The following is a 72089-nucleotide window of genomic DNA, read 5'->3' as shown; positions in this document are numbered from 1 at the left end:
CTGAATTTGAACCCAGATCTTCCTGACTCCAGATCAGATATTTTATCCACTGAATTACTTGGCAACTTTTCTATCTATTCAGACAGACAAAAAAAAAAAAAAAAAAAAAAAAGAAAGAAAAGAAAAGAAAGCTGAAAGCTGGAGGAACAGAGGAACAAAAGAATAAATAGAATGATGGACAGAGACATAGCTAAGATAAAGAGTTTTTGAAATGCATGCAATTTGCCAGGTGTTAGAAGAATCCATAGAAAAATCTACCTGTGTCTCAATATAACTGAGCACCACTATTGAAAAATCAACTCAAAAGACTCCCTGCTTACACTGGGATTCAGAAGAGACATTTTCTCCTTAGTTTATCAATATAACTTACTAGGAAGAAGAACCAGAGAAGATATTTTAAGTGGAGGAAACCAGTTTCCACTGGAATAGTTTAGTTTCTAATAGCACATTCTATTTTATATAAATAAGAATTTTTAATGCTTTAAAGGGAAAAGATCTCAGCCACTTTAAGCAAGAAAAATCTGAAATGTCTTGGGAGCTGCTGGCACTGAACAATCTTTCACTGTAAATGAAATAGTGATAATGAAGTGGGGAGAAATTGAACCAAGAGTACATACAAGTTGTCTTTTTTTTCTGTGATACTGGCAATTAACTAGCTAAAGGCAAGTTTCATATATGCATACATATGTAAATTGTTTATCAAATCTCAAAGAACCATCAGAGACTTGAAGATTTCTGACTCTTATAAAGGAGTGAAGGTGAATTGCTGGTTAGGTCTGACAAGTGAAAATAAGTTGAGACTGCTATCAACTTGAAATCTGTTGAGAGAAAATGCAGTGCTAAACTTGAAGCTAGATCTTTGTATTTTTAAAATATTTCTCTAGATCATATTTTGAATTAAATTTGTTCTGTTTGTGTTACTAAGAAGACAATAATTAAATATTTTGTGCTATTCCAATCAAAGATAATACTTTTCTATATAGAGTTTAATGGTCAAAGGTAGCTTGGTAAAAATAAGATCTGTGCTTTTTTTTCTAACCTGCATAAACAAAGTATGAGAATTCTCACTGATATCACATTAAAGGCTAGGTAACATCTCTTAGATGGAGTATGAAGAGTCTGTAAATGATTGATTGTGTTATGGCTAGTATATATCTAAGTTTAATCCCTTGACTTTTCTTTTAAAAATGAACAGACACGGGTTTGGAAAACAAACAAAAGACCAGAGTAAAGAAACATAGATGGAAGGGAGTTGCTGTGTATTGTCAGAGAAAACAGACAGATTACTAGGGGAAGATGACAATCTAGTTATCCATTTAGCTTCTGTCACACACATGCACAGAATTTCTTGGCCCTAGAAAAAGCAGTAAAAGTAATGTTAAGAAGAGTAATGAAAGAGATCCTTCTCAAGAATCCTAGAGAAGGAACTATATGGCTCTGGGGAAGGAGAAAACTACAGTCTGGGTATAAATAGAATGATTGAGAAACCTTAAACTATGACATCTCCTGAAGAGAAGGTGAGGATTTTCTAGACAGTGCTAAGTTTACTATCCAATTTTCTGGGGAAAACATTCTGGGACCAAGGAGCAGAGACAGAAACAATAAATAGAAGTGAAAACTCAGACTTACCCTCTACTACTGAAGTGAGTTACATAGATTATATATGTCTCAGGGAAGGGGATTTATTCTCTATCAAATTGAAAAGTTTTCCCTTTGGAGGAAACCTTCAAATCCAGAGAACTAAATAGATTAGTAGATAGGGTAGTATTTGTTTACTAGTGAGGTAAAAAGAATTATCTCAAGTATTTATGAACTCAGAGACACAAAGGCTCAGATTTGAGTCTGGTACCAAAGTACCAGTCTGCTTGACATAACTGGGGATTCCTGGTAGAGATAAGAAGTCAGAGGAGTTTGTGACTTTAATAGGGATTCAAAACTAAAAATCACACATAAAGGGAATTTGCTTTAAACACAATATAGTGCAGGTGGTGTTTAATCTGCAGCATATTCTTCCACCCTAGTTTCAAGTACTGGGCACATTCCCAGGCTCAAGTAATACATGTAAGTAAAGAAGCCACGGCTTTTAGGCTGTGAATACTACCACAACAGAAGAAAAATTTTAAATGGTCTGGTAAATGTTTTATGGCACTTCTCCAAAAGAATGTCCTGAATATACTTTATATCTTTATTATATTGTTTTCCAGACCAATGGAAAAGCAGACTTTACTTTCATCATTGCATACTAGGAAAAACTGGAGCATAACAATGAGGGAAATATGGCTCAAAACATAATCTAGAGTTCTTAATCACTACCTCACTATTGTGTTTATTATGCCTTCTTGTGTTTTGATCTTTAAAACTTTTTTTTTTAAAAAGACCAATTTGTTGGATTATGAAAAGACTCCTTCAAAAATGAAGAATAGATATTCTAATGAGGTCTGACTCAAACATGTGGAAGGAATTGTTAAACAAGAGCCTACCAAACACAAACAGCATACATAAACCAGTGGTCAGCAGGACATTTTTATGAGGGGCAAAGGGAAGAAGGATCAGGATCTTGTTGACAAAACAAAGAGGTGAGGCAGAGATAAATTTAAAAGGTATGAGCATAAAGAGTTTAGTGGCTGCTTCCTGTATAGCAAATCCTTATGTCCAGCCTGTCAGATTTACTATTAGCAGCTGGCTCTTTTCTATGCAATATATAAGTAATCATAGCATCCTACAACTTGTTGACGTATGGTCTCCTGAAGACTCTCTCACAAGTTTATTGCCATCTGCTAACTTTTGCTGACCTTCCCTGCTATTAGAGGAAATGGAATTTGGTTATTGTTAAACTATAGAAGAAAGAGAACTAGATTTGGAATTAGAGGATCCAAGTTCAAACCTCAGTTTTGATGTATCACTTCTGTGTCCTTGAAGAAGCCATTTAACTGCAATGGACCTCAGTTTTCTCAGATGTAAATTGTGGGACAGACTTAAAGATCTCTCCCATCTCTACTTCAAGATCTCTCCCATCTCTTCATCTTTATATGGGCTGTCCACAGGCATAGAATACTCTCCTTCCCCATTTCTTTGAATCCCTGGTTTCCTTCAAAACTCAGCTCAGGGGACATACTTTATATGAAGCCTTTCCTGTTACTCACTCTACCCCCATTCCCTTACCAGTGACCTCCTGCCTCACACTATGTTGTATTCATTTTACATATATTCAATGTTTATATATTACATATTATCACTCCCACCCAAATATAAGTATTTTCAGGGTAGGGACACTTTTATTTTTGACTGATTTAGTCTAGTCCCTGGTACAAAAGAGGCATTTAATAAACACTTGAATTTTTACAATTCTAAATTCGTTATTCTATGATCTCCTAGATAATATCTCAGCCAGAAGATGCTAGACTTTTCCTGCATTCGACATCCTTGTATTGCCTCTAACAGGCCTTTCCTAGACTGATTTCTCCTGGCAGAAGTTAAGGGAGAGATTTCACATACACCATAATATTCCAGGATTGGGAAGTAGTCTGGGCCATACAGAACAGACCAGCCTTGCAAATAGATAGATGGCATAGGATGAAAAAGTAAGAAAAACTCTGAAGAGCTATAATCCAATCCACCAGATATTTATGGATATACAATGTTTTCTACCTATAAAAAAAGTCTAAAATGCAAAGCTTCACCTGTAAGTTGAAAGTCTCCCTCTTTCTATCAATTTCTATTTTCTTTTTACAGAGATAAAATTCCATAACAAAGTAAAACTCAGGTACATGATTTCAGTTTGTGTTTCAATTTACCAAAGAGAACTATAATAATGTTAAAACCAGAGCACCCTTGAAGAAAGTATCTTCTTGAAAACAATCATATTCCTTTTAATTTTGACTCTTCAACTGTGGCTTTGGTATATTTCATTCAAAAGAAATGAGTTAGATAGAAGAAGTGTAATACCATGGCATATAAAGAAGGCCTATTTATAATCCAGAAGTGCAAAGTGGGGAAGCAAGAGAGTGTGTAGGTAAAGGTCAAAGAAGGGAGAAACAAAAATGATTTTGTCATTGAAGTCTACTATAGACTATCTGGACAGAAAAAGAAAGTAGATATGAAAGTTGAGAAACAGATCACAAGCCTGGAACAGAGGTATGATGTGGAAGATATCAATTACCCAGACATTCTGCCAAGGTTCTTTTTTTGCTAAAAGGAGAGCAAATAATGATTTCTTCTTTGACTTTGTGATAATTTCATCCTTCAAAAGCTAGAGGAAAAAACAAGGGAAAAATACTGTTCTGGATTTTATTTTCTTTAACAAGGAGGCACTGTTTGTGTCAATAAAAATGGTGAGAAACTTGTAAAAACATGACCACAATTTTCATCCTAGAGTTTATGATAAAGAAGCAGAGGAAATTTGGACATATGATATGTACAGTTGATTTGGGGAAAGTAGATTTCAAAAAATTCTGAGGAAAGATAAAGATAAATAAGATCTCATTGATTAAGTACTTCAGGAAAAGTCAGCCCAGTAGACATAGATGATTCTCAAGAGCAAATTCTGAAAATACATAGAAAAACAATTCTTGTGATAGGAAAAAAGGCATTTGTCTAACAAAACTCATAGTTAGATGAACAACCGAGCATTGAAGCATTGTGCTAAAACTACATAATGATATTCAAAACAGCTAAAATCTTTCATCTTAATAAAAATAAATAAATCAACCTCACAGATATAAAGTTGGAGAGACATAGATGAGCAGTAGGTGTTTTGGAAAAGATTAGTTCTGGTTTTTATAAGTTCAATATAAATGAGCAGTGATATATGGTTACCATATCATGTTGGAATATATTAAGAGGTGCATGGCCTCTAGGAATCTGAAGGTGATAGTCTCACTGTACTCTGTGATCTTTGTCAGAGCTCATCTGGAACATTCTGTTCATTCAATTCAGAGAATTACAGTTCGAGAAAGACATTGATAAGCTGGAAAGTGTTCAGAAAAGCATAATCAAGATGATGAACCTTGAATCCATATTATATGAGGCTCAGATAAAGGAAATGGAAATGTTTAACCTAGAGAAGGAAACACTTGAGAAAATATGATCATTGTCTTCAAATATTTGAATCTACCCTATTTCTGTAACCAAGAAAGATAGCTAAAAATTGCAAAGAGATGAAAACCTCCTTAACAATTAGAACTGACTAAATTGGGTATATTATTACAGGATTCTTTTTGTGTATGGGTTGGACTAGAAGGCTTCAGAGATCCCTTTCAGTTCTAAAAATTAATAAATAACTTCACCTGATTTAATCCAGTCAAAGATGAGCAATGAGATGAACCAGGATTGGATCTGAGACTTAATTGAATTTGGGTTTGTCCTTTGGACTCAGATATGACCAAAATAACAATTCAGTGTCAGAGTTAAGATACAATACTTTTTTGGTAAACATACATTTGATAGCCAGTTCCTCAGAGTTGTGCATTTTTGATATTTTCTTCCAATCAGTCAATAATCATTTATTAAGTACCTACTATATGCCAGGTATTGTGCTAAGCACTAAGCAAACAAATTGAGACAAAAGATAGTCCCTGACCTCAAAAAGCTCACAATCTAACAGAGAAGACAGCAAGCAAATATGTACAAAGCCACCTCTTTCTTAAGACTAGACAATCAATAAAACAATAAATCAAGCCCTGATTTTTGCCACTTTCAGAGGTGTAAATGCTCATACTGAAAATTGAACATTTGGCTCTCACCCAAGGCACAGCACTGACCCAGACCTTCTGGTCTGCTATCCTGTTCAATTGTCCCCAGTAGAATCATTTGGATATTCTAGAACAGGCCAAATATCATTAACATTGACTTTAATCAAAACTATACTTGATATGGCTCGGATTTACACATACTTTAGTGCCAGGCAAGCACTGACCAATAGGGTTATATTGCTAGAACAATAAGGGAGAGTTGAGATGATTCACTTCATCCCCTTTCATTTTACAAATGAAGAAACTGTAACCCCAAATATTAAGTGTCTTGCTGAGTTTCCACAATTATTTTGAGCCAGAGCTGAGAGTACTATTACTTAAATGACCTGACTCTTAGTTCAGTGTTCTTTACATTTTTCCTTACTGTTTCTCTTCTTTCATCAGTTTTTACTGAAGCCTTGGGTGAGAAAGAGTGTTTTGTCATACTAGGCAGTGAGAGTTAGGAGATTAAATTCTTATGACAGCTCTCTGTCATTTTGGGCACATCACTTCTTTCTGGGCCTCTGTTTCCCCTTGACCCTTCAGTGAGTGGTAGATTCAGTTTCTTTATCCATAAGTATAATGATAACAAATGTAATAACTATCTCAGTGTTATTATGAAGAAAATGCTTTTCAAACCCTGGAGTGCTACACAAGTTTCATATATATATATATATATATATATATAAGCTAAACATAAGAGTTTATAGCAACCTCTGCACTGATTGAAAGATATTGTCAAATCTGTACTTAAGGAAAGTCACTTTCTTGGTAGAATGGAAGTTGATTTGAAGTGGAGAGAGATTAAAGCAGGGAAATCAATCAGAAGACTGCAGTAATAATCCAGGTAAGAAGTGAACAGGGCTTGAACTAAGGCTATAGGTGTGTGAATGAAGAGAAGGAAACATATAAGAGAAATACTGTGGAGGATGAAAAGGCAAAATTTGGCAACTAGTTAAATATGTGAGATAAGAGTTGTTCAGTCATATCTGACTGCTGAAATCCACATTAGGGGTTTTCCTGGCAAAGATACTCAAATGGTTTGCCTTTTTTTTCTCCAGCACATTTTATAGATTAGGAAACTGAGGCAAACACGGTTCAATGACTTGCCCAGTTATACATCTAGTAAGTGTCTGAAGCCAGATTTGAACCCAAAAAGATGTCTTCCTAAATGCCCCAAATAATATAAGGAGTGGCAGATAGGTGGGGCAATGCATAGAGTACCAGCCGTGAAGTCAGAAGGACCTTAGTTCAAAATTGGTTCCCAAATTGATTCCAAACCTTATCTTGGCAAGAGGGAATTTATGTGGAAAAAAGAAGCTTAAAGAAAGGGAGAGAATTTTTTTTTTTTTGGTATCCTGAGTCCTTAGCATATAATAGGTATTAAATAAATGTAATTACATAGAGCCATTGATGATTCTCTTTTTTTTGCCACTGATGATTCTTAAGGCTTTCATTCAAAAGATGGCTAGATGGACTCAGCCAATGTGGAAATTTATTTCACTTGACTAATGTCTATTTGTTATAAAGATTATGTTTTTCTTCCTTCTTCCTGCAGTGGAAAAGAGGCATAATGTATGAGGAATATGTGTGTATTTTTAAATATGAAATATAAATACATACACATATGCTTTTTTTCCCACAGTAAACTCAATTAACATTCCTTAAGAGATCTTGTTTTTACAGTATACATAAAATAGCTTTATGAAAAGGGATTGATGAGCTCACCTCTCAGGCTAATGAGATTACATGGCATGAAGCCTTTGTTTGGGAATATCTAAGGAGTAACACCCATGGAGTGTGGGCATGCTCACTACACTGAGATCCATGGGAAAAACAGAACTAGTACTGTTGTCATGTGCAAAAAAGAAAGGGTTGAAATGGACAATTTTAGTCTTTGCCAAATATAAAATTTTACAAACCTGTTTCTAAAAGAGGAATTTTCCAGCATAGAGATCATAGGGCTTAGAAATTTTTAAAAAGTACCTTGGGGGTCATCTAGATGGTCCAGTGGGTAGAGGCCGAGTCAAGACTAGATTAGGGTTTAGTTTGAGAACCAGTTTGGGTTCATAACTTCAGTTTTATTCTGAACTCTTTATAGTCTTTGGGGCAATTAGGTAGCTCGGTGAATACAGAGCTGGACCTGGAATCAGAAAAACCTGAATTCAAATGTGGTTTGATAGTGACTTGCCCAGGATCATGCAGCATGTCAATGTCTGCTTGCCTCAATTGTAAAATATAAAATGTAAAATTATTTTGTGATTCTCATAACTTTTCTGGGATATATCTCCCAGAAGGGTGATGAGGATCAAATAAGATAATATTTGTAAAGTACTTAGCATAATGCTTGTCACAGAATAAGCACTTAAATGCTTGTTTCCTTCTCCCTTATTTTGTAGATGAGAAAAATAAGGATCAGAGAGCTTAAATGGCTTACCTGACATTTTTTAAAGAAGCAGAAATAAGAATGACACCCAAATATCCAATTCTAAATCCTGGCTCTGCACCATGCTACACCCAGGTCTCTCCAGTATATCAACTAACTACAACAGACAATGAGCTGGCCCTTTACCAGCTAAGCACAACAAATACTTTGGCTTTGTTACTGAAAATCTTCTAGGGGATCTCTCATGAGGCTAAAGTTCAGCGATTTGCAAAAAGAAGCATGAATTATAACTCACTGGGGAAATACAGAGAGTAATGTCAGAAGAAAGAAGTCTGAAGTCTGTATTGTAGGGATGAAACAAATTGGCCACAGGCAATTTAATTTGCTCCTGCACATGTCAAAGATTGGTGTGTGGCCTGAAGGTAAAGGATGATAATTACAGGAAAAGAGTATCTATGTTATTTGCCTCAGGTTGGACAAGCAGGGGGATCTAATGGGAACATCTACTAAAAATCTAGAAAGGTAAATTTATGTGAGCACTTAGAAGGAGCTATATGATGAAGTTTGTGAATATTCTTATAGGGAAAGAAGAAACAAATGTCCCTTAAGAAACTGATGTCTTCAAAGAGCATCAAGGGAATAAAATAAGAAAAAGAGGTCATGAGACTGGATTGATTCTTTGGGAGAGTTCTTAGAGGAATAAAAAAAAAAAAAGGGAGGGTAAAAGGAGAAATATATTAGTATAGAGAGGAAAAAGGAGGGGATGGAACTTGCTTATTTCTCATAATTGAAATGTGTGGGGACAAACATAAGAATAGGTAGGAATAGGCATAAAATGAACTTTACTTATATTTGAAATGGACAAAGATAAGTCAAAAATACACAGAGACACAGACACAGACACAGCAGAGAGATTAGTATAGAATTATAGCAAATTCAACAGGGAACCAAACAAGGGTTTTGGATAATTAATTATAAGTAAAACAAGCTTCCTGCTTCTGAATGAAATAAAAGTGAGAGAGGGAGGTAGAAATAGAATCCAGAGGAATTCCTTGTATCAAGTTGAGGAATGTCTGAGAAATTGCAGGATATAAATGTAAGGGAACATCATTGTAGAGTAAAAAAATGATGAAAGAGATTATTTCAGGTGTATAAACAGATGCAGAATGAACAGAACTAAGAAAACTAATTTATACAGGGACAACTGCATTGTAAAGAAAGATAACTTTGAAAGGCTCAAAAAATCCAATCAGAGCAATAACCAATAATGTCTCTAGAGAATCTACAGTAACGCATGTCACCCACAAAAAAAGATGATGTACAAGAGTAGCAGTTATACATTTTTCAACATGGCCACTGGATTGATTCATTTTGTTTAACTATCCTTGTTACAAGAGTTCTCTTCCCCCCCCACCCCCTTTCTTATATATATATATATATATATATATATATATATATCAAACAATAATTGCTTGCTTCCAAGAACACTATGTTCTCACATCTTCATATCTTTGCTTAAGCTGCCCCAAGTGTATGAAAAACTCTCTTTGAGAGTCATAACTATGTTTTATCCACAGTTTACATTTTTCCTGGGATCCAACCTAATGTTTCATGCTCAGTAAGTGCTAAGGAAACATTAACTATATTCAAGCAGAGATTGAACTTGTGGACATTGCATTAGGGCTAAATGACCCCAAAGCCCCTCCCTACAGTTCAGAAATTCTAGTTTTATTGATCTCATGGGCAGATAAGCACCATTTTGTGTACATTCTGTAGTTGTTTGTTTGTTTGTTTGTTTGAATCTGTGATTTTATCAGTGTGGAAAAATCCATCCAGTCATAAAGATCAGCAACAAATCTATAACTTACAGTCTAAAAGAGTTTCTTGATATTTCTTATTCATACATAACTTAATGTCTACTGTTCTCTAAATCAACAACCCCATCAGCAAATTTCAAGTTTGATTAAAGACCATTCATTCAGTCTCCAGATCTCTACTTCCTTTCTTCATTCTTATAGTCATTGGTTTTGTATCCTAGCCTCATTTTGAAATGATGTGTTTCTGATACAATGCAAAGAGCCTTGATTCTGCAGTCTAAGGACTGAGTTCAAATCCTACCTTTGATGCTTCCTATCTGTGTGATCTTGGACAAATCATTTTCTTACTTCAGTTTCCTCATTTGTAAAATAAGGAGTTGGCTAGATAACTTCTGAGATCCCTTGCAACTCTAGTTTTATGATCTTTAGCTATTTGCCCACTCAGCATTTTCTGAGCATTAAATTCTCGTCACTCTCCTCCATATATAAGGGGTGATAGGAAAGATTTGTGTTCAGTTCAATACACTATAATTAATGATAGCTAGCAAGTAAATATTTCACTTCTGAAATATAATTTGTTCTCCCCTTCATGAAGAGAAAGCTCATAGCCTAAGTTTATCAAGTAAACCCCATCATTACCTTATTTGTTGCATGCCGAGTTGGTCTCTATTATCCTCATGGACCTAGTCACCCCACTTAGTTCCAAAAGAGGGAATCAACAATAACAAAAATCTGTTTACTTACCCCATGATACCTCGAGATCTTTAGTTCCATGGAGGCTACTTGGGGATTTCTGCCACTATCAGGGAATGGAATTTTATTTTTTACAAGGACTAGTGATAGAGTTTGTATCTTCTCAAAAGACCTATTATCCCTGCCTCTGCATACCCTACAGAAAGGAAAAAAATGGAGAGGGTAAAGTCCTAGACTCTTCCAATGGGGAGGCCACAGCAGGATTCTACAAAAATCTAAAACAGCTGCCCAGAATCTGCTGTCTAGGAGCTCATTGGCATGACTATTTCTGGCTAAAGAAATGGATTTTATAGAAAATTGTACAAGTTAAAAAAAAAAAAAAGTCATATCTGACAACTATGCTAATTAACAGCTTTATAAAAAGATTACTGGCAGGATCTTGTGCTTCACAAAATATTTTTAGTTTTTCTGTGGCCTTCACTCAGTGACCATGGACTTAAAGGTGTACATATGGAATTGTCTTAACTTTTTTAGGAACTGCTTGATAATCATGGTAAAAAAGAGGGAAATATTCAGGAGTGAAAGTTTCCCATCTCTTCTATGAGTCAAATAGTTTAATAGTAACATTGAATTCCTGGAACAGATAAATTCCATTACAAGAATGCAAAAGACTATGTGACAAAAATGAGGGAACATGCCTCCAAAATAGCATCAGATATCACATAGCCCATTTTCTTCCTTTCACATATGGGGACAAAACTAAATTAAAGCTGATGAATATCAGAATCCCAAGGAATTCTGGATTCTTTTTTCAACAAATGAGTAATATTGTGTAAAGGAAATCCGTTCAATTTGGTCCTCTCCCCATTCCTTTAAAAAAGGGCCATTTCGAACAAAGGATTCATGTCAATGAAACCCAAAATCAACATAGATTTAGAGCTGAAATGATTTTAGAGGTCATCTCATCCAAATTTCTGAGATCTTCATATTTTTAGAGCTAGAATTTACTTTAGGGATCATCTCATCCAACTTTTCCATTTTACAAATGGGAAAACAGTTTCAAAGAAGTCAAGTGGCTTATCCTAGCTCACATGGATAGTAAGCATCAGCCAGCATTTAAACCAAGGTTTGTTTATTCTAAATTTACTTCAAAACCATCTATGTCTTTATCTACCTCTGTTGGAAGAGGAAAATGGTGCAAAATGACAAGAATCATCTTTTTAATTGACAGTGTCATTTTGAATTGAAAGTTAGTGTCCATTTTCAGTGAGGACAAGCATCTTCTTCTAACAACTTGCTTATTAGGACAACAGTGGTATTGAAGAGATTTTTCCTCCCTTCTACCTCTTTTCCTTTGCCCATATAACATTTTGCTTTGTATTATGCTTATTTTTGTTTAAGCATTAGAAGTGCTAACAGCTTAGTCTGGTACACTTCATAAAAGAACCAAACATCAGCCTGCTTCTATTTCACCTTGGCAGGGGCAGCTAGGTGGCGTAGTGGATAGAGCACCAGCATTGAATTCAAGAGGACCCAAGTTCAAATCTGGTCTCAGACACTTAACACTTCCTAGCTGTGTGACCCTGGGCAAGTCACTTAACCTCAGTGAAAAAAAAAAAAAGTTGTATTATTTCACCTTGATGGTTTCATGTTCCACCCATTATCAGGGACCTGTCAGGCTGATAGCCTCTCAGAGAAGATTGTCCCCCCCAATCCCTATCTCTTTGTAGGTAGCAGTTATTCCTTTTCTTAGCCTAGGAGGTATTGTTAGTGCCAGTTTATGTAATTAGAATCTCAATTCTAATCCACCTTTTCCTTAATTCAACACCATCTCCCTCTCCTCCTCCCAACAATTGCAGAGCTCTAGGAAAGTCTGTAAAAATACAAATTCAATAGAACTTAGAAATGCAATAAATTATGACTAATTTAATAACTTAGAAATTATAAATACAATTATAACTCAACAAATGGGATAAATTTAGATGTATGTAGCAGAAAACTAGTCAATCAGGATCTACTCCTCAGAGAACACACAGTATACTTTGCTGTCCCACAATCACCTGCTTCTAGAACTGTGTGTGATGGTGAGAGCCTACTGTTAGGGGCCAGAACTCTGAACTTGAAATAAGGATTCTTACAAGGTGCTAACTCAGTGGAATTAATAAAGACAATGGCTCTCTAGTATAGTATGGTAATTAATAAGTACTTTAAGTTCAGTATGATTGATTTAATCTTACAACAAATAATGGTTTCCTAGTGATATAATGATTGGTTTATACTCAGTGTGGAGCATATAAGCCACAGAGGAGAAGCTTTCAGGGGGCAGAAAAGACAGGCGGGAGCTCAAGCTCTCAGAACCAAGGATAGACATTCATTCCATCTTCAGCCAGGTGGCAGGCTCTCCTCTGCCATTTCTCCACTGAGACCTAGCTCTATCTGAAAGGCTCTTCAGAAAGCTGCCCAGCCCCAGGAAAAAGATAATAAAGGATTTGGACTTTAACCCCTGGCTACTCTTGTTGTGATTACTCAGACTGAAAAGAAGGCTGCTCCCAGAGACCCTAAGAAAACTGAACCAGAGAACATTACATCCTCCCTCTGTGAATTCAGAGCAGTCACAGGTATTCTGTGACCATTTCTTTCCCACTTAGAATATGGTAATGAAAAGTCTTTTGATTAGCTGCTAAGTTAGAATGAGCGTACATTATAAAAAGATCCTCTGTATCTGGCAGCATTCCAGTGATACTGAAGAAATCAGCAAGCTTCAAGATGTACTTAACAGTAAGCCTTCCCCTACCTAGTCATCATGTGGTCTCAAACACATGGCATTTTATTTCCTTCTTTTTCTGCTGTGTTCATGCTTCCCTGAACCTAGGTAAATGAGTATCCTACACAGAACAGTAAGTTTTCAGAAGTTTTAAGAGCGAGCAGAAGTCCACTAATGGGGGGAGTCTGTGGCTAAATCTGCCATAACTATAGCTGCTGAGCCCAGTGTGCTGGTACATGTTTAAGGAAAGACCTACAGATGAGACATCATGTTCTGCAAACAAGAGAAAAACTTGTCCATAGGCTATGCTGCACAACCAGAAGCAAACTTTGTTTGAAGAATACTTTGTAGTTACCATTAAAAGTTTGATCTCTCCACAAATGAAGATGGAAGAGGATAGTAGTTGTCCATAGGCTATGCTGCACACACAGAAATGAACTTTGTTCGAAGAATACTTTGTAGTTACCATTAAAAGTTTGAACCTACTCTCTCCAAAGATGAAGGTAGTAGAGGATACTATGTTCCAGGTTGTTGTCCAAAGGCTATACTGCACACACAGAAATGAACTTTGTTTGAAGAATACTTTGAAACTACCATTAAAGGTTTGAACCTACTCTCCTGAAAGAGGAAGGTGGTAGAGGATAATGTGACCCAGGTTGGTTGTTTTTTCTAGGGGTAGAGGATAGGAGAGGCGATTTTTTGTAGCAATTACTTTAATTGTGAGTACAGCCTCCCCAGGACTAAGTTCTAGAGAGGATAATATGTCCTGGTTCAAGGGAATGTTTCTGTATTTTGGTTCTTGCTATAGCTTCTAAGTATCTTTTCATAAAGGATAACTGCTGCTAACTGGTTATCAGTGATTTTTGAGGAGCTGTCAACAAGCAAATTGACAATGGGACACTAATCTTTGGAAAGATGATATTGAAGAGATAAATTGAGGAGAATATAATAAGTGCGGGCCAATGAAGAAACCATCAAAGAAAGACATTTCCCTTCCCAATCCCTCCCCCGCAAAACAAAGAATCTTGAGAGATGGAATAGCTTAGTTTCAGAGACCCAACTTTCAAATCTCAGTACAAATTGGGAATATAAACCCTAGATTCTATAAGTGCTCCATATATGTGTGTGTATGTAGGCATACAGGCATTTACAACTATTATTGCTCTCCTTGGTAATTAAGAAATATATAATTCATATGCCTTGAACCAGCCACTCCAACCAGAAACAAATATTCCTAAATGTTGTTTCACTCATGGCTTCTGGGGGAGAGAAGTCCAATCAATTGAGGTAATTCTTTACTTATGCAAGTAAAGTATTTGGTAGGGGCTCCTTTTCATGGGCAGCCACTAGCAATGTGCTTCAGACTTTGTTTTTAGGAGCTTAATAAATATTTATTGAATGAATGAATAATGTAAAGTTAGTCTAGATATATCTGTAGGGTTTTTTTTTAACCCTATATCTATAAAAGGAGCTCATATTTTATAGCTAGATAGTATGATCTTGCTCCATTTGCTTAACTCATTTATTTTCAATATGGATTTAACTAAGACATGAGAACTAAATGGTTTCCGCCTCCCAGTTCCACTGAGCCTGGCTTACATCTGCACTTTTAGAATAACACACGCACTGACTCCAGTTGGTAAAATAATTGTGTTTGAGTAGACTAAAAACTGACACAGCTGCCTTCAATGAAAGCCGCTGCTATCCTGGAGAACTGTGCCTAGTATTTCAGGGAAGTCTTTACAGATTGTTCAAGCCATCTCCTAGAAAAGTTTCAAGGAGGATTTTTACTACCTCCCAGCACGTGCTATTAATCAATTTCATCTCTTCCTCTACGAGGAGATACCCAAAGGGCAAGTCTTCTATTTTTATGAGGCTTTCGGGGACAAAGATTAAGGATGGGCTCAACCTTGGAGATCAGCATTAACCCCACCCAATATAAACAGGCAGTTATGTAAACCTTAAGGAAGAGTAACATACCAAGTTTCAAATTACTTGAGTACTCAGAATAGAAAAATGGGCCAAAAATATAATCAGAAGCCATGTGAGAATGAATTGAATCTATGTACTGATTCCTGTTGTTATTCAGTTATGTCTGGCTCCTTATGAACCCATGAGGTTCCATGGCATTTTCTTGGTAGAGATATGAGAGTGACTTGCCATTTCCTTTTCCAATGGTAAACAGATCTTAAGTAACTTGTTGAGGGTCACACAACTAGTAAGTGTCTGCTGCCAGATTTAAATTCAGGTGTTCCTGACTCTAAGTCCAGTGCTCTATCTACTGAGCCATTATTGCTTTGTTGATTCCTAGTCTCCTAAGGCATTAAAATAAAGATTTGGCAAACTAGTATGTCATTACCAGTATGAAATGAACTACTAGCTCATAGCTATGACATAATAAGTTTGAGAGACATAGTTTCTAGATAATTAATCATTTGATTAATAATGCTAATATATTATTAATAAAAAGATGGTTATTTGGCCACCTCTCTTAGACCAAAGACTTGTCATGGACCCCAATCAATGCTTATATGCCTTTGGAAAAGCTGGTTTTCCTGAGGGTAGAAATCAACTCTGATTGGGTAACAATTAATGAGAGAATTAATATTATGAGAATAGGAACTATTCTAATAAGGGTTCAGCTTTATGACTCTGATCACTCAGTTTTGGTCAAAGAGAATTATCTATATCTATGTCACCCATCTGACAAAAGTAAGAATCCACATTTCCCCAGATTTATCTGAATAAAACACAATGGACCAAAATCCATTAATTCACCTAACTTTGTCTTTGGAATAAATTTGAGTTCTTCTACTCTCTATCTCTTCAAAGTCAGTCTAAATAACTTATAGGGGCTGATTTCTGAATAAGGAAGTTGAAAAGTGGAAAAAAAAACCTTGCTCTTAATTCAATAGTTATTAAATACATGAGAGAAATAATAATTTCTCTCAATAACCTTGAATTAATACTTATAAAGATGTAGGAGGTGAACAAGACTGGTCCAAATAGATTTCACTCATACACACACACACACACACACACACACACACACGTTTGTATATACATAGACATATATCTTTGTGTATATATATGTATACATGCATGCATGTGTGTATATACATACTGGTACGGTATATATGTGTAGGAATATACATATATGTGTACATGTGTGTGAACAGAAATATATGCCTAAATGTATACATACAGAAAGAGATGACAGAGACAAAGGCATATGTGTTTTGAGGAGGGGAAGGAGGGGGAGAGAGAGAAGAGAAAAAGAGGAAGATAGGTAAATAGGTACATAGAGAGAGAAAATAGAAAAAAAGAATTAGGTAGATGATAAAGAAAGAAGGAAATGGAGAGATAAGTAGAGAAAGATCAGAAGACAGAAAATAGAGATAAGCAGATATAGATAGATAATAGAAAGGTAAATAGGTAAAGAAGAATAATGATAATAGAAAGAAATAGAGATAGGAAAAGAGATAAGGAAGAGACATGAGAAGATTGACATAGGAGAGAAAATGGGGGAGAAGGGGAAAGAGAGACTTATTTATGAGAAGCAATGTAAGAAGCTCATTATTAGTAAAACCTCATCATCCTTAAAAATCCCATCAGCCTTGGTGCTCTACTTCATGACCACTTTCTGTCCCTCTGTTTGGAGTGTGGTGCCAAGAACTCCTTTTAAAGAAGAAGCTCAGCTCAGAATATCTCCTCATTTCTGACGTGTACCAGTTGGGTGACTGGGAAAATCACTTAGACTCAACAGTCCATATAATTTTGAAAGACCAAGATTGCAAAGTAGATGCTGGCTTACTTTGGTAAAGGGAATTTCCTCAAGAGCTCTCAATATTGATGAAAATATAGGTCTCAACCCCCCAAAACCTAATAACCCTATATATGAAAAGCAGGGGATTTATACTAAAGCTGTATAGTAAGTACTGGCAAAACATTGACACTTCCCTCTTTAAATTAATAGGATAATGTTGAAGTAGTAAGCACATAATGTACATTTCTTTATATGTTCAAAGTCAGTGAATTTCTAACAAAGAACTTTGACTTCTTTCTGCCATATCTTCCAAATACAACCTTTTCCTTCTAAATATTTGAGGGAAGTCCTTGTGCACACCATAAACCATAAAGTACTGGAGTCATGCCTTATATTTCTATGTCCATCACCCTGCCCAACTCAGTAAGCACTCAACAGGTATATAAACTGATTGATTGAGCCAGTGGGACTCCAACTTCAAATGATAATTTCTCTACCCTTTGGTGGAATTCCTTCTAAAAACTGAATTGGCTCAAGCTTTCTATTTGCTCCTAGCTTAGAAGCAGGGAGTGCTTTTGAGGCAGAAATAGAAGTTTCCTTTTGCAGTGAAGAAATAGCCTCTCTATTGTGTCCCATATAATTAACCATTTAGAAATGGAAAAAAAAAAAAAAGAAGCCCCTCTTCTCATTTATGCTAAATTTGCCTCTTTCCACAGTTATGCTTTATTGTTTGGACCAGCTCACTTAGTTCATTAGCTCAGAAGCTATAGTGCTGGATTCAGCCATGCTATGACTCATTTAAATACACAACACACACACACACACACACACACACACACACACACACACACACACACACACAGTGTTCTCTGGGCATTGATGATCTCTTAACTAAGTGTACTATAAACATTATGTAAATAAACATAATGAAAAGGGAAACTTGAAGAAATTATGCACATCCAGGAAAACATAATGGAATTATGGGAAAAGAAGCCCCAAATACATGTTTTGCTGGTGGTGCAATCATTTTCACAAAGAAATGACTATTTGGTCATGACAGTTTCTATTCCTTCTCACATTCTACCACTTCTAGGTCTTTTAATGTAAAAATTTCTTTATAACTTATTTTTGCCAAATTGTTCCATGTTGATAGGTTTCATAATGACTCTAGGCAAAAGAAACCAGAGAACTAACAATGAATTTTAGAAAAGGTTACTTTCTCACATAACCCGAATGTAAAGTGGTTGCTCAAGCCTAGGATCCAACTTGGTCCCTTGTGGAATTTAGAACCAAATTCAGGTCAATCAGTGATAAATACTATCAAAGTAGGTAATACAATAATAGGCTTTGATGTAAAGTTCAAATTGGAATAAATCAAAGAATTTTAAAAGAAACCTTTGTAGCAAATTTTGGCATTAGATTCGGACTCAGAGGACCTTAAATTTACTACCTGTGTTCTGTTTGAAATATAGTAAGAAGACCATAGAGTGCATAAAATGAAATAATGTGTAACAAAGTGGGAAAGATAAGTTGGGGCCATGTTATAAAAGGTTTTCATTGTCAAATAATGTTTGTATTTGCTGATAGAAATAAGAAACAGCTGCTGTGGCTGATTGGGTAGAAGAATGACAGTAAGTCTAACTATGTCCTAAGGTATACCACTTTGGCAGTTGTATAGAGAACAAATTAGAACAGGGAAAGATTTGAGTCAAGTAGAAGTTATTGCAGTTACTGAGAGGATAAGAAAGCCTGAGCTTTGTGACTATGTGAGTTAAAAGAAGGGGATAGAAGTGAAAAATGTTATGGAGGAAGAAATTATAAGATCTAACAAATGATTGGTTTTGAAAGGTGAAAAAGAGAGAAGAGTCAAATTTGACCATAAAGTCACCTGAACAACCTGAACCCCTTGAAGAAAGTACCTTTAACAGAAGTTGAGAGACTCACAAGAGGGATGGATTTGGGGGAAAGTGAACAAGCTCTGGTTTTAGACATGTGAGTTGAAGATTCTTATATGATATCCAATTTGAAATGCCTAATAGGCAACTAGTGATGGAGGCAGAAGCTTAAGAGAGACTATGGGCTAGATATAAAGATCTGGCAGTAATCTACTTAAATATGATATTTAAACCTATAGATGCTGAAATCACAAAGTGAGAGCATAGACTGAAGAAAAGAAGAGGTGTATTAATTCAGGCAGGTCTCAGCCATAATATTTTGTTTTATTGAAGCAATTGGGGTTAAGTGACTTGCCTAGGATCACGCATTTAGGAACTATTAAGTGCCTGAGGCTGAATTTGAACTCAGGTCCTCCTGACTTCAGGGAAGGTGCTCTATCCACTGTACCATCTAACTAACCTCTCTTAGCCTTGTTTTGCTTCACTTCTTACTCCTTAAACATCCTTTAAATAACTTCCAACTTTCTTCCATACTCCAATTCTGGAATCATGATCAAATCAATTCTGCCAAAATTCCTAGAAAGGATGTGTGAATGTTTTTCCCTACAGCAGCACACATCATTTCCAAAGCTTTCTGGACCAAAATGTACCTCCATGTTTACTATTCCCCTATGTGTGTTTACTATTCTGTTAGGATTACTAAGTGAGAACTCAGGTTGTCTGGACAGTGACAAGGTGAGAATTCAGGTTTTCTGGACAATTACAAGGTGAGAACTCAGGTTGACTTGATAGAGGGGGCAAGCTCATTGGCTGGGGTGGTTCTTCCCAGAAGCCCTTGCATTATCCCACGCCCATTCTCTGGGAGGATAAAAGAGACAGCACTGGGCCCAGAGTGCAGATCGGCCTGGAGAAGAATAAGAGCTGGAGGAGATTCAGAGCCAGGATTCAAGAGAAAGACTCTGCATTGCATCAGGCTTGACGGGGCTCTCTGCAGGAAGGGAAGTCACTTCTAAGGACAAGAGTTAACAGCAACTACCTGGAGACAACGGTTCACTACAGGAAGAAGAATCTGTCTGAGAGATTTGAGTAGACACAGCAGATCTCTTCCCAGAGAGCGATCCAGCAGCTTCTAGAGACGACAGCTCGCTACATTTGGTGCCCAACGTGGGGCACGAACCCACGACCCTGAGATTAAGAGTCTCATGCTCTACCGACTGAGCTAGCCGGTAAAACATCCAGGCAAGATTTATATCTTGCATGTCCACTCACATAGTGGACTTCCAGGTCCCATTTTTGATGGAAATTCAAAGGCAGATAGCCTTCTAACCATGTTAGCCAGTAGTCCTTTATTTCAGGAAGCACAAGAATCTCATTCTAAATATCATCAGGCTGCTCCAGCTTTACGTTTACAATTTGGAATCACAAGAGAGGAAGCTAGGAGCATAGTAAAAAGCTGTACAGCTTGTCTTCCTTTCCACGCTCCTACACTCCCTCCAGGGAAGAATCCTCGTGGTTTGAGACCCAATGAAATCTGGCAAATGGATGTGACCCATTATAAATCTTTTGGTCGTCTATCTTTTATTCATGTCGTGGTAGACACCTTTTCAGGATTCACATTTGCAATGCCAGCAGCAAAAGAGACAGCCCAAGTGGTCACTGAATTCCTTATACAAGCTTTTGCAATTATGGGTGTGCCACAAGCAATAAAAACAGACAATGGACCTGCATATACGTCCAAACATTTTACACACTTTTGTGCACAGTATAAGATTTTACATACCACGGGCATACCCTTTAATCCTCAAGGGCAGGCAATAGTAGAGAGAAGAAACAGAGATATTAAGACACTCCTCCAAAAACAAAAGAAAGGGGGAGCCACAGGTAGCCCTAGGGAACTTCTAAATTTAGTTCTCTATACCATTAATTTTCTAATTTTTGACAAAGATGCACTGGCTCCGGCAGACAGGTTTTATAACCCACCAGAAGGGCAGTGTCCAGTGCGAGCATCTCCACTGTCCTTAGATAATCGCCAGGTGATGTGGAGAGATCCAGAAAGTGGTGAATGGAAGGGACCAGATAGGTTAACTGCCTGGGGGAGAGGATTTGCTTGTATTTCTTCAGCAGGAGAAGGAATCAGATGGGTGCCAACAAGTCATATTCGCCTTGTCCATCAGAGAGAGACAGAAAAAGAGAAAGACCTCAAAATAAAGGAGAAGATCTAAGAAACATCTGACACTGAAAGAGCATGGATAATAAGAAGACTGTTAAAGAACTTTAAAACCAGCAGGAATCATTGGACTTCCTCACACAAGATGAGACTAATGGACAATGGACTTATGGACATTTATAAATTTTCAATTTATGATTATGTTATATACTTCTAGCATGTGTTACGTTACTATGTTACTATATGCTTATGTAATTTATGTAATTATCTGTAATACTTCCCATATTGATGGATTTATGTTTCAAGGTCATTTATGTAATTATCTGTAATACTTCCCATATTGATGGATTTATGTTTCAAGGTCATGACTGTCCTATGTTCTAAATCAAAAGAAAGGGGGAGATGTTAGGATTACTAAGTGAGAACTCAGGTTGTCTGGACAGTGACAAGGTGAGAATTCAGGTTTTCTGGACAATTACAAGGTGAGAACTCAGGTTGACTTGATAGAGGGGGCAAGCTCATTGGCTGGGGTGGTTCTTCCCAGAAGCCCTTGCATTATCCCACGCCCATTCTCTGGGAGGATAAAAGAGACAGCACTGGGCCCAGAGTGCAGATCGGCCTGGAGAAGAATAAGAGCTGGAGGAGATTCAGAGCCAGGATTCAAGAGAAAGACTCTGCATTGCATCAGGCTTGACGGGGCTCTCTGCAGGAAGGGAAGTCACTTCTAAGGACAAGAGTTAACAGCAACTACCTGGAGACAACGGTTCACTACAGGAAGAAGAATCTGTCTGAGAGATTTGAGTAGACACAGCAGATCTCTTCCCAGAGAGCGATCCAGCAGCTTCTAGAGACGACAGCTCGCTACACTATTCCTATAATAAGGTAAGTTCCTTTGAAAGCACAAGATCCTTTCTTGGGTAGTATTTGTATTCCCAGCTTTGGCACAGAGCAAGTATTTAACAATATCTTTTCATTCATTCATTCATGTGTGGCATTCAAAGATAGCCCTGATAATTATGACCATCTCCATATGTATCATCCACAAGGCTATGCTTGGGCTCTACAGTCTCCTGATCTATCATAATTCTAGTTGTTTGTACTCCCCACATGCACCATTTAAAATAAGAGTCTATCATGGTTTTAAGAGCAGAATCTGGGGGGACAAATGGGGATATTTTAGAATAATCTACCCAAAAAGCCAAGAGATAGAACAAGAGAGGGAGAAAAAGTAATGGTAGCTTCACCTAGAGCATGCTGAGTTTGGTGTGCAAAGAAGGAAATATGTTGCATGAATAAGACTGGAACAATGCAGAGATGGAAGTGGGGGACATGCATAGAGAAATAAAGCATTTGCAGACTTGTTTGGGCATTAATGAATTTCCCCATATTGTCTAGATTCTCATAGCAACTGTAGATCATAACCAGAGGCTTTAGCATGTGCATCCCTTTATGGGATGAGAGTTAAATGGAGATAATTATACAACATACTTTCTAGTAAGAGGACCAAGAGTTTAAACTTTCTGTTGTGTCCCTGTCCTGCTGTGCTGAAAGAACACTAGAAATTTAATAGGGAGTTGGTTTTTAATAGCCCTTGAGATGTTAGATAGTCATCTGGGTACTGAGTAGCACTTGCTGCTTGATTTCATTTCTTATTATTACTATACTTCTCTGTTTGATTATATAATTTTAAACTTAAATACCTTCTGGCTTGGTCTTGTAAAAAAGGGTTCATCAGATGGAGCCTTTTGAAATACAGGTGTAAATAGATGCTTAGAATGAGCATGGTTTTCAAGGGATCATAGTGAGAGACCCAGGAGATATTATGATCAATACTGGAGTAAAGTGATCATATTTTTCAGTGAATTCAGCTTTATTCCCTGTGGCATCTTTAAAAATCCAAATTAATCCTCTAGTTTACAAAGGATCAATAAACTCTCATGTTCTCTCCTGGCAATAACCCTTCTTTATTCCATTTAATCTATATCTATAGAAGTGTTTGTTGAATTGATATTTATTAAACATTCTTCAATAAAAAGAGGTATTAATTATGAAGCTGATGACTTTAGAGCAGAATTTTTCAAATTAATTTATTCAAGGAAAAAGTTACAATTTATAATATATTGAAGGAAACAAAAATGCTGGTTCAGCAATTATGCTAGGAATAAAGTCAGGGAAGTCAGTTGGGTTTGGAACTGATTTGATTGGATACAAAGATTACAACTTTCTAGAGTTAGATCTCCAGGAGAATGGATAAGCTTTCAATAGGATTGTCCTGTACAATATTTTATCAATTACTTTCATGATAGCATAAGTGGTATACTAATCAAATTTGTGGATAAAATGTATCCAAGATAATATATTGAAGAATAATGCCAAAATCCAAAAATTTTTGACAGATTATAACAACTTGCTAAAACTAGCAAAAAAAAAAAAAAAGTCATAATTGTAAATGGTAGATACAACAGTACAAAGAAAAACAATTTTGAAAGTTTTTATAGCTGATCAATGCAATAACAAACTAGTTACAGATGATTAAAGACAAAGCATGCTACTCATTTCTGATAGAGAGGTAAAGAACTAAAAATACAGAATAAAACATACATTTTGGGGCATGGACATGGTCAGTGAAGGAATTTGCTTTGCTTAACGCTTTCACATGTACACACACATTGTGTATGTGTGTACCTGTGTGTTTGTGTTAAGCCTTTTATTTGTCTATGTTTAAATGGGGAGAAAGTTGGAAGGAGAGAGAATAAATGCTTGTTCATTAATTTTCTTAAAAATTACATTCCAATTTTTTTTAATTCAAGTGTGGGTAGGGAGGGTTGGTTGATCAGGGCATTTCTGATCACTTGACTCCTCCCTCTATCCAGCTCTAAAACAATGATCCTAAGTAATTGAATAAAGTAAGGGGCAAATAACAAAGACAATGAGGTCTTAATGTCTTGATATGTTAAACAGATCACAAAGATATATCTATATTTTATTACTCCTTACAAAGTATGAAAATTTTTTCTCTGGTGAAATTGGAAAGCAGCTTACCATTAACTGGCTGAAGATTGGACATGACCCCAATAGCCATATTTCCTATTTTTAGAGATAGTTGGGGCAGATATAATTTTCAAAGAGTGTGGCTCCTAGAATTTTATAAGATAAATTGCCTATGTATCATTCAACTGATTGATAAAGTATGCATTAAGTGCTTAATATATTTCAGGTACTATGCTATAGAGGAAGAAACAAGCTCTTGAGAGGAACAGTGGTAGCTCTGAATGGGGATAACTCCTGTCAGTAGAGAAGCCATGTATGGATTCAAGAGAAAATTAACTTGTAGCCAAAAGAAGCATGCCAAGGGAGCCTTAGTGAAATGAATTGACCAACAAATATGCTATGGTCAGTAGGGAACAGCATGAGGACACCAGAAGAGGAAAGAATACCAGAGGCATAAGTTGTCTTAGCCATGTGTTTCCCATGTATATGCCTGGTCAGCAATGAACTCTTTAAGTGTGTTCCTATTCTTTTTCACTGATTCTGTATAGCAGTTAGGTATACAATGTTGTCTTCATAGCAGGAAAATATGAATTCAATCCTGCCTCATTATCTCTAGGCAACTCACTCTATTTATATCAGTCTCAATTTCCTCATTTAAAATGAGAATAATAGCATCTATTTGACAAGGTTGTTGTGAGGTTCAAATGAAATAACATATATAAAGTGCCTTGCAAACCTTAAAGGTCTATGGAAATATAAACTATTACTATTTCTGGGAGAGTACATCCCAGAGTTATAGGGAAAATATTTTATAACTACTGTTCTTACTATGCTATCTTAGTAAATACTTTTGGCTTAAGTTAGTTGTGTCTAATAGCTGACTTTTTAATATAAATGCATTGGTGGGGGTTTATGAGCTATAAAAAATGCTCACAAGATATCCTTGAATATAAAGAGCTATTCCCCGGAAGTCTGAACACAAGGTAGAGGGAGAGAGAGATTGGCCAGAAGGGGTACTACTTCTTGGAATAATTGAGAAAAAATATAACATACAAACTGAAACAATTAAATCTAACTTATTAAAACAATTTTCTTACAATAAAAAATGGAAAGTGATCATAGAAATAATACTAACACCAATTATAATAATATTATATAAAAGTGTATATAAATCAACTGCCACATCAAAGAAACCAAAAGAGCCTTAAAAGCACTTTAGCCAGCAACCATTTTACTTACTTGCCAAATATAGAGAGATGGAAGCCAAAGGCAACACTGATTTTGTACATAAAATCATTTGTAAAGTTTTTTAGAGAAAGATAATGGAAGATTATATAAGCAGTGTTACCACATGAAACAGAAAGAGATGATGAAGGTTAAAAATAATTTAAAGAGACTTTGATAATTGATCCAACCAAACAAAATCATAACTAGTCTATTTAAGGATGAAAATGGAAGAGCAGTGCATAGAGAGAAATGTGAAAGTTTTGAACAAAGGAGATGAACAAATTTTCAATTAGCTCCTCCCACTCATCCTCTCATCTAAGCTTCCTAAGACCTTGAGAGGACTCCATTCTATTACCAAACCCCTAATAATGTTGAGTACCTACCCACATGAAGTCCTCATTGACTAACATTGGGCCATACTATCCCAATTGCAGTGAGTCTGAATCTCAAACTATCATTACCTTGCCCCCTCATTTCATTGGTTGCTCTCTTCTTTCATCCCACTCAAACTGACCACACTTAAGCTTTCCACTCCAGATCTACCTATCCCATCCACTTCATGATATTCTCCAACTTCATTCAATATCATTAAAGTAAGAGTAAAGGCAATAGATGGTGGGAGTAATCCAAAGCTGACATTTTGCAAGATAAGATTGATTATAAAGTAAGGAGTAGAGGAAAGAATGGTGTAAAGTTGACCTAGTTCACCAAGGAGTCAAGATGGGGAAGAAAGGAGAATGGAATCCCTGATTCATAGACAACAAATATACTTTTATTTTAATTATTTTCCTTTCCCACTCTTACTGAGTCCTGGCTCCCCACAATTAAGCAACTTCCCTATCCACTCAATGTGACTCTAGCTGAACTTTCCAGCACACACTGATTGAAGTGAGAGAAATAGAATTCTTCTAACTCCTCCAATTACTCTTTCTATTATAATCACTCGGTAACATCTCTTCCTCCAAGGTTTACTCAATTCCTATCTACCATCTAGTCAAAATCCCTGTGGCTGTTGTCTACTGAACATTCCTTTTTTCTCCCCTTAATGAGTTCAGTGCTTGGCTTTATCTTTCTCCACCTCTCAATCCCTCTCCTCAAACCAGGTTACTTCAAAATACATATACTGCTATTCTGACAAACACTCTAATCTCTTAGTTTCTCACTTATCTCACATGACCTACTCTTTGTACTTTAGCTATACATAGATAGGCATACCACTGATCTTTAACTCCTTTATTTGATCATGATCTATTGTCATTTCAACTCTACCATTGCCTTGCAACTCCAAACCTGTTCTTCCACCTCAATGTAACATCTAATTCCTCCATTCCTTGCTTCTTTTGCAGGTCATCACCCTCTGTACCAGCAATATACTCTCCTTCCTTCCCCATCTTGACTCCTTGATGAACCAGATGAACTCTATACTATACTCTTTAGTCCTTTGCCCCTTATCCTATCGTCAATTTTGCCTTACAAAATCCCAGCCTTAGATATCCCCCACCATCCACTCCTTTTACTCTTATTTACATGCTGCTAAATGGAGCTAGAGAAAATCATGGAAATAAGCTGACTGGAAATTAAAGCCATTCACTAAAACCTCCTTCTATTTTCTTCCTCCCCACACCATTATTCAGATGTCTATTTCCATAATCTCCTCATCCCCTGCCTCAGGAAAGAAGTAGCCCTTCTCCCTCCCAAGACAAATATCTATAAACATTCCATCCTATCTTCTCCAGCAGGTTGCTCCTAATGTCATTCCTGCTCTCTCACTTATTTTTAATTTCTCTCTGTCCACTGGCTGCTTCCCTGCCTTCGTTTAATCTGTCTCTTTACTAGGTATTTATTGTTCTATATCTTTCCCTTTTGTGACTTACCTCTTTGAAAAAGCTATCTCTATTTTCTTTCCTTTTATTCTTTTCTTAATTCTGTTGATTTTGACTTCCAACCTTATCATTGCTCTCACCAAATTAGTTCAATCTGTAAATGTTAATAGCCTTTTCTTGTTCATCTTTCTTTACCTTTCTACAATTTTTCATGCTTCAATCACCCTCTTCTCCTTGACATTTCCTCTTTAAATTTTTGAGACACATTTCTCTCCTGATTCTCCTGTTATTTTTCTGAATGTTCCCACTCTGTCTCCTTTGATAGATTTTCATCATGTCCATTAATGGTGTGATTCCCCTGAGTTCTTTGTTGGACCTTATTCTCTTCACCATCTATACTATTTAGCTGGGTGATCTTTTTTAGCCCCCGTAGATTGATTCTCAGAGTTATTTTGTCCAGTTTATCTTCTGATCTCTAATTTTTCATTTCCAACTTCCTGTTGGATATTTGTAGATATCTTAAGCTCAGCTTATCCAAAATAGTACTTGTTACCTTCCCCAAAATTTTTTTTTCTTTTTCCCTTACAAATTTTTTTACATTCAAGGGCACCATCATTCTTCCAGTACCCTAAGCCTGCAATTTAAATGTTATCTTCAGCTCTTTTGTTTCTCTCATCACATATTCAATCTGTTCCTAAGTCCTATTTGATTTTACCTCTATAATATTTCTCTTATGTCCTTCCTCTCCTCTGATCCTGTTGTCACTGGTCCTGGTTCAGACCCTTATCATCCCATGAATGGATTAATATAATAGTCTTTTGATTGGTTTCCTTGCATCATCTTTCCCCACTCCAGTCCATCCCTCAGTCAAATTAACCTTCCATACAGGATCAAATATAAATTCCTCTGTTTCATATTCAAAGTCTTTCATAATTAATCTCCCTCATACCTTCCAGTCTTTTTATACCTCACACACTCTGTGATTTAGAATTGCACAAGACACTCTATTTGCACAAGGCTTTGAGAATTTTCAGTTGCTGTCCCCCATGTCTAGAACTTTCCCCTTTCTTGGTTTCATCTGCTGGATGTCCTGACTTCTTTCCCAAGTTGTTGGTTAGCTTCAATTTATCCTGTATAAATCTTACTTATACACAGTTATTTTCATTTTTTCCTTCTCAATTAGATTATGAGCTCCCTAGGATATGGAATCATCCTTTTTCCTTTCTTTGTATCCCTAGTGCTTAGCATAATGTTTGGCACATAGTTGACACTTAATAAATATTTGCTTATTGGCTGACTGAAGTCAACAATAAATTGTTATACCGAATTATTTTTGCCATCAAAGATAGTTAAAACCACCACACATGAACTCTAATAGCCCAGTTTTACATGGGCTTATAGGGAAGATAGAAATACCATTTTTAAATGGAGAAAGCTACATACATACATACATACATATATATACATATACACATATATGTAGAGAAGATTTGTGAAGGTGATTTATAAAACTGAATAAATAATTTGCATAAACTTGGAGGAAGAGAAAGTACTAAAAGTATGGAAAAAATTTCAGACAATATTAATATCCTCAAAAACGGTAACTGAGAGAATATTGACAAAGACTAACCTACTTTCCCAACTTTATAAGTTTCATCAGAATCTTCTCCACATACATCAGAGGCATCTTTTTTGATATATTAATAGGGAGAAGGCAGGCTTTCATTAGGGATATTGTATGGTGAACTAAATCTTTAACATCACACAATTAATTGCAAGATGTAGAAAATATAAGATCTTACTATGATTATTGCTTTTGATTATAAAAAAGCTTTTTTGATTCAATATAACCAACCCTCACCTTAAAGGCTTTCTCCCAATAAGGCAAGTCCCATTAATTCATTAAAACACTCAGTATCCCCTAAAATTAAAAAAAAAAAATTTTAAATGATAAATATGCTTTTCAATGACATTCTGATCATAAACATCATGTGAGACATAAAATATGGAGACATTGTTCAAAGGTTCACCCCTGTTTTAGAAAAGACTCCAGCATGAAGTCCAAGCTGAAAAGGCCTTATCTATGTTTGGTGAAGTTATCCAAATATACCTGCTTTCAGAAGATATTGTGATGATTAATCAAACCCTAAAATAATACATAATACTCTAGAAGAGAGGTTTACTTACTCAGATAAGGTTTACAGATCATTCTCGCAGAAAAAAACTTAGTAGATGATTGCCTAGATCAAGACAATTAATCAGATGAATAATCCATAGTTATCTATAAGTGTCTCTCAATCTATATGTGTATACGTGATTAACACTTACATATACATATTTATATATGTATATATACATATACACATATTATATCTATTTAATAGAGCAAGAAGACAACTAATTGAGCACAAAATGTACAGAGGGGATTGGATTGCCTTTAGGAAGTTGTGAAGCTCTTTTAATGACCTCAAACTTCTTCCACAAACAAAGATCCATTCTTTTAACAATATTCCAAAAGTGGTGTGAATAGTTGTAAGGCATGAAATACAACAATCTCTAATGAAAATGAACATACAAGTACAATAGTAATAACTGTTTGGTGGATGTGAGCAGGCTGAAACATGTAACAAATGAGGAACTTCAAAGGTCAAGTAAATCATATCATCAGTAAAATTTAAGATAGAGAAAATGGCTTGGTTATGTAGCCGGGGCAGGGAATGGAAGATGCATAGTTTGAATATTCCACTGATATCCTCTTTATGTCAGGAGAAGTCAAGAAAAGCCTCTGGCTCCTTGGATGAATCATATATGGCAAATAGTCACTGAGTCAATAAACATTTATTAAGTGCCTTCTATGTCCCAGGCACTGTTAAATGTTGGAGATAAAAATATAAATAAAAACAAAAATAGTCCCCACTCTTGAGAAGCTAAATTATGGGAGAAAATGTTTGAGAATCACTGGTTATAAGGGCTTGGATGGGATATGATCTGCATTGTTGGAAAGAACATCAAACTGATCAGATCATAGACCTACTTGAGTGAAATATATAGTACTTATGATTAAAAATTCAATTACACAATTGTGATGAGACATTTTTAGTTCTTGAGGAGATTATCTAGGGACTTTATTGGATCATAGACTCAATATAAACTAACAATGTGATGCAGCAACCAAAAGAGCTCTTGCGATCTTGAGCTACATTAACAGAGATATCATAAGTCACAGGATCATTGATTTATAGGTAGAAGAGATCTAAAAAATCATTTTGTTCAGTTCCTTCATTTCAGAGGTTAAAGAAACTGAAGCCAGAGAAATAAATAACCAACCCATAGGGAGTGCTAAGCAGAATTAGGAGCCCGGATGCTCTCCAAACCCAGTGCTCTTTTTATTACACTATGTTTCTTCTTTTGGACTTAAGCAAAACATCTGGTTTTGAACCAAGGACCTCTTTTATCTTTAGTCAAGTGTTTGTCTCACTGCCCTGGTTGAAATAGTGCAGTACTATGCCCACCATTTTAAGGAAGCACATTGACAAACTGAAACATTTCCAGAACAGATTGACCAGAATAGTGGGAAGATTCAGTTCAATGATATAATGATTTATCAGAGAAAATGACAGAAAGGGGAGTAGAGTTAATGTGGTAGGGCCAGCTAAATTATGAGTATTTCAATGATTCCGCATGTGGTTTGGAAATGTAATGATCCCTCCTATAAGGAATAGGAGTAATAGGAGTATATGTTTGCTATTTAGGATTTTTAAAACTATAAATGTTGGACTTCCTTTGTGAATATATTGAACTAACATTGCTAGCTAGAAAGAATGTACAGGTACATACACTTTTGTAGTTATTTGTTGGTTCATCTCACATAAGCAAGAGACATATAAAAGAGATATATATCCATATATAAACATATCGTATACAAACACACACACACACACACACACACACACACACACACACACACACACAGAGTATTGAACAAAAGACCCTGAGTGAATACTAACCCGGTTCCTATACCTATAACTTGCTTTAGAGCAGAAATTCTTAATCTGAGCTCTGTGAAATTAAAAAAAAATAATTGATAATTACCTTTCACTATAATTGGTTTCTTTTATGATAATGCTTTTTTTTTAAACTTGGTACATTTATAAGCATTATACCAAGAAGGGATCCGAAGGTTTCAGCAAACTGCTATGGGCTCATAATCCAAGAAAAGTTAAGAACCCTTTCTTAAGATTCTAGACATAGGTTCTAGATATCTTTATGTTCAACTTGAAATTCAGGTCATGAACAAAATTAATAGTACCTTTTTCTCTATTTTGCCATAAGGCCCCTTATGAGCTAATGACCACCTGTGCAGAGGTATGACTCTCTGGGCCCTGAGAAATTTTCAGATTAATGTTTCACAGAGTCCAGTCCAATCTCTATGAGAACACTTCCAAAAACTTACAAAGTTAACCACAGAGTGAGCCAAGCTCTTTCCCCTTGGAACTAGAAATACTTAAACTAGAAATAGCCGTGCTTTCCATCATATATTGTCTACTTGTTTCTTTCACCTCAGGTGCTAGACTTGACTCAAATTTATCTATAATCTTATTAATTTTGAGATCCCTTCCTTAATTAGCCAATTAAAATGCTGAAATATCCCAAAGTATAGCTCTAGGAACAGAAATAACAACCTACTTCCCAACCAATAACTGCCCTAGAATTCAGAGAAGTAGAGGAAACTGGTAAAACATCATTGACTTAAGAGATGGAATTTTTCCTGCATAAAAAAGGAAATCTGAAAAGTCATCTTTGTCACTATATGCCTTGAAAATTTACAGAAACTGGGGCAGCTAGATAGTATAGTGGACAGAGCACCAGCCCTAAAGTCAGGATGACCTAAATTCAAATCTGGTCTCAGACACTTAACACTTCAAAACTGTGTGAATCTGGGCAAGTCACTTAACCCCAATTGCCTCAGCCAAAAAAAAAAAAAAGAAAAAGAAAAGAAAAGAAAAAGAAAGAAAAAAAAAAAAGAAAAAGAAAATTTACAGAAACTACAGTTTCTAGCCCTCTTAATCTACTATTAATATATATATATCCTTTAACAAGTCCTATTTAAATATATAATATTATGTGTATATGGTCTCTAGTTTTCTTTTTAGTAGTGTGAATGTGTATTTATACAAGTTATTTATTTAAAAATGTATTTGCCACAAACTGTAGCAGATAACATCAACAGAAGATATCAATTATCTCCCCTTTCCAATTTAAGAAAAATCCTGTGGCCCTAGAAAATAGCACTCATTCAAGGAAATATCTGCAAATCAATAGCAAGGTGGAAAGATGTAGGCAGCTCTAATTAGAAAACTAGATTCTTAGACAATAAATTAATTATAAGTGCTTCTATATGTTTATGTGTGGTATCTTATGCTTGCTGTATACTAAATAAATTTAGTTTTATAACTTCTCCCCTTACACTGACAAGCACACAGAGACAAAGAACTGAACAAAAAGATATCTGGAAATCACGGGCAAAGTGGAACCAGGCAAATTGATCTAATTAGACATTTGGATTTCTGCTTATGAATTGGCTTTTGTTTGCAAGAGGGCATGTCTAGCATGTGCTAACTACAAATTAGAGTTAGGTGAGAAGACTTAATTGTTCAATTACCAAAAAAAAAGAAAAAAGAAAAGAAAAAAAAAGCCAAGAATCCTATCTTTTTTGGTTTGTTTGTTTGCTAAAGCAATTAGGGTTAAGTGACTTGTCTAGGATAACACATTTAGGAAGTGTTAGTGTCTGAGATCAGATTTGAACTCTATCCATTGTGCTACCTAGATTCCCCCAAGAATCCTATCTCAAATAAATTCAGACTTCTTTAGGAGCTCACATCTCCTAAATCCTTAGAGCAATAAATAATCATCACAAATCGTAATTTGCCCAATCAAATGTCAACAAGCATTGACTGATTAAAGGAGGAGCCAAGAAGAAAACAAAGGGCTATGGATTTTGCTTTCAAATATTTATGGAGAGAATTTTGCAGTAACTTACAGAGAATGTGCTGGGTTGTGTTTCTGCCAAGACTAGTGTCTGTATTTTGAAAGTATACATTAGTTTTTGTCCTTTAGGAGAAAATTAAAGGGCTGGAAATATTTCTCCTCTCCAGAATAGCCAAGCAAACAAAGTACTCCTTAAAGGAAGAAGTATTTCAAGGAGGAAAAAGATAGAAGAGAAATTCTCTTTTAAGAAGAGAAAAGATATGAAATCACAAAGGAGAATCCTCAGATGGAAAAATGTCAGAGTTAAGGAAAGAAAAAACAAACTGTTGATCATTTGGAATTAAGTAAAGACTTTTAAATTAAAATTTAATTTATTATTAAATTTAAAGATAAGTAAGAAATTTAAATAAAGATATGAGGATATTTCTATAGAAGGAAACTGGACTGATTCAGTAGAAAATAGCGCTCACTCAACTCTCTTTTTCTCTCTCTCTAATAAATGATGATAAAGCTTCATAGATCTATCAAGTATCCTATAATCCAGTAATGGTCAGAGAAAAAAGAGACAAGTAGTAGTGGTTGGAAAATTCCTGCTGAGAGATTCTGAAATATCTATTTGTCAACCTAATATAAATAACAGACAGATCTATTGTCTTCCTCAGGCATGTGGCCAGGATATAATGGATAAGAGCTGTCCAAAATTTGTCATACTGAATGATTACTACCAATTTCTGATGATTGATGTGGAGTCAAATGATACAGCCAGAAGGAACTTAAAAGTATTACAAAAAAAATGAGGTTTTTTTTTTTGTTTTTTTTTTTTTTTTTAATCTGAAGACTTGTGGACACATTTACCACTTTGCACACACTATTATTACCTGAAATTCAAGGGACAAAAGTGAATTTTGGAAATGAACATTTTGCTAGAAATATTATTTGAGGATACAATTTGGATTTCCAGATGATCACTAACAATTTAAGAATGATAGTCTCTTGGCCAGGGATAGAGTATACATAACAAGAGCTTAAGAGTTAAAATGCACACACTTGTGCATGCATGCACACACATCATACACATACACACACAGTATTTGGACTAGAAGGGAAGAAAAAGCCCAAATTTGATCATTCAAACTTCTTATCGCATGAAGTAGTATATAGAACATAGGAAAATAATAGAAGAGAGGATTGGTAATTTGTAAGAAACAATGTACAAGAAGAGAGCTAGTAATAAAATCCATGATCTCAGGTATTTATTTACAAATGAACAATGTATTGGTAATAAATCATGTTAACAAAGATTTTAATGCAAGGAGGTATATTTAAACTCATCATTTTCACTGAAACTTAAGGGGAATAGAATTTATGACCACAAAATAGATGGATATTATCTTAAACACACACACACACAAAAGGCAGTATAGATAAAAAGAATGTTTATATTATGTTGCACATTAAAAAGACATATATAAGTGAATAAATCTGGGAACCACAGAGTAAAAAATGATATAGATCACTTGAGTTATACAGAAAGAAGCAGAAAAAAATAGTGTCATTGGAATATGCTATAAACAACTAGGACAGAAGAAATTAGATGAGGAGCTGCCATGAAAACATAGTATTATTGTGATGAAAGATTCCAATACTATAGACTTCCTCTGTCAAAACCTGATACTAGATTTTTGATTTTATTAGTATAGGTAGGTCCTAAGTAAGGTCTTTGCTCATGCAAGTTAGTCCCTTCTCTGAAACTCATACTCTCAGTAATTTGTTTAGCTCAATGAGGGAATCTCCCAGGCTTACACAGCCAGTATGTGTCAATGGTAGCTCATAAACCCAGGTTTTCTTGACTTTGAGATCAGTTTACTATTCACTGTGACACTCTGTATCTTATGTCCAAAGTAAAACAGTTGATATGTTTATGATTTACTTGAATGATAATTTCATCCTTCAAAAAACTGAAGAAGGAATAGGAAGAAAGACTATTTTGAACCCAGTTATAATCAACATGAAAATCCTGCAAATGCAAACAATAGGAAATGTAGAAGCAAAGATATATTCCATTATAGAATAGTTGAAAATGTAGAGCTAAGCCTGTGCCCTGGGCTTGGAAAAATCAGATTTCATAAAGTCCAGAGAAAAGTCTAGTTAGTATTCAATGGTCTAATATTTTACAGGAGAATTTGCCCAAGAAGAAGTCCTCATAAAAGAAATTCTGAAAATTAAAGAATATATGGATTTGATGAAGAGTATAAGAGGCAAGGCTGAGGTTATAGCATAAGGACCTCATCAAATCAGATTTTAAAGAGGTATTCTCAGAGCTAGTTCATGTTTTAAATATTTCTAGCATCTTGTACAGTATCTGAAACATAATGAGTATGCATTACTTGAATTGATCTTGAATGTTGTTGGATAGATGGATAAAGATAGAAACAAAGGCGAGTAAATGTCCTTGTATGAAATAAAGAGTAATATGGTTCCCTAGAATAATGTTAGGGATGATAAAACCCAAATAAGCCAGAAAAGTGATAAATGCTAAATATAATAATTAGGTGCATTGTTGGTGGAGTTGTGAAATGATCCAACCATTCTGGAGATCAATTTGGAGCTATGCCCAAAGGGTATGCATACCTTTTAATCCAACAGTGCCACTGCTGGACCTATATCCCATAGTGGCAAGGAACTAGAAATTGTGGATCTCCATCAGTTGGAGAATGGCTGAATAAGTTATAGCATATGAATGTAATGGGATATTATTGTTCTGTAAGAAACGATGAGCAGGTTTATTTCCGAAATCTAGAAAAACTTACATGAATTGATGCTGAGTGAAGTGATCAGAACCAAGAAAATATTGTACATGTAAACAAGATTATGTAAAGATTAACTGTGATAAACTTGGCTCTTTTCCACAATGAAGTGATTCAAGGCAGTTCCACTATAAGGACTGAATGTGGATCAAAGTATAATATTTTCACCTTTTTTTATTTTTTCTTTCTTGTGTTTTTTCCCCCTTTTGGTGTGATTCTTTCTTGCACAACATGACAAATATGGAAATAAGTTTAAAAGAATTACACATATTTGATCTACATCATTATTGTCTTTGTTTCTACATTTCCTATTGTTTGCATTTGCAGGATTTTCATGTTGATTATAACTGGGTTCAAAATAGTCTTTCTTCCTATTCCTTCTTCAGTTTTTTGAAGGATGAAATTATCATTCAAGTAAATCACAAACATATCAACTGTTTTACTTTGGACATAAGACACAGAGTGTCACAGTGAATAGTAAACTGATCTCAAAGTCATCATCATTATTTGTTGTCTTGGCTAAGGAAGGGAGGAAAAAAAATTTGGAATACAAAGTCTTACAAAAATGAACTTTGAAAATTATTTTTACATGTATTTGGAAAACAAAATTCTATAAATACTAAAAAAAAGAAAAAAAAGATAACAAATTTACCAAAAATAATTCCTCTTGGAAGCAAGAGGAAGATCAAGGAAAAGCATGTCTTGAATGAGATGATGAGATGATAATGGCCCACAGCATAAAGTGATGGCTAAATTATTCATTTCCTTTTGTTTCTTCTTACAAAAGATATGATCTTTGAATTTTGAACAATAAGTTAACAGAGCAGAAATTCAAGATTATCAAAAAGACAATAAGCACTTAATAAATGTCTTTTCATTCATTCACTTATGATAGATTCATTCAGAAAATGAAAGACTATAGAATGATATGATAGGTTATTTCTTTCCAACACAATCTCTATTCTTTGAAAGTGCCCTTTTTTTTTTCCAGGTTTGCGTAAAACTTTTCATTTCAGCACAAGTTAATTCCCTTTGCTTGCGCTGAGCAATGAGCAAGGTTGTCAAACCCTGTATATAGCTAATACTTTTTTTAGTGCTATCACTTTTTAGTATAAATAACAGCTCAGAGTTAAAGACCCTTCTTGTGTGGTATCAAAGAAAATCAAGGTATCTACCATTCTCTTCAAAAAACAGATTTTGGCTGTTTACCAAGTGAGTGCCCCCCCAAACCAAAATTGTCTTTGTGCCCACTCTTCCACACTTCCTCTGTTACTCCAGAGCCAGTATTTATATGTATCATCCTGTCCTTCAAACAGCTTAGGTAAATCAAACCAGGCAAGAGACAGAATGGAGGGAAGTACAAACCAAAAAGGCCAGAGCTGCGCCTGAAATAACATAAGGCAATTTCACACTTCAAAGAGCCACGATCATATCCATAGCATCTTCATGAATGTTTCATTTGCATAGTAAAAAACAAAGATAAAAACAAAACATACTAATATGTAACTTGTAACAGACAAACTCAGTGGAAACAGTACAGAGTTATTGGAAAAAGCTAATCCTCTGATTTCTGAAGTTCCCTTTGAGTAGCTTGAAGCAATCGGTATAGTTCAGAGAAAGAGTTTGGAGATACTCTCTGGTGTTGGGGTGTGTCTGGGATTCCAGGATCTGCACATTCATGCACAGCCTTCTGTAACTGCTCCTGGAGCTGTAAAGTGACAGCAGAGCTTCTAAAATTGGAAGGAAACCAATGTCGGAATATTTTGTCACAGATCACCTAAGGAAAGAGAGAAGAAGGAATTAGCTTTCTGGGCTGGAAATAATATCTAATTTTTGCAGCACCTTTCTAATGTACATATCTGTAAGAATCCTGAGATCTTAATGAGGGTCTTTCCTGCTTGGAACTCAAAAAACTCTATATGCAATAGAATAAGCTATGCTTCAAAATGATTCCTTATGTGTAAAGTAGGAAATCCAGATTCCCCCTTCCTTATGGATGAGTAAATGGAAATTGATGTTTCATAAAGAACAGAAAGGGACAAAGGGGTCCTCATTACATAGATATAGCTATTATCCAAAAAGCTTAGGAAGCCCACAAAAGAAGGGAGGACCATATGGCAAAGTTATTTAGGGGAGCAGTGGTCTATAACAGGGCTTCTTAAACTTTTTCCACTCATGACCTCTTTTTGCCCAAAAATTTTTTTATACAATCCCATATACAGGTAAATAAATAAGTATACAAATCATACATTGAATTATAATAAGTCAAAAAGAAATTTAATATAAAATAATTCTTTGATATACATATAATTTTACCATTTATTAAAGAAGAAATGTACATACTAACAAGATGGATATACTTGTTTATTTGTACATAAAGAATCAAATCTTGGCAAAATATTTTATATTTTTTACTGTTATCAAATTTTTCATGATCCCCACATTGTTATGCAACTCCTTCTGAGGTCACAACCCACACTTTAAGAAGCTTTAGTCTAGAGAAAGATTGTTGGAAGAACCGAAATTGTAATTGGTGACACTACCACACAGTGGTCAGTCTTCACTTACTGCAAAGAATATTAAATTATCAATCAGAAAAATAGCCCGTGCTTTACCTTTTGTGATTTATTACAAATGTAATATTGAATGCCAGTAAAATCAATTGAACTTTTTCTTTGTAATAATTTGCTAGTGAACAAATTTCAATGTATAGTTAAATAACAAAATGTTTATTCCTCCCTCTGAATTTCCATCAGCTTCTTTTTTCTATTCATTCTTAATCACTTTTTTCTTTTATCTTATCATAATGTGTGTTCTGCTCTTTTTTAATTGACTTTGCAAATTTCATATACTTCTTTCATATCCTATATCCCTCATGTTTATTAATCTCTATTATAATGAGATTTCTTTGTATTAATGCACTACAATTTATTTAACCATTCCTCTGATGTTAGGTTATTTCCAATTTTTTATATGTTAATAATTTATATATAATTACAAATTATAAATATTGATCTTTTAAATATATTTTTTAGAAAAATATAATTTTAAAATTGATTTCTCATAGTATATATTCTCAAACTGTAAAATTTCAGGATCAAAAATATAATCCTTTATGTAATGTTTGCTGTTGCTATCAGATTGATTTCCAAAAAGACTCCATCAGTTTGTAATTCCATCAGTGGCAAGTTGATCCACTATTTCCCTATAATCTCACCAAATTAAATGTCATTGTTTTTTATTATTTTTTAATTTTTTAAAGTTGCTTTAGTTTTCACTTCTTTCCATTATTAATAAAGTCAAATATTTTAAAGGTTCAATTCAATTACACATTTATTAAATGCCTACAATTTGCAAGGTACCATATCATTTGGAATGGATGTTTCTACTTTTATAAACTATTCATGTTTTTGACCATTATCTACAAGGGATTTGTCAATGCCATTGAATATTTTTTTTAATCTTTCTAAATATTAGCTGACATCTTTTATCTATTATATTTGCAAAAATAGCTTCCTAAACTGTTTTTGCTTTTTTTGTTTGTTTTCTTTTGGTTATGTTGTTTTTAATTCCAAGAAGTTTTTCTTTTATTTTTATGCAAACACACTTCCCTGTCCTAGATAAATTCTTCTATTTCTTTAGCTGATAAAAAGTCACCTTTTCTCCAATACTGAAATAAGTATTTTATTCTACTTTCTTGCATCTTTTTATCCTTGATTTTTTGAAAGTTTGGCTATGACCCAAATGAAATTTCATTGGAGTATGAAATGTGGCTTTAAATGTGTTTCCCACTATGTCAGCTAGCTTAGATTAATTAAATGAATTCTTTCTCCAGTTTTCCATAGGTTAATCAAATGTTTATATTTGGTTGTATCTAGTTTTGTATTGGATTATGTTCTTTTTAATTTTTTTGTGTGAAAACTAGACAAGGAATTATAAAACCTAATAAAAAAACAGGCTTTCTCTTTTAAAGTTTGTCAAGCATTTTGCAAGAGGTATTACATTATGTGACAGTAATGCCTTAGATTTGAAGAACACCTGCACTCCATAGAGCACAAAGAACTTTCACTTCTATTGTCTCATTTTTTCCAGAACAAAATTACAAGTTGACAAATGTCCAAGGAAGTTTTATGTTAGTCCCCAAAATCATGGTATGGACTCTCTTCTAACTCTGTATAAGTTCTGTATAGACTCTAGACTAAGGAGGTCAGCTCATAATATTTTCAGATGTAAAGTCAGACACTTAAGGTTGTCCTTGAGTGGGAAGCCCCTTTCTAGATTTCCAAAGCCAACTCAGAAGCTTGTGTACATTCTAGGGTAAATTCAGGAATCTCTGGTTCAGAACCATAAGGTACATTCTCATATCACCCCAGAGTGGCGAGATTCAGTTCAAATTTAGCAAATATTTGTTAAGTATTTACTATTTGCAAAGCATTGTATAGACACTAGGGAAAGATCATTCAGTGTTAAACTGGTCCTCTATTCTTTATCAGCTCTATCCTATATCACTACCACATGGTCTGAGTCTGAGTAATATTAGCTTTTAAGGGATGAATGGAAGGTTTGGAGTAAAGAAAGGTTGGAAAGAGTAGATAAAAGCAGTGGTATTTGCTCTAGCATTGTGAGCTGAGTTTTACCTTAGCATTTCTTTAAAAATTAACATTGTCCTTTCTCCCTTCCCCTCCCCATTCTGTTTCCCAACCCTCCCTTCATTGCAAAAAAAAAAAAAAAAAAAAGGAACATAATCCTTATAACAAACATGCTTAGTCAAGCAAAACAAATTTGTACTTTGGCCATATCGAAAAATGTCTGGTTCTTTCTTCATTTGGGACTATCACCTCTCTCAGGAGATGAGCAGTAGCTACTATCAGCAGTCCCCTGGAATCTTGGTTCTTAAGAATCAGAGTTCTCAATTTTTTGTTGGAATACACAGGAGTCACCTGAGAGTGCCTTCTGGAGATCCAACCCAGAATGGATCTCCTCTTGTGAGAGGTTGATACAAGGAGACTGAGAGACAGTTGCTGTTCTCTGACCTCTGTGACTGAGAAGCCGTTGCATTGTCTGACCTCTCTCCTCTTCCTTCTGCCTCCAATTTATCTCATTCCTAGTCTGCAACACCTGTGTTAGCAAAGGCTGCCTTGCAACTCCTTCAAATGCTATGATCCACAGCTGTGGAGGCTCTCGGAGAATTGACCTGTCCCTTAACAATTTTTTTAAAGTTATTTTGTCATAACAGAGTTATTGTTATTGTATAATTTCTCCTGGTTTTCTATTTTATCTATGAGTAGGATGCATCTGTATGCCTCGAATGTCTTTCAGACCACAATCAATACCCAGAGTTTCCAGAGACACTCTTATATAAGAAGCACAAAAATGGATCAAAGAGCAAAGAATATATCCTCTGGAATTAGAAGTCAGAACCTTTGTCCTTATTACTACTGTTGTTAACCTATTTGTTACTCCTTTCTCATAGTATCAGTACAGTATTATTTTCCTTTGCTAAACTAAACACTACCTTCCTACATATATTTCAGTTATTCTCTTGTTCTTTCCAATATTAATTGGGTATATTGCCTTACTTCTTCACATGCCAAGACCTAAAATGTTCATTAGAATTCTATGGTTTAGCTAATCTTCAGATCACAGATCTCCTGGCCTGCCTTGTCCTATTGCTACCTAAGAAAATAGGGTAGGGAAAGGATCATTATACTTGGAGTTACAAAATCTTGATGAGTCTCAAAGAAAATGTCACAAGCTCTGCGACCCTGGGGAAATAATGTAACCATTCTGAATCTCAGAGCATCACAGGATCTGTGAGAAAGAAGGGACCAGAGAGTCTATCTAGCATATCCAATCTCTTTTAAGTCATCCAGCCTTTCCTTAAAGTGCTCCATGAAGAACACACTGCCTCCTAATGGATACAATTCTATCTTAATAAGCTTTTCTTCTTAGTTTAAATTTGCCATTTTTCCATTTTTACTCCTATTTTTGCCACTTGTTTCTCCTATTTATGCTCTTTGGGGACTGTCAGACTAAATCTAATTTCTCTTCTATCTGATAGCTTTTCAAATACTCCCAAAGACACCTATCATGCTTTCTCTCCAAATTTTCTTTTCTCTAGTGTAATTTAAATATGTAAACATCTCTGGGCCCTTCAACTGACACTCATATGGCAAAATCATGAGGTCCTTCATCCATTCTGGTTATCCTCCTCTGAATATTCTCCAACTTAGTAGTGGAGGTGGGGATGGGTAAGGGGAACAGGAGGATGCTCAAAGACCACTCTTATTGTGGTATAAGACGACATTAGCAATTTTGGCTTCCATATAACACTGAACATTCATGTTGAATTTAAACTTCACTAAAATCCTCAGATCTTTCTCAGACGACCTACTATCTAACATCTCTCCCAGACTCGACTCCATATAGTATCTATAAAATTGTTTTGTTTTTTTTAAATCCAAGTATGAGAATTTACTTTTATTCCTGTTGTGTTTCATCTTATTAGATTTGGCCTAAATCTCTATCCTTCTAAGATTTGGGGGGATTCTGACTTCAACACCATTGTGAGAATGATATCCCCCAGATCATGTCTTCTGCCAATTTATAAGGGTGCCATCTATACTTTTATCTGATAGTCATAAAAATATTTAACAGTACAGAGCCAAGCACAGATCCCCTGCTTTTCACTTAAGTGCCTTCCAAGTTAACATTAAGTCACTAATGTCTACTCTATGCTTTCAATCAGTTCTGAAACTAACTGCACTACTGCAGAGCCTACATACCACTAGCTCTTTCACAATAATAGTAAGGGAGTATCTAATGTATTGCTAATGACTTAAAAAAAAAAATATATATATATATATATATATATTAGTTACTGTTCTCCTGACCTACTACTAGTAAAACAACCTTCAATTTTCTCAATCACAAAATGAAGACAAAGCTATTGTATTCTCTCTCTCAGTACTACTATACAGAAAGTCTTTTGGCAAAGAGCAAAATGCTGCAAAAATATGAGTTAATAACAGCAATGGTGTAGTAATCATTGTAGTAATCATTGTCATCATACCAAGGTGACTACTTTCATTTACATGATCAGGATCCATTTTACTATCTATTCATCGTTTAGCAAGTGGAGAAAATGAGGCACAGAAAAATAATCTGCATATGATGATTCAAGGCAATTCCAATAGATTTGTGATGGAAAGAGTCATCCATATCCAGAGAGTACTATTCACATTAAGTGAATCATCACATAGTATTTTCACCTTTTTTATTGTTGTTTTTTACTTACTTTTTTTTTCTTTCTTGTGCTTTTTTTCCCTTTTAATCTGATATTTCTTACAAAGCGTGATAAATATGGAAATATGTTTAGAAGAATTGCACATATTTAACCTATATTGGATTGCTTGCTATCTAAGGGAGAAAGGGGGATAAGAGGAATGGGGAAATTTTTGGAACACAAGGTTTTACAAAGGCAAATGTTGAGATCTATCTTTGCATGTATTTGGGGAAAAAAAATTTAAAGCTATTATTTTTTTAAAGTAATCTGACTTATTACTTACTCATGTCATCTGTATAGACAGTCCATAGGTGAACTACAATTAGAATCCAGTTCTAGCTCATGGTCTGATATTCTATTAATCATATCATACTGAGCTTCAACACTCTGAGAAGCATAACACATCCTTTCTGTCTAAGACAGAGAGGATGATTTATCACCCATGCGTACCATTGTTTCTACTTTTATTTAATATGGAAATCAAGATGGGTGAAAGAAATTAAACTTGAACTTATCTAGATGGAAATGGTAAATAAGAGGCAAAAGCCTCTAGGGAAAATCTTGATTTCTCAATTCCCAGACCAATAAATTATACATTACCTACGTAAGGACCACCAACTACTTACTTGCAGGTTGTTATTGACTCGCTGGGCACCACATTTATTGATTCTGAGATCACACCTTGAAAAACAGTCAAAGAAATTGCAGTCTTCATCTCCTGTGCAGTTTTGTTCCAAGATATCCCTCATCTTAGGTTCAAAAAAGGCCATATCCACATCAATAGCCACCACCTATAATCAAAACAAGACATTCCCCACCCTCATAACATACATGTAGCCAACAGAGAATAAAGTCACTGAAGTGATTTGATATTATTGCCTGCTTAGAAGCCCCACATTTTCCTAGAAGCATAGATTTAGAGCTGGGAGTGACTTCAGAGATCACCTGGTTCCACTCCATCTATTTTACAAATAAGAAAACTAAGAGAATTTAGATGATTTGACCAAGATCATGAAGAAAGTTAAGTGACAGAGGTAGAGCTTGAACCTAGGTCCTCTAATTCCAAATCATACATTCTTTCCAATGTGCTACACTGGTCAGCCAACTTAATAAATAACACAGAACCAAGAGCCTAGAGAATATACTTCCCTGGACCCACATTTAACACCACATACTAAGATTAGATCAAAATGGGTCCAAGATTTAGGCATAAAGAACGAAATCATAAATAAATTGGAGGAACATGGGATGGTTTACCTCTCAGACTTGTGGAGGAGGAAGGAGTTTGTGTCCAAGGGAGAACTAGAGACCATTATTGATCACAAAATAGAACATTTTGATTACACCAAATTAAAAAGTTTCTGCACAAACAAAACTAATGCAAACAAGATTAGAAGGGAAGTAACAAATTGGGAAAAAATTTTTACAGTTAAAGGTTCTGATAAAGGCCTCATCTCCAAAATATACAGAGAATTGACTTTAATCTATAAGAAATCAAGCCATTCTCCAATTGATAAATGGTCAAAGGATATGAACAGACAATTTTCAGATGATGAAATTAAAACTATTTCCACTCATATGAAAGAGTGTTCCAAATCACTATTGATCAGAGAAATGCAAATTAAGACAACTCTGAGGTATCATTACACACCTGTCAGATTGGCTAAGATGACAGGAACAAATAAGGATGAATGTTGGAGGGGCTGTGGGAAAACTGGGACACTGATGCATTGTTGGTGGAGTTGTGAAAGAATCCAACCATTCTGGAGAGCAATCTGGAATTATGCCCAAAAAGTTATCAAAATGTGCATACCCTTTGACCCAGCCATACTACTACTGGGCTTATACCCCAAGGAACTACTAGAGAAGGGAAAGGGTCCTGTATGTGTCAAAATGTTTGTGGCAGCCCTTTTCATAGTGGCTAGAAGCTGGAAGATGAATGGATGTCCATCAATTGGAGAATGGTTGGGTAAACTATGGTATATGAATGTTATGGAATATTATTGTTCTATAAGAAATGACCAACAGGAGAAATATAGAGAGGCTTGGAGAGACTTACATCAACTGATGCTGAGTGAAACGAGCAGAACCAGAAGATCATTATACACTTCAACAATGATACTGTACGAGGATGTATGCTGATGGAAGTGGATTTCTTCAACATAGAGAAGAGCTAATCCAATTCCAATTGATTAATGATGGAAAGAACCAGCTACATCCAGAAAAGGAACAATGGGAAATGAATGTAAACTGTTATTTTTACCTTCTGAATCCAATTCTTCCTGTGCAACAAAAAATTCGGTTCTACACACATATATTGTATCTAAATTATACTGTAATATATTTAACATATATATGACTGCTTGCCATCTGGGGGAGGGGTTTGGGGGAGGAAGGGAAAAAATCTGAATAGAAGTAAGTGCAAGGGATAATGTTGTAAAAAATTACCCATGCATATGTACTGTCAAAAAATGTTATAATTATAAAATAAAATAAAAATTAAAAAAAAAAAAAAAAAAAAAAAAAAAGAGAATATACTTCCCTTTATTCATAAAGGCATCCTAAATTGGTCCTAAAGTAGATGGGAGTAATAAAGTAAAGAGGAAAAAAGAGAAAGGGAGAGAGAATCAGAGAGACAGAAATAGAGAGAGATTGTGAGAGAAGGAAATAGAGAAAGAGGGAAGAAAGGGGAGAGAAAAAGGAGAGAGGGGAAAAGAGAAAGAAACACACACAGAAAAACAGGAAGAGAAGGGGAGAGACAGAGAGACTGGGAGAGAGACAGAAAGACAGAGTCAGAGATACAGAAGAGGAGAAAGGGAAGAGAGGGGGAAGACAGACAGAGATAGAGACTGGGAGAGAAGGAGAGAGAGAGAGACTGGGAGAAAGAAAAACAGAAAGAGAATGAGAGAAAGAAAAGTGAGAGATTGGGAGAGAGAGACAGAAGGGGAAGACAGAAGAGAGAGGGAAAGAGAAATAGAGATAGAAGAGAAAGGGAAGAGAGACAGAAAAAAACTGGAAGAGACTGGGAGAGGAGGGCAGGAGAAAGAAAAGAGGGAGAGGAAGAAGAGAGGAGAAAGAACAAAGTTTTAAATTTTATTTTTCATTCTTTATATTGTATCACTGATAACATTTCAGATCTTTGGTCATGTAAAAAAATAATAAAAGTAAAAAACCTTTTGCAAATGAAAGATTTTCATTGCATTGGAAGCATTAATATAAATATCAATTTTTATCCTGATGGGGAAAAAAAACCCAAAGAACTCAGTTTTGAAAACAAAGACACTGAATTGTCTTAAAAATAATTATTCCTCCATTAAAAAAAAAAAAAAAAGGTTTTGTTTGATCAAATGGTGCAGATATTTAAACTGGGGCAAGGTACTTACTAGTAGCTTATTACTTATTCTTGTAGTTAATTAACCAGATAGAAAAATATCTCTCAGAAGGACTATGACTGTAATGGTGCAATTAAGACATGAGAAGATACACTACTCCTAGGAGTCCAATACCTTGAATGACTGACCAAAACTGGCACAAATAAAAATGTTAGAGAAAGGGCCTAAGCAAAAATTATTTGTGCTGAAATTGTTGTGGATGGGACAGTTAGGAACTAACATGCTCCCACAACAAAGACAGAATTGATTGTTTGAATGACAGCTTGATGACCCCCTGGAATTTCAGATTTATGTTTTTGGATGCAAATCAAAAGGATTTTAAAAAACAGAAAAGAAACAGATTATGCAGATTTTTTTCTTTCCCACCACCTGGATTAAATAACATAAAATGAGCTCAAATCTGGGAAATCCTGGAGTCAACCCAAGTACAGCAGCTTATAAGTCCAAAGTTTTAGAAAGATTAGAAAGCTTGATGAATCAATGCAGCCCAGAGCGATCCACAAGCCTTTGCAGGCCCATATCAGAAATATTTGCCTTTCTCCATCCCCTTGGTAGTGTCTCAAAAAAAGAAAGTTTGAAAAACGATTCATTCTACCCACTCCCATTCTCTATTAAATACATTCTGATCCTGTGACATAACAGGAAATGTTAACTTTTCTTCTTTTTTGAAGGGAGTAGAGGGTGGGAAGTGGGATGAGGAGAAAAAGAAGTGAGTATCAGCAATCAGGTCAGTTTTTCTGAGATTGTCCAGCATAGTATGATTTGCTTAGAGGCATGTGGGGAGTAATGAAAATGAGAAACATAGGAAAAAATTTTCAGGCATTTCAAGGCTTTGCATAATTATATATCCAGTCATAACAAACAGAGCCGGTCTGCCATTTAAATAAATCTTTTCTATCTCATTGTGAAGCCAAGCCAAATATGTAATTTCACAATTTACCCCAGTGGTACTTTAAAAGTGAACATGAGTGAGGCTACACTAATGATAATTGTTCTCTGTAGAGAACATTTTCGATGTGACCCAATGCCTTTTTTTCTTTCCAGGGTTCCTGGAAGGCTGTCCAGGCTCTAACATGAAACTGGAACCTCCTTCTATGTACCTATTTTTACCTTTTTAGTCATATATGATTCTTTCCTCTGCTTGTAACTGTGTCTTTCTGCTTTCCCCAGGAGACTAAGATTTTTTTTCCTTTTTTCCCTCTTGTAAGTAATAACAGAGAATAGCTCCCATGTATTGCAAACATAATCTGATACTTATAGAGTAAAAACAAAAACATTTATATACCTAGTACTTCTTAAGTCTTGAAATGATCACAAAATCTTTTATGCATAAAATTACCCAATCCACATAATTTCCTTCAAAGCCATAACATCTCTGCATTAGAAAAGAAAGTCATCTGATGATAATTTCATTCTTCCCTGAAATATGGTCTCGCATATGCCTTCAGAGCACAAAAATGTACTATCTGTTTGAAAGTGACCATTGGTATTCATTTAATAGTAGTTTAGATCAGAAAGTGATGAAAAAGTTTTTAAGAATGACTTCAAGCCACTGACTCAACATTGGAAAGTATTACAAATTGCTAAACTGATTCCTGGCTAGGAGGTTACCGCTGCAGGCTTCTGGGATGCTGGATGATTGGTAATTGTCAGGACCCAGTCATGGTCTCACCCAGAAGACCAGCCCTTTGCATTAAATCATGTCACTCCTTTAGAGTTGGCTCAGAAGAACACCTACTGGATCATTCTTCCCATATCCTCATAATAAAAAATCAGGGAACAAAGAGTTACAAACTCTTCTCTTTTGGTAATTTCTCCTCTAGCAATCTTCTCCCCTTCTCCTTTTATACTATTCTCATTCTTCTCTCTTTCCATCTCTCTTCCCCTAAACTCCTTTTCTTTTTCTTCTCCTTTCCCTTCTCCTTTTTCCTCCTCACCATTAGCCTTGTTTCTTCTGATACTCTGGTCCTCTTCTCTCCTTCCTCTTCCCTTCTCTCTTCTCCTATGCTTTTCTCTCCTCTTCTCCCATATCTCTTTTCTCCTTTCTGTTTTCTTCTCTTTTCTCTTCTTCTTTCATCCATTCCCATCTTTCCCTATTCCAAATTCTGAATGAAGTGATCACAGTGCAGAAGGATAAATAAAAAAGAAAATACTTATGATTACGATACCCCCACCTTCTCTTCTCTATCGTCCCATCCTGTGTGCTTCAAGGCATGCACTCAAATATACTACATCTCTGCTGGTAATACTGCTCTGACCCAATTCTAACAAAACTACAAAATATAATCTGAAAGGTGTCACTCCTCCCCAAAATTTTGCTCTCAGAAACTTGCCATTGTGATATTATTCTCTCCTATCTTCCCTGACTTTTTCAGGTGATTTAAACTATCCAGACCATTTCCCATATAATTTTCCACAATGATTGTGAACATTTTTTTCTCTTGTGTCACCCTCCTCTTCTACTGAATTCCTACCCATCCTCTAAAGCTCAACTCAGATGAAAGTTAAAATAAGAAAACTTAACAAAAAACCTTTTTAAAAAGTCCTAAGATTCTAAAACCTCTATAAAGTTTTCTATGACTTCCCCCAGTTTAGAATGAGCTTCCCTATTGGATCTCAGAGAGCAGTTTGTTTTTGACTCTTTAAGAAACAATCTGGCATAATGGAAGGAGAACCAGACTTGGAGTTAGGACAGTCTGGGAGAAAGACAATATAATACATTGCAGAGCACTGAATGTGGAACATGGGTTTAAATCGTCTTTCTGTCATTTATTACCAGTGTGACTGACCCTGGGCAATTCCCAAACACTTCTAGATCTCAGTTTCCTGATTTGTATAATGAGAGATTTGGACCAGATGTCCTCTGAGATTCCCCACCTCTATAGATTATAAATCTATGACCTTTTGATGCTAAATTTCACTTGCCATACATATAGTCTGTGTGAACTTGGGTAAGTCCCAACTTCTCAGTGCCTCCAACTAGTTTTTAAAGAATACAAGTTGCAGGGCAGTTATTGATTTGCTTTGATGGAGGAGTTTCAGAAAAGTCCTTTACATCAATGAAATCACAGATACAGATTAAAAAAAAAAGTACTTGTGTAACATTCTGTATTATAGCCATCTGTGTTGTTATTCTGTCCCTATACTGGACTGTAAGCTCCCTGAAAGCAAGGATCATAACTTTACTAAACTTTGTATCCCTCTTAGTACCAGTAGAGTGCTCTGTATTCAGCAAGCATAAATGTTGTTGCATAAATAAGTGAATCTTTATTCCCTATTTACATAATTAATCAAAAGGGATCAGAAATATCACCATCCTTTTGATAGCTTATATTTTTAACTGTTGTTAATATAGTTGTTATTCAAATTTCAACAGATTCATAGGCTCTAGATTTCAGAGGTATTAGTTAATCCAAAATTTTTAATTCACTAGTTAAGAGATGTTAACAGGGCAGACAAGAGAGGAAAAATGTAGGCATGAAATTCTTTCACCACACATTTCACCCAGTCCTTGACTGGTCAAAGGCATTATGACCACAGGTAATGACCCAAGACCATGGATCTCATAAAGCAATTTGTTTTGTTGTATGTCTTTTATGTAGTAAGAAACAATATAAAACAGCATATTAAAAACCAGCCTTAGAATCAAGATGATTCAAACTTCCTTTCATGCTTGACATCTGAATTTGGGGAATCATAATTACTGAATTAATTCCATGGTCCCCTGTCCTCAGCATGGTTGGGGAATAAAAAGGTCCATCTCAGAAAGAGATACCTAACATGTTTTTGGCTGCTGTTTCTTTATTTCAAAAACCCCCTCCTCCTTTAAGGCCAGGTTGCAACTGAGTAGGGAATATGCTTTCATCTGTTTTCTATCAAAGTAGGTTTCAGTGGCAGGCTTTTCACTTGCTACCAACACTAAAATACTGCTTGACTTTCTGACAGTCATGATAACAGAATGAAAGCTAACCAAAACAGTGCTTGGATGAAACCATAGGAAGAAGCAGATTTAAATTAATGAGGAGGAGGAAAAGGAAGGATCCCCAGGCAAGAACACACACACAAGACATCCCCATCTCTCAGTCCTTCTATCATTATCTCCTTTGTAATACTCAATCTCCTGAAGATGTTGCCTCAGGTCAAAAATTAAATAGACATCCTCCCCTTTCCCCACAGCATCTACTGCTTTTAAATTAATAGTAGAAATGTCTTCACTCTTTTTGAGAAATAAACCTTATTAGCCATTAGAAAAATAGACCTTGTTGATGTCTAGGTTCCCTGTTCCCCCTTTCTACTAATACTCCGTGTAATAGATGAAAAAGAAACATTCTAGAGAGTTACTGCCTAGACCTGAAGTTGTTTAGTAAACCCAGAAGCACAGAAATTCTGAGTTGGAAGAGAACTCAGCAGCCATGCAGTCCAGTCCATATCTGAAGAATCTCATGCTTTGTGAGCCAACTGACAAATGTTCCTCTTTCCAGTGAGAGAGACTCCACTGCCTTCTGAAACAGCTCATTCCATTTTGGCATCATTATAATTGTTAGGATGTTTTTTTTTTTTTTTTTTTCTGACAGAAAACCTAAATCTACCGCTTTGCTACTTCTACTCATAGGTTTTGTCACCTGATCCAAACATAGCAAATCTAATTCTTCTTCCACAAGATAGCCCTTAAATTACTAGAACACAATTATGTGCCGAGTCTCTTTCCTTGGTATAGAGGAAGTGTCCAAAGGACAATAAGGGTGATGTAGGGTCTCGAAATCATATCACAGGAGGCCACAGGGGAATATTCAACTTGAAGAATAAAAAACTGAGTGGGGAAGGAAGGGAAGAGGAAATGCCAGTGATGATGGTTATAATTCTATAGGAGAATAAAAGGTGGAACTTTTATCAGATCAGGGAAGGGAGATACTCATGGGGCTTTTACTAAATGAAACCCAGATTTTTAGAACCCAAACCATAAGTCTTTGGAGCCCAGGGTCTCTTCTGCTCTACTTATTATTCATTCCTCCCTGGAAGTACTTACTGTGAAATCACTCCTTATAGCAAAGTTTTCTGGCTTGATATCACAGAGGTGAAGGCGATGGGAGAAGTCATTATCAAAATGGTTTACCATATCCAGGAAGCTGAGGGCAATGTTGTTAATGGCCCTTGCCTGGCCCTGGTCACTCACAACAGGGATGCCAGCAGCCTCCTCCAGAGGAAAAAGTGTTCTGTGTCGGGGATGTCCAGCAGCAAGGTATTCTACTGCATAGAAGTGGCCACAGGAACCCAGCACCTGCAGGACATGTCGGCTGAAGTCTTGTAGAAGGCTGAAGTAAATATATTCCTCCTGCTGAAGCAGTGACCACATGCTGGCTACCTGGACCTTCCATCGAGGTCCCCTTCTCCCTGACCACAGAGGCCCCATGGTGCTGTTGGAAATCTCCAGACCCAGGGCATTCTTGACCTCTATGGCCACCATTAGGAGGAGCTCTTCCTCAGGAAAGTCCTTGCCACCCTCCACCTCCTCATCCAACAAGTCAAGGGCTTGGAAGCTGGAGAATGCCTCTTTCTTGGACTTTAGGACAACAGGCTGACCATGCCAAGAAGCCTGAAGAACCTTCTTTCCCCTCTCATAGTACAGGCAACGCTGATACACCAGCTTGCCAGCCACACAGAGATCTTCACAAAGGTCTCCCATCAGCGTGCCCCCTTGGTAGTCATGACACTAAAGTGAAAGAATGGAAGAATCAGTCACAATAAAGATGGATCTGGGAAACTTATTATGGTTTCGACTTCAATTAACTCAACACATTTTTTTTAAAAATGTATTAATCTGCTCAATTACATTTACTGAACATTTACATAGCTGAGTGCTATGCTAGTGACTATGGGAGGTATTGAAGGAGAATAAGAGATGATCCTTGTCCTCAAGGGATTTATATCCCTTGTTGAACTCCCCATCGTGTGGAGAACAAAAAATGAACACATATAAGAGAACAACAGATAATATGGAAAAACATATAATTCATACGATGAGATAAAGGGAAGACTTACCGTTTCATATTTATCTTGTTCTTAAATAAAAATTATGATCATATCCATGGGAATGAAAAAAAAAAAAAAGCTGAGATTCTAGGCAGGGCTTTACAATTAATTAGTTGTATGGCCATAAACAAATCACAAGGGGAGTTGCTAGATCCTATTTAGTTCTAAAGTCCTGAAGGGCATAAATAAAATTTTTATAGACTTTAAAGAATTGAATATGAGGGAAGGAGCAATAAGAAAGAAAGTGAGGAGTCAAGTATCACACCTAGTTTGTGAGTTTGGGGAATTGGGAAAATAGTGGTGCCCTCGATAAGTAAAAGGGAAGTGTGAAAAGGAGGAAGGGCTTGGGTGAAAAGACAATGAGTTCAGTTTTGGACATGCTGAGCTTATGATGTCTGTAAGACATACAGATCAATTGTAGAGGAGGAAGGAATTTGGGACCAAAAAAGAACTGGAGATCATTATTGATCATAAAATAGATAATTTCATTATATTAAGTTAAAAAGGTTTTATACAAACAAAACTAATTCAGATGAGATTACAAGGGAAGCAATAAGTTGGGAAAACATTTTTACATTCAAAGATGCTGATAAAGGCCTCATTTCTAAAATATACAGAGAATTGATCCAAATTTATGAGATTAAAGCTATTCTCCAATTGACAAATGGTCAAAGGATATGAATAGACAATTTTCAGATGAAGAAATTGAAACTATTTCTACTCATATGAAAAGGTGTTCTAAATCACTATTGGTCAAAGAAATGCAAATTAAGACAACTCTGAGATACCACTATACACCTATTAGATTGGCTAAAATGACAGGAAAAGATAATGACAAATGTAGGAGGGGATGATACATTGTTGGTGGAACTATGAACAGATCCAACCATTCTGGAGAGCAATTTAGAACTATGCTTAAAAAGTTATCAAATTGTGCATACCCTTTGACCCAGCAGTGTTACTACTGGGCTTATATCCCAAAGAGATCTTAAAGGAGGGAAAGGGACCCACATGTGCAAAAATGTTTGTGGCAGCCCTTTTTGTAGTGGCAAGAAACTGGAAACTGAGTGGTTGCCCATCAATTGGAGAATAGCTGAATAAATTGTGGTATATGAATGTTATGGAATATTATTGTTCTGTAAGAAATGACCAGGAGAGGCCTGGAGAGACTTACATGAACTGATGCTAAGTGAAATGAGCAGAACCAGGAGATCATTATACATAACAATAACAAGACTCTACAATGATCAAGTCTGATGGACATGGCTCTCTTCAGCAATGAGATGATTCAGACAAGTTCCAATTGTTCAGTGATGAAGAAAGCCATCTACACCCAGAGAGAGGAATGGGAATTGAGTCTTCCACAATATAGTATTTTCACTCTTCTTGTTGTTATTTACTTGCATTTTATTTTGCTTCTCTCTTTTTTCTTGTGTGGCATGATAATTACATAAATGTGTATACATATATTGTATTTAACATATATTTCTACCATGTTTAACATATATTGGATTACTTGCCATCTAGGGGAGGGCATGGGGGAAGGGGAGGGAAATTGGAACACAGGGTTTTGCAAGAGCTAATGTTGAAGAATTTTCCACGCATATATTTTGAAAAATAAAAAGCTTTAATAAAAATTTTTTTTAAAAAGATATCCAGATCAAGATGTCCAATAGTCAGTTTAAAAAATCTAAGACAAAAAAGAGGTTAGGACTGAATAAATAGCTCTGAGAATCATTTGCATAACGATGATAATTGAATCCACGAGACAAAGCAAAATAATACAGAAGAAGAGAGACCAAGAGTGTGGTGACTGTGTTAGCACCCTGGATAACTTAGAATCAGCTGGAGTCAAGATAAGCAAGTCTTTATTTTTGGTCTTTTGTAGGAAGTCAAGGGGAATGTTCGCATTGGATCTTCTCTCTTGCAGAGAAGTGACCCTGGCTAGTCTCATTGTACCTCCTAGTCCCTCCTACAATTCTCTGTATACACCAAATGATTGGGACAGCTTAGGATAGTGGGAAGGACCATTTTCCAAGCATATTCTTATAGAGAATTGTCCATTTGGTAATTAGCCTCGATCAATGCTTGATTGTCTAACCTCGGTGCATTAACTCAAGAGTTTCAGCCCTTTACACAAGAGCAAAAACTGTGTTATGCCATCATGTGCATAAAGAGGAGTTTGTCTTGGCAAGAAGGGTCACCACTTTATGTGAGACAAGGTGAAGAAAGAGATAGTGAAGAAAGGCATCTCTGTGATGTGGAAAAAGGAAAGGGGGAAAGAGAAAGCTTTCAGTGAATGGCCTCAATTTTAAAAATTAAATGAGTCAAGGTTCTCAGCTGAGAGAATAGGGAAGGAATGAGAGCTTTGATGGGTTTGAGGAGGGATGAAAATGTTTGGATAAACCACAATAGAGAGTGGGATAATAGGGGGGAAAAAAGAAGTGTAAGGCAAAGGAGGGGTAATGTAATAGGTTTCCAGAGTGCAGAGAAATCAGTTTAAATAGCTATTTTTTTTTTAAATTCTTATTAGAATTGGTGTTGAGGTGATTGGGGCAAGACCTCATCAGAGCAAGGAATACTAGTAGAAAGGAGTTTTCACTTTGTCAGTGACTGAATGACAGAGATAAGGAGAGGGAAAGGTGGTTGCATAAGACAGGAATACCATCAGTTTCAGGCTCTCCCAAATCATGTGATGTCAGTTTTCTCTCACACATCAGGAAAAAGGAGAGATCCATTTGGGCTTTAGGTCAATAAATACCTGAGTCAGGGGCCTGAGGACTCAAATTCAACTCTATCTACTCCCTAAAACTAAGTCCTATATCTCTTCTATTTTCATAACCAACCCCCTAAAAAAAGTTATCTACACTCATTGCCTCCATTTCTTCAATATCTACTCACCTTTTAATCCCTTATAATCTGGCTTCTAAATTCATATTCTATAAAAACTTCTCTCTCCAAAGTTATCAACAACCTCATCTATTAAATCATGTGTTCTTTCCTCAGTTCTCATCCAACTTTAGATAATAGTTTAGATAATACTTTAGACATTATCTTTAGATAATAATAGTTGGCATTTATGTAACACTTATTATGTTCCAGTCACCATGCTAAGCACTTTACAATTATTTAATTTCATCCTCACAACAATCCTGGGAAGTGGAAGGATGTGGTTTTTAATCTCCATTCTATAGTTGAGGAAACTGAAGCAATCAGGTTAAGTGGCTTGACCAGATTTACACAGTTCAGTGTCTGAAGTCACATTGAATTTAGGACTTCCAGAATCCAGGTCCAGTCTCTTACATTTCCTTCACCTTCCTTATCCTAGTAGTCTTATCAATAACTTGCATTTCTCCTATTAATCTCCTTTTTTCAATTCATATGGCCATGACTCTAGTTCAAAAGCTTATTCCCTCACATCCAATTGGTTTCTCTGCTTCTAGTCTCTCTAATCAGTCTAACACACAGCTGTGAAATTCATATTCCTAAAATAAGGATGACTATGTCATTTCTCTGTTCAAAAAGCTTCAGTGGTATGATATTGACTCCAGGACAAATTACAGACTGCTCTATATAGACAGGTATCTAAAGTCTTCCATGAGCACGCTTCTTTTAACCTTTCTAGGCTTGCTTCATAATATTCCCTGCCATTCCTTCTCAGTTCCAATCAATATGGATTAATTATTCTTTCCCGATTTTAGCCTTCCATCTCCATTTTAGACAAAATTCTCATGCCTAAAATGCACTGCCCAGCACTTCTTACACCTCCTCATTTCCTCTTTAGAATCTTTAGCTTCCTTCAAGACTCACTTCAGTTACTACTCCTACATGAAGTTCTTTATGATTTCCATAATTGTTAGTGGTCTCCTCCTCCTAAAATTACCTAATATTTGCTTATCTATACATGCTGTATCTCCCTAAGAAGACTTAATCTCCTTAAGGAAATGAATTAATTTTAATTTTTTTTCTTTGGACATCCTCAGCAGATAGCACAATGTCTTGCTCATAGTAGGCTCTTAATGCTCATTGAATCTCTGTTGGATATTAATTTTCATAAATGCTGATTGATTTATTATAAAACAACCATCCCAATACATTCAGGTGCACATAGAGAATTGTAATCACATCTTAAAAGAATTTCTGGATCCCAAGAAACAGCCTAAATTTACAGATTCATATCAGAGAACATAGTCCAATGACTCAGCAAGAGCCTAAAACTCCTAGAACTGAAAGATGTGACCTGACTCCTTTGATTGTTCCTGAGAAATACTACTCCTTTCCTTTTCCCACAAAAAAACTCTTTAACCTCCAATTTTGGTCTCCTCATCTGTAAAATAAGAGAGTTGGGAGTACCCTGTTTGACAAATGCTTACCTAGGTAAGAAGGTATGAAATCATGTCTCTGATTTTGTAACTACTAAGTATCATATGTGCAAATTTGCACTCCATTTTGTACTGGCCCCTCAAAACTACCTTAAATATTTTTGTTGGAGAAAAGTGCATTAGTGTGTTTTTAAAACTATATAAAACTGTGTGCCTTGAAATTTAATATGGCTGTGGTAAACTTCCATCCTTCTATAATTACCCCTGGCACACCATCTCAAGGTTTGGGGGTCATCAAATGTACCATCTACAGGAAACAGAACTCTCTTTGTCAATCACCCTCTCAGCCTATAATTGCTTCCATGCCTCTACTTTCAAAAGAATTGCTGCTGCTGCGTCAGATTGCTCTGGGATCATTGTGAGCATCTAGAAGTGCAGCTACAAGTTGATTCTTGGAGAGAGAGTAACATTTGGAGAGTAAGTGAACATGACTGGTGATTAAGGAGATGGGACAGATAGGGGTACAGGAAATGGCTTCAAGGTATCCCCTTTCCTTGTTACTTTTTTCTTGATTTCATGTGTTATTTATTCAATGTGGTTATTTCTATAGAAATCCTGATGTGAAAGTACAGTAAAAAAAAAAAAAAAACAAAAAAAAAAACCACCTTTTTTTAATTAAAATATGAATTGATAGGTTTCCTGTCATATTGGAAAATACACAGCTTAAAGTTGGTAAAAGCTAGTCTTTATCTGGAATTCAGAATGCAATTAAAATGGACAGGACATATATGAACAAAAGCACCATTAGTCACCAGACTGAATTGTGGTTTCCAATAGAATCTAGCCTACAAAAGCATCCTTGTGACTTCAGTCCTTGGGAGCTAGTGCCCAGCAACAAGGAAGGAAATACTTATCTGTCATTACACAGTGAGAAGGATGAATCAAGAAATGACACTGACCAGGCAAGGCTGATTAGTTCCACACCTGCACAAAAACTCTGTTGGCAAGTACTACATTTCACCATATTGTCTGGCGGCAGGGAAGCAAGAAGGGAACTTTGTGTAGCTCTGACTTCCCAGGATCCTGATTTTCTTTTTTGGAAAAAAAAAAAAAAAAAAAAAAAGGAACTATAATTTTGTTTTGTTTTTTCCTTAGCAAAAATAAATGACCCAAAGTGTGTAAGAGCCACGGCTATTCACTTGGGCATATAAATGACCACAAATAGGGCTTGTGAACTTCAGCTATACTTCTGGTCCTTAATATAGATTAATCACAGCACTGCTGAATTTTACGCTAGTCCAATCCCAAAGGCTCAGTTTGCAGTATTCACAATATGGTTACTCTATTTCTTTTCCTTTCTTTAGTTATCTCTCATATGCTGCTCATTTAAAATCCAGCACAAATCAGGATAAAATAATAGTAATAGTAATAATAATAATAAGAACTAGTATTTCTATAACACCTACTTACTATGTACCAGTTACATAGTACTAACTGCTTTTCATATATTATCCCAAATGATTCAATAATCCTGAAGAGATCCTATTTTTATAATTTTACATATGAAACAAACTGAAACAAAAGTTAAATGACTTGCTTAGAATGGAGTGACTAAGGTAGGATTTGAACTTAGATATGAGGGGTGCAGTGGATAAGAGTGAAGGACTCAAAGGCAAAAAAAACTCAAGTTCAAATACTCATGAGCTAGAAGTTAGGAATAGACACTTGGATATGAATTTCAGTTGATTCTTATTAGCTACATGATATGGGCAACACACTTAACCCTCTCTCTCTCAACTCCCTCATCTATAAAATGGAAATACTAGTCCATTCACTACTTACTTCATAAACTAGTTGTTAGGAAAGAGCTACAGAAATATTACAATGTATAGAATATAAAAGCCCATTGAGGGCAGGGACTACTTTATTTGTGCCTTTTTTTTTTTAATCCCAAATGCTTCACATAGTATCTTGTATATATTCAATATTTAATAAATATTTGTTGAACTGAATTATGATCAATCTCCATGTCTTTGAATCAATCTGTGCAATGGGTGTGGAGGAGAAAGGGGTACTTCAGCTACTAAACTGCTGTGAATGAGATCTCAGATAAGACGACTAATTCATTTAACAGGAATGAGCATTATGTTTCACATTTTTTGTACCTATTAAGATCTGAAAATATAGATACACTTTATTTAAAAATTTTAAGGCAATTTACAAAATATTTTTTGAGTTCTAAAAATGAAATTCCTTTAAAGCTTTGTCATCACATTAAAAAGCAAGTGAAACTTTTAAAATTTTATTCTTAGCTAAACATTACTTGATAATTTTTAGATTAGTTTCATTAAAACTCTGGATCAAGTTTTTCTTTACATATAAAGAGGTCTCATATCTAAATCTTGAGTATGAAACAGTTCCTTCATCTGGATTTATTTTTCTATAAAATCAATTTCCATCTACACCTTTTCTCTACTTACAAAAAAAACATTCTGGTTCAGCCCCCTGCCACCTCTTTACTGCACTTTTCCCATAGGTTCCTAAGAATATTTCCGAATCCAATCTCTTCCCATCCAATCCTCTATACAATTAAAAAAATTCCATTTTTCTGCTTATGAAGCATCAATGTCTCCTGAAACACCTCTAGGACAGATTCCTCCACTTGGCATTCAAGGCCTCTAGCCTGTTATTTTTTTCCTTTTTTTAAAGTAAACTACATATTTTCCCCCCTTGTTCACTATATACTTTAGCCAAATTACCCAATTTGTTTTTCTCTATAACAAATATATATTCTCTCTCCTGCTTCCACATATTATAGCAGAATATTCCTTCAATTGTAAATTGCTCCATTTGGTTTTAACTCCTTGAAGGATGTTACTTTTGCCTCCCCTTGTATACTCAGATCTTAGCACAATGGCTTGGCACATTGTTTAATAAGTGCTTGTAGACTTGCCTTGTCTCACATATTTGAAATGCTCTTCTTCCTCACTTCTACCTCTTAGAACCCTAATTCTTTCTAGAGTTCAGCTGAAATATTGCCCCCTTAAGAAGTCCTTTCCTTATTACCTCAGTGTTAGTTCCTTTTATTCTTCAAAAATTTCATTTTTTTTTTACTTAACAGTATTTTTTCCAATTACATATAAAGATAGTTTTCAACATTCACTTGTATAAAATTTTGATTTTCATTTTTCCCTCTTTCCCTCCTATCCCTCCTTCCCAAGATAGCAAGCAATCTGATTTAGATTATATTATATACAAACTTCCATATTTGTCATGTAGTAAATAAAGAATGTGAACAAAAGGAGAAAATCACAGAAAGAAAAAAATTCCATAAAGAATTTCATATTTATTTTGCATATCTACAATATTTATTAATCCAAGAACATGCTATATCCCTAAAGAAAATGAACTCCTTGAAAATTCTTTTTATTTTTTCCTTTTGATTTTGTAATTCCAATGTCCAGCATAATGCCCAACACATAGGAATTGCTTAATAACTACTCGTGATCAATTGATTTAAAAACTAAGAATTTTAAAATAAATAAAGTAATGAAAATGAATTAGTAATTCAATCATTACATGGCTTTAATCCACAGCTGATTCAGTAGCTGTCCATTTATGGATGTGATGGATAATTCACACATGCGTCAGAACCATATCCTAGTTTTTATAGGTTTCCTATAAGTTGATTTCTCATTTCCTTAGCTGGCTTTAAGGGAGAAACAATTCCTGTCCACTCAGCTCTGAGAAACTGTTGACAAAGTCAGGAAAGTCATGTTGTCAGAAATCAAACAGGGTTGTTGGAGTTTTTTAAGTGGCATTATATTGCTAGTTGAATTGACAAAGCCTGCATTTCATCATAACTGATGTGGCTTTTCACAGATACATATACTGTACTTTGTAGTTTCTCATAACCTTTAACTACTATAATATGTATTTCTTCTCCCTTTCCTCCTCTACCCAGATTAATAATTTCCTAAAATCTTAGTGCAGCTCTTAACCCAGATGACTTCACTAAGACATTGAGTCTATATATTTTGTGTAAATACAGTCCTGATCAAAACTTTCAGGAAAATATAGTCATTTGCACATTCTGGTATGTGATTTGAATGTTGTTAGTATAGAACATTTTTAACAGCCTCTATTCCAACAAGTAGAACCCAGGAAAAGTGAGCATTAGTTTAGGCTATGTTATTAAAAATGAATTAGGGGCAGCTAGGTGGCGCAGTGGATAGAGCACCAGCCTTGAATTCAGGAGGACCAGAGTTCAAATGTGGTCTCAGACACTTAACACTTCCTAGCTGTGTGATCCTGGGCAAGTCACTTAACCCCAGCCTCAAAAAAAAAAAAAAAAAAAGAAAAAAGAAAATGAATTGAGGACCATACTGATTGAATAAAAACCTAGTCATGCAAAAGTGAAGTTAGTATTTTTTAATTAGGTAGATAGTTTAAAAGAAAGCATTTTCTTAAAAGTACTTCCTAAAATGCCAGATGAATTGGAAGGATGAAATATTCTCCATTATTAGCTGGGATTTTTGTTATTGAAGGAAGCAAAAACACAGTAGCAAAAGCCATTCTTCCTGAGTTTTCCTTTTTCTCTTCTAAAGCTTTGCTTATTATCCAGCAACCTGCCAGGATTATAAATTATCAATCATGGCATAACACTTGTTAGCCTACCATAGCCTCTAGCCACAATTGACTAAAAAGCATGGTCTTGAAAACCTTGTAGGCAAGGGGAGGAGAATCTAACCTATTTCCTATTATTAGAGTGTGGACTGAAAAGCAAAACAGAAAGAAATGATGTATTGTAACTTGGAAAAAGCACAGTTCCAAAAAACAGGGTCACCCTATTTTGGAACAATTCCAATTGTTCCTAAATTACAGCCTAGAATCTGAGAACTGGAAGAAATCTAAGAGCTCATCTGGTTACATTAGAGAATTTGTAGCAGAACTTGAACTAAGTCATACTATTCTAGATTTATAAAAAAAAAAATAATAATAATATTGATTATATACTGGCAGCTAAGTGGCACAATGAATAGGGCCTGGAATTAGGAAGACCCAAGTTGAAAGTTGAAAGTGTCTGGAGCCAGATCTGAGTTCAGAAAGCTGAGTCTTCCTGACTCCAGACCCACTATGTCTAACTTCTGTAAAAGCATTATTATTCCCCCTTAACAGGTAAGGAAATAGAGGCAATAAGAGTTGAGGAGACTTTGTTCATGTTCACAGAGTCAGAACTTGTACTCAAAATCTAGACCTTTGACCTCAAGTCCACTGTTCTCTCCATGCTACCATGCTGACTTCTTATTGCTTTGTTCACACTAGCTAATTAATGTTTGCTGAATACAGTTGAATAGTGGGTAGAAAGGAGCTTCTCTGGTCCATTTCCTTTATTCTCTAATTTTGCTCTTTGCTTATTAATGCACACCTATAGGACTCTGTTTATCCTACTACTGTGCTTTGTAATCCTACAGTCATATTCTCTTCCACAAGCTCTTCCAAGAAATACCACCTGCAGCGCTTGTTATACTCAGAATACAAGGAGAGGCTTCCCACTGAGAGACATTTATCATAATTCTTTTGGGCTCAGCCAGAAAGAGGTTTCTTTTTGGCTCAGCCAGTAGGGCTGTTGCTTATGCACTGTTGTGTTCCGAGGGAAAGCTAATGAGAATCTGGAGGCAAGTCAGAAAAATAACAACCACTTTTATTATGAAGTGTAAGAGCTAAGCTGAGCTGAATTGAAAACTGCTTAGGGAGCCAAAGAACTGAGAGACTCAATATAGTCAGGGTCCACAGAAGCTACAACTACCTAGTTCTTCTGGGCTTTTAAAAGATCAGAAGGAAGGATATCACGTAGCAGAGTAAGTTAAAACAATTTAAAAGAAAATCTAATCTATGTGCATCTTGTCTAAAGACACATGTATTCCCATGGGCAAATGCAGCATGGAATGAAATAGATCGTAATAGGGATAAAAATGATGGCTTATGGAGGAGGAACTGACACTAACAGTGTTGCCCAACTAACTTTAAGTTAGTTCAGGGGAAAGTTAAGTCTGTCATCTTTGAATCTGTGAAATTTTCTGGGGAAGGTAAAACTGGTATTTTATAATTGCTCTGTTGACAGGGGGGTATATCAGGCAGAAAACTGACCTTTCAGCTCTATGTCGGATCATAGCTTAAAAAAAAATCCAATAAGGTTGCCATTTAAGACAAATTGATAGAGCTCCTAAGTATAATTAGTCTTCATTTATTATGTGGAACTCTGGAAAATTAATGATTATCAATTACTTGCTTTCATAATGGATTATTTAGTTTCCATTAGGCTTTATTCCATTTTATCTAAACTAAGTTTCCATTTGATCTATATACTTAAAATTTATTAAATTATTTTTCAAAAGCAGCTTCAACCAAACTCTCAGTTTTTGTTTAATGATATAAAGTAACTGGGGATGAAGGGATGTAAATAGTAAGTATGTAAAAATGAGAGAAAAGTATGAATGGAATAAGAAAATGAGTGTATACAAAGTTTAAGAAAACTCTCTAGGAGCTCAGAAACAGAGGTCATGCATTGCACAAATGAATTTACATATCAAAGAAAAGGAATTATGTAAACAATAATGAATACTTTCACCAACATATGGCTTGTTCATCAGGTCTAATTCAATTCGGGAATGTTATTTGTTTAACCTGGGCATTTTCATACATAATTTGTTTCCTTCATTTTTTCCAATTAATTTATGTATACATACTTATGAATATTTTATCCCCAAAGCATTGTTGCCATGTTTTAGTGAGGAAGCAAACATAGTTGCAAAAGTGGGCAGAAACTGCAGTTTATTTCTTAAAGGTTTAGGAAGGTGATCAGGAGAAAGAAAAGGAAAAAGGTGATAGTTCTTAAGACCAGTGCTGAAGCTGCATATTCACTCCACAAATGTTCAGAAAACAATTGTCACTATTCTCCTCTAGGTTCCTTTTAAAGGATATATTCCATTATAATTGTCCTTTTATTTGCTTAATATTCTGAATAAAATGGAAGGAATAAGAAATTACTAACATTTTGGATCAGCCAAAAATGAAACCTTGTTTTATGGCAACTGAGGGGTTTCCATGCAGCCAGTAGATGCCAGTTTTAACTAATTGTCTCACCTTTGACACTATATCTTTTTAATCCATTAGAAGATACTTTAATTGTTTAGTCTAAGCACTTAAGCTTTCTATTTGGTTTAACTGACAGCAATTGCTGTGTAAGAAGAATAAAAGAAACAAAAAGGAGTTTGAGCAGGAAGAGCTTTCCAAGGGCATTCATTTTATTCTTCTCTTTTGCTTTTTTGCCTTTTGCTACAAAGTAATCAGACTTAGCCCTTGTGTTCTGAGGCTCACACAAACTGTATTCATGATGGTTAATTGCTAGTACTGAATGGGCCCTGTACTTGACTAGAGAAATCATCTGAAGGTAAAATGTAATGAATTGTGGGAGAAAAATAAAACAGTTGAAATACAGGACAAATGACGTATGGAGTTTCAATATGGTTGAATTTCTTTAAAAGAGAGAGAAAAAGAGAAAGAAATTTCCTCCAAGTTTTGAACTTCTTTTAGCTAGGCACTCTACCTTGTTCTGGCCTGCATACAAATGAAGTTTTTAATGAGACCTGGGCACAAATTCTTGCTTTGGCATTTACTAGATGAGTAATTGTAGCCAAATCAATGTACCTCAGTTTCCTTATCTATAAAATGGGTGCTGACTTTCAAGATTTTCTAGGAAAGCAAACTTTAAACGTTTTGAAATATGAGTTGCAATTATTAGGGGCAACTGCCAATTACTAGATATAGTAAAAAAAAAAAAAAAAATCTTTTGAATAGAGGTATCAGATCTAGGTTTACAATTAAAACAAAAAGCAAGCTCAAAGAAAAATTTGTACACACACACACAAACAAACGTATACATTATGTCTGTATTCAATATTCAAATAAACAATTGTGTTCACATGTATGTTCCAATACGTGTAAGTGTGAATAGGATGTCTCATATATGCTGTTAAATCAGAAACAAGAGCCCTGTTTGAGGAGCGTGGCATCCCATTTTCTCCCTCTAGATGGGACAGAGTAATAATGTGAGCCATAAGCGCTCCTGGAGATGGAAGTGAGTCCAAAGTCAAAGATCCCAAGCATTCATTCTGAGGGTCTCCGGCTTAGTAGATCCCCACCTGGTGGCTATCCCTCTCTCCCAGCCATCCCATCCCGAAGCGCTCGCGCTCCCGGGAGAGAGTGGTAAGTAGTGGGCAAAGTGGATGGGCACAGAGGAGAAAAGAGATGGAGGGTGGGGACAGAACGGGGTCAGGACAGGACATACCAGCCCAGCCAGGATTCTCCGACTCTTTTCATCTGTGCAGCGCTCAGAAAAGACGCTCCTGTGGACTTGGAGGAAAAGTGTGGCCACTAGCACCCAGCAAACGGTCCAGAAGAGAACGAAGAGGAGGGTGCAGCGCCTACCGAGCTTCCACCTCAGCCTCCGGATGCCCATAAGGACCTTCATCATTCCCCCTCGGGGGCCTGCCCTCTTCTCCTACAACTCCCTCCCACCTTAGTGGGTCTGCAGGCACCGTGCCCCTGGGGCCAGAGATTCGGGGAGAGCCATTAGAAGCCAAGGATACTAATCCCGGCGCAGCGGTTTCCCGGCTCCAACCCCCAGGCACAGTAAGAGAGAGCGAGAATGGGGTGCATCTGCCAAAATGCAAGCCCCTGAGCTGCCTGATTGGCCTGGTCTGTAGGAAATGACTGGGGGTACCCACGGTGCACTTGGAGACCCGGCTGCGGCAGAAGCAGCCGAGGCAGCAACAGCAGCATCTCCGTGGGCTGGGGCTGGATGCTGCTCTTCGTTGGAGCCCCCAGGGTATATGAGAGTCCTGCAGCCTTTACACTTCCTAGCCAACTCTCCCGCCCTTGTACAAGGATTGTTTCTCTCCCTCTCTCTTTTTCCTAGTTTCCCCACTTTCCCTCTGTCTCTTCTTCCATTTCTCTCTTCCTCTTTCCTTTTTTTCCTCCCTTTCTTTCGCCGTTCTCCACCCTCTCTTAACCTCTCCCTATTCCTCTCTTCTTTCTTCTGCCTTTCCTTCCTTCTCTATTACTTCTTTCTCCTTCCCTTTCTCTCCCTTTTCTTTTTCCTCTTTATTTTTCTTCCCCCTCCCAATATACACACTTTCTTTCTCCATTCATCCGCTCTCTCAATCCTCCGAAAAACCGCAATCTCCTTTAGAATACAAGCCACATCGGTTCTCCTTTTAACTACATCTTCCAATATCGATTTCTTCTACATTACTTATTAGAGAAGTTTTTCTTTGCATAGTCTCTTGCGCACCCTCCGTCATCCCCATGCCCTCGACCTCCTCTTCCTGCCATGCCCTTTCACTAAAATCCCATTGGAGAATAGGAGAAAAGAAGAAGCAGGAACTCCTGAGTCCTGGGTTCATCCCTCTGCTTTAACCTTGCTATATCTCCTTGGAGGTAGCTGTCTTGGTCAGCGGGTAGAAACATGGTCCCAGGTTTCCCGAGCCTCCAGAAGAAAGCGGAGTTCTTTGGAGATGGAATGATTTACCGCTTTGGACAGGTTCGCAAAGCTGCTTGGGGAAAAGGACCACGACTGTTAGAAAAGAATATTGTAATCATTCTCACGTTAGCATTACTATAGATTATTTTCTGGGGGTGAAAAGCTGTATGCACCGTAAATTTTATTACATTTAGCCTACCGCGGGAGAGGGGGGCTAACATTTATTTAAAATTATGTTCACCTCTGTTCTAGAAACTCGTGCTTTCCCTTTAAAATCCCAACAGTTGTAAGGCAGGCGCCTCAGTGACGGAGAATTGACTCGAACGAACCAGTACTAGGAGAGACCTAGCCTCTCCTTAACCCTCCCATCCAAACGTGCCCCTCCCTTTCCCTAAAAATCTCTTTCTCTTAAAGTAATGTGATTGGGTTTAAAGGGGCAACCCTCCCTGGGTGGTGCTGGTGAATAATAAGGAAAAGATGGAAAAGGTTTACAGAAAAAGCCTGGAGCTAAGGATTTGAAAACAAATAGTTTCCTTCAAATGGGGCTTCAAGGCTGAAGTGTGACTATCCATCACCAGACTGCCAATTCTGTACGGTACTTAGCCTTTTGGTCCACAAAGGTCTGCCAGCATCATCACCTTCGGTAGAATTGTAAAACGATGCAGACTAGGCAAAGTCCTTTAGGCATTCTGTCGAATTGATATATTTCCTCTGTATACTTATAATGCCAGAAGAGTCTCAATCTTGGTCTGGAAGTCTCAATAGCTATGCCGGAAACGTAGAAATTTGTGAAGCCAAAAAGCCTAAGGATAGGAGGGGTGCTTTTCTCGAGGTCAGACTCACCTAAGTTTCTAGAGATGACACAATAGTTGGACTAGCAAGCAATGAATTTGTTCCTACTCATGAAAACCAACTGTTTTGTACCATAAAAATCAGCTGTCCGAGTTTAAGATGACTAAAGAGAATGCCTACATTGAAATCAAGTATTTTTGTATAAACACTCCTTTAGGAAAAGCAAAAAGACACCTGTAAAATGTCAAACGATTGAGATGTCACTTTCGCTGCCAAGACACTCCTTACAATTTTGTACTTCTCTATATTTTCTTTATAGAGAATAACTCATGTAATTTTATATCAGTTTTATGTCACAGTTGGAACACTCTTCAAAAATTTATTTATTGAATTAAAATGAGTAATTCCTAAACACAGTGAGGACCTTCAAGAGGATGCCATTAAGTATAAGCAAAAGAAACATGCAGTGAGTGTATCTATTACTAACTTTCCTGTTAATAGTGAGCATGGCTACTTATACAAATGAGCAGAATTGAAACTCCTGACTATCAGCCAACTGGAGAATTTCATGCCCAGTGGCTAACTGGCTTCTCACTCCCACGCATTAATCTTCTGTGAATTTTTTATCTAATGTGATTTGTTGATAAGTTAAAATAGGCAACTGAAGAACTTTCATTATTCCCAATTTCATTGTTCCAAAATGTTTGCCATGCAGCCAGGGAGACCATCACAGTACACTGTTTCATGGAACACTGCTTTAAAAATTCCTGCACACATTGATTTATTTGACTTACCACAGTGCCTTCTAACTAAGAAAAAATAAAGCAGTAGAACACTCAGACTGACTAGACAATGTCTTTTTTTTTAAAAAGAGCTTCCAAGCATGTTTTGATACTCTTACATAAATGACAGAACTTGACAATTAACATTATTTCACATAGCCATAGTAAATTATATTTTTGTAAAATCCTTTGTGCTTCAAAATCACAGTTCTTCCAGTATTATTTTAGAATGTCAGAATACTTTACAAACTGCATCTTTAAATTTTCCAAATTCCTAGAATAAATTTAATATCTAATCTCTGAAATATTTTTTTTTTGGTTAAAAAAAAAGTTTGAATTTTTGGTTTAAAAAACCATGGAAGATAAATTTAGTCTTATCTTCAGCTAATTTCTACTCCTTGCATATCAGTGCATGGTTTGGCATAATTCAGAATGATTGGCAGCCTCTCTTTGGACCTGGCAGAGGGAAAGCTGCTCCAGGTCAGGATTAAGTGTATTGGCAGAGATGCAGGAGGGAGTTTGGCCCAGTGCCTGCCCCTTAGTTGGAGTTAATACTATTAGCTCTCCATTCAGGAATAATTTCTTCAAAAATTAAAACCTGAGAACTACTTACTCTTATTTTCTTACCTTAAACTAATGAAAATTGAAGTCATATGATTAAGTAAGGCTGAATACATTGATCTTTACATCCATAATTAACAAGTTCATTCATAGAGCTTGTAAGATTTGCTTTTGAAGGGATGAGTCTCCTCTTTTGGAAAAAACATCAATTCAACTATATTTTTCATAGAAGAGAAGAGTTTCAAGTCACTACTATGTTCAAGTTTCCAATGACTTATAACATACCATTGAACTTACATCTTCCAAAATAGAGAATAATCAGGCATACTTTGTATTTTTTGTTTTTAAACAAAATAACTGAACACCCACAAAAGAATATGAATATCAGTTTTTCTTTCCATAGAAAACTTTCAGCACCCTCAGAAATTTAGTTTTAGAAGTTACATTTAACACATCAATATATCTTTGTGATTTCCTAGGGCTAAATTGAGCAAGATAGATACATAAGACTTGGAATGTGTTTGAACATATCCTTGGGGTCCTGAACAATATTTGAAAAATATTCTTAATCAAATGTTCTAGCCAATTCTTGTTCTTAAAATAATATTCTCATGATCCACAATTCATCTTAAAGGTATTTAAATGCTAACAATAGTTTATATTTGTATTTTATACTTTTTGAACTACTTTTAGAATCTAATGAGATAGGTTGAACAAGTATCATTTATTTATCCCTTTTTGAGAGATGAAGAAATTAAAACCTGAGAACCACTTTCTCAATTCTCTTACCTGAAACTAATGAAAATTGAAGACATATGACTACATAAGGCTGAATACATTGATATTTACATCCATAATATTCAATTTCATTTAAAGAAATTATATGATTTGCTTGTGAAGGAGTCTCCTTTTCTTTGGAGAAAATGTAAGTTCAACTCTGTTTTTGGAGCAAGAGTTGCAAGTCACTACTATGTTCTAGTTTCCAATGATCTATTACATGCTATTTTCAAAATGGAGAACAATCAGGCCCACTGTTAGTGTCAATATATAGGTTGAACATTGGTCTGGAAGTTTGGAGGACTGTAATACATATTGTCTGCATGACCTTAATCATGTAACTTAACTTCTCAGGGTCTCAAGCAATTCTCCAAAAACTATTAGTGAAACAAGTGTACTGATGTGGCAAAAGGAGTTATCTCATCTAGGAATTTCTTATAATTTTAGCACCCCTTTGGGATTCTAGTATCAATTCTAAAGAAATGTATTCTTCCTACTTCCTACTCTTTCTACTACTCTAGATCATAATATTTCTCATTAACAATCAGCCAATAGATTCAATTTTCATTTACTCAAATGGCATAGCAAGAACAGTAGTTCTAAAACATTTCCTCTTTATGTGGCATCCAAAATTGCTCAACTTATATGGGGGAAAAAAAAAGAATAAAGAAAACAAACTGAAGCAGAGCTCTGAGCCAATGGAACTTTATTAAGAGGTCTATAGTCCCTTTTAATAAGGTAGACACAAATCTTAATAAGGTAAACTGTAATGTTCTTCTCTAAAGTATAATGTTCTCTGTGAGCAGGTTTCTTGGGGAACTTCTGGAGGCAGCCTTAGTTTCAGTTCAGTTCAATAATCCCAAATGCAGCCAGGAGTTAAAGTCCAGATCCTTTATTGTCTCTTCAAAGTCCTGAATCTTTTCCTGGGGCCCGGTTAACTTTAATAGAGGCCTATCTCTCTCTCCTTGGCTCCGAGAGCTCTTGCTGCCAGTCCTTTGTCTCTGCCAGCTTCAGCCTCTTGCTCCCTCTGAATCCAAAGCCTCCAATCAGCAAAAGGTGGAAAATGGAATGAATCTGACTCTGCCTCCAAGAATGGGCTTGTGGGACTCCCAAAGTGCATCCTGATTGAGGGTCCTAACTTATATATGCTCTCTTAAAGATGTGAACTCTAAGTACTAAGTACATAATCGTTGTCTCTTTCAATTCCAGTGACTTAGCACCTTGTTTTCAAGTTCTGGCCCATAACAGTAGACTCAGATCTTCACAATCTGAGATGCCCCATTCCTCCAGAGCCTTAATCTAATAGTTCTTGATATTCAGGCAATACAGATGAAGCAAACTAATAATTCAGAATCTCATTGGTTGATGGACCTTGTCCTTGACCCTCTAGGAGGCTCTAGAAAAAATACAGAATCCCATTGATTGATAAATGGGCCAATGAACAGACCTTAGCAGACTTATCTTGACCATTCAGGAGGTTCTAGCAAGCCAAGTGTACCCATGGCCTGAGCTGATAAGCATGTCAAAGTATCTACAATGGGCCAGTAGAAATGCCAGCAACCAGGGTCACTATTGGTCATCTCCTTATGTTGGACAGTAGAGGGATAACAAAGAAAGAAGGGCAACTAACAATCAATATCCCTATGGAGTCATGTCAAACTAATGAATACTGAATGGAATAAAGAAGGAGTCCAATAAAATAAGGGTCTAATTAATCATCTATCACATAGGAACCTGTGGTGTACTCTTTTACAAATCATGAGAAAAGTAGGTTCAAACATAAAGCACAAATATAGTTAAATACATATTAAGTATACATGTACAGCAAAGCTTACAGAACTTCTCTTATTATAGAGGCTAGAAGCCCTTTCTTTTTGGAGTCCTCCATAGCTCCCTTCAGGTGTAACATGTCTGCCAGGTATTTCATTCAGCTAGATCTAGCTTTTTAATTCTCAAAAGTAATGAAATTCAAAGTTTAACTATTTAAAGCTTCCAAAAATGGACAATGTTTGCTTAGCCAATCAAATGGTTTTCATCTTGACACAAAGGTTTCACAATTTTTAAAAGTTAGTTTAATACCCCATTAATACTTTGTGTTCCCCTACACATAGAAATTGCATGTCTAGTCTTCATCCCCTAACTCTACAGATGAAATCCTTGAATAGGATACTGTTAGACTGTCCAAAAGAATTAGAACCAATGGGAGGCCTCCTCATTTTGCTCCCCTGCACTAATTCTGCTCAAAGGCCTGCCATCTTCCAAGCAAAAGAGTCCCTGTTCCAGGGGCCAAGCGCTATCTCTTCAAATCTTTTTATCAACTCAAAATATTAACATTAAGGAAGCAATGACCTTTGATCCCTCAGCCTCTCAGATTATGGGCAAACATACCTCTCCAAAAACTTCTACTGCCAGATGCCATTGTCAGGGAGAGACTTTTTAAAGTCTCACCATGTTTATTTGAAAAATCAGATCTTGGGACAACTAGGTGGTGCAGTGGATAGGGCAACAGCCCTGAAGTCAGGAAGACCTGAGTTCATATCTAAACTCAGAC

The 72089-nt window shown here is 35.9% G+C and overlaps 1 protein-coding gene across 2 annotated transcripts; it reads right to left on the bottom strand.

Moving 5' to 3' along the window:
- Positions 1 to 34144: 34144 nt before the first annotated feature.
- On the bottom strand, positions 34145 to 66958 carry DIPK1C (divergent protein kinase domain 1C). Of its 2 annotated transcripts, XM_074273898.1 has the most exons (5): positions 66868 to 66958; positions 65433 to 66696; positions 51757 to 52440; positions 43965 to 44129; positions 34145 to 37830 (listed from the first exon to the last, which is right to left on the bottom strand). In XM_074273898.1, exons 2-5 carry the CDS (start codon positions 65616 to 65618, stop codon positions 37609 to 37611), a joined length of 1257 nt encoding a protein of 418 aa, XP_074129999.1. In that variant the 5' UTR covers positions 65619 to 66696; positions 66868 to 66958; the 3' UTR covers positions 34145 to 37608. The 2 variants fall into 2 exon arrangements, with proteins under 2 accessions (XP_074129999.1, XP_074130004.1); XM_074273903.1 differs by lacking the exon at positions 43965 to 44129.
- Positions 66959 to 72089: the final 5131 nt, after the last annotated feature.

The sequence above is a fragment of the Sminthopsis crassicaudata genome, chromosome 1 (assembly GCF_048593235.1).
Source record: "Sminthopsis crassicaudata isolate SCR6 chromosome 1, ASM4859323v1, whole genome shotgun sequence".
In the NCBI taxonomy this organism is placed as follows: Eukaryota; Metazoa; Chordata; class Mammalia; order Dasyuromorphia; family Dasyuridae; genus Sminthopsis; species Sminthopsis crassicaudata.
This window is presented reverse-complemented; position numbering and strand designations above follow the sequence as displayed.

Coding starts and splice junctions, on each gene's coding strand:
- DIPK1C (XM_074273898.1), bottom strand. CDS start 65,618: ATGATGAAGGTCCTTATGGGCATCCGGAGGCTGAGGTGGAAGCTCGGT. Junction 52,441..65,432: donor GGAGAATCCTGGCTGGGCTG/GTATGTCCTGTC, acceptor CTTTCACTTTAG/TGTCATGACTACCAAGGGGG. Junction 37,831..43,964: donor GAGTCAATAACAACCTGCAA/GTAAGTAGTTGG, acceptor CTCTTTCCTTAG/GTGATCTGTGACAAAATATT.